Here is a 72,089-nt window from a genome sequence, read left to right on the forward strand (position 1 = left end):
TCACAAATGAAAAAGAAAACATGCAAGGAGACACTCTGGCCTTGGAGGAAGAGTATTTAAGAATGTAACCTTGAAGCCAGTTCACACACTATCTTTCATTTATTGGCTGTGTGACTGAATAAGTTGTGTAGCCCCTTTACATAGAATTCCCTTTATCTTCTGAGTGAAGATGATAATACTACTTTACAGGGTTGTTGTGAGAATTTAAATGGTATGTGTATGTGTGTTTGTGTGCATGTGCAGGTACAGTTTCAAAGGAGATTTTGTACTACTCTGTGAGCCAGATTCTGCCCAATATCTGTTTTTGTATGGTTCAGAGACTAAGAATAGTTTTCACATTTTTTAAAGATTAAAAAACTTAAAAGTAAATGTGATATTTTATGAGGCATAAAAACTCTATGAAATCCAGTGTCCATTTATTCAATGTCCATAAACTGCACAATCATGCTCCTCTGCTTATGCATGGTCTCTGGCTGTTTTTACAATACAAAGGCAGAGTTGAGTATTTGCAACAGAGATTACATAGCCTGCAAAGACCAAAATATATATTACTTGGCTCTTTTTTTATTATATGGGACTTAGGCTTTCATTATTGGCTGAAATATAGTAAACCATACAAATCATTGGTTATTATGGCTGCTAAATTGCTTTCTAAGTTAGAATAATGATTTGGCTTGGACTTTTGCATAAAGATCTCTTCATTGTAGAAGCTTGACGTCCTGAATTAAAGAATATCTGTGTGGCTCTAAGCACCAGCATGTTTCTGATGCAGATACATGTCTCCTTGTTGGAGAATTTCACTAAGAATGGATCTTAAACCTCTTGGTGGACCTTTAAAGATTGATGGGCCCAAATAAGTTTGGTGACGGATCTAAATAGTTATTTCATAGAGTACAGTTGCAAAATGGTAACTCAAGGTTGTGGATTTTATCTGCTATCCTCCTCCTTCCCTACCCCTTCCCCATCATGGGGGATGATTTATCTTTGGGAATACCTAAGCACACTGAACAACAAAGAGGAGCCAGAATTGCATCCTGAGGCAAACCCAATTATCACCTCTGCAGGCATCTAACTCAAACCCACTGATGGATGCTGGGTCATCAGCCACCTTTATCTCTGGTGCAAAAACTTCTCTCCAATGTCTTTCTAATTGGAGCCTCGTTTTGATTCTAGGATTCCTCAATACATTTGAGGAACTCTATTCGGTATACCAGTATTTTAATCCCTGCCACATGGTATTTTTTCAGTGAGGTGACTCATTCATTCTACTATTATTTATTCATGTGTAGACTTCTTATATAAATTGCTTCACTTACTGCTTTTGGGCTCTCAATTCCAAAGCTCTCTTTTGAAAATCAATAACACCTATCTTCTGAGGGAAACTTTCAGTAAAGCAAGCTGTGATGGCTTTTGTTGTACTCCTTGGCATTAATTATTCATGGTTATTTATTGAATAATTCAACACGTTATATGATAATTTTTAAATTCTCTACATTGTTACTGAAAAGGGAGGACTTTTGGGGGCCATCATTTGATTCATGCTATCCGTGGGTGCATACAATATGTAGGAAGGTGACATTCAGTTTTTAGGTGTTCATTAAATAAAATAAAGATGACGTGAGTCTATTCTGTGACTCTTCAGGAGAACAGGAAAACTTATTATTCCTACTTAGGTGATACTCTGGATAAAGGGAAGATTTCCAGTATCATCCTGTTCAAGCAAGACTTGGAGAAAAAAGGAACCCTTTGTGTGATAAAGTGCCAATATCACAGCCATTTAAAACCTCTCCTTTCTTAGTCAATGATATAACCCCCCCCCACGAAAGGCCTCTTCTTTCTAAAGTTTTCTTCTTTCCATATTTTCCTCGATTTTAATTGGCATAAAGAAAAAGAACTTTCATAAGTAGTTCTGTTATTGTGAATTATTTCTGTGCTTTTAATCACTCAGTTTCATACCAGACCTGTGTTCTTATGCTTGAATCTGTATCAACTGTCCTTTGGAACACTATGAATTGTTCATAAATACATAGCTCCACCACGTAGACCACAAATGAACCCAGGATCATCCCACAATGTCACTTACACGGTTTGATGTAAAAAGGCAGCAAGATATTTCTGGCCTTCCATCAAATCCCTCTCTCAGGATTTCTGACTTTCTTACACTAAATATCTCTCCTTCTAGCTTGACTCCTGCATAGTTTTTATCTGCACTGAAATACCTCTAAATATTATATAACTTCAAAATCTTGTACTTACATTTGAACCAGTAGCCTGTTTCAGTATTCTATTATTAGGGTGCACATTGATTCTTACTGAGACAGGACCGGACCAGAATAGCTGAATTTGAATCAAGTATTTTATAATTTTTGTGCTATGTGACTAAAGGACCCTGACTAGGTAACTAAAATGCCCCTATCCATAAAAATTTTCCACTCGAATCAGGTCTAAAATTTTGTAATATACAGGTACATTGTTTATAAGATCCAATTTTATATTTCCTGTGATCTATGTTAATAGTAGAGCAAAAAAAAAAAACTTCATCTGATTTGACTTATTTTTACATGAAATTAGACAAAGGAGATTTTAACTGGGTTGTGTTTAACTGGTTGCTCAGAGTTTCTGCTTAAGAGACAGAAAACCTTCACTCAGTGTGCCAGTTCACCCCCACCCGCCCTGCCCATACACAGGCCAGTGTAGACCTGCTCCCTCTTCAGAGCTAGGTGGTCAGTCCCTGGATCACCACATCCACACTCCATGATCCCCAAAATGAGGACACAGGATGCTTGTCATTTGGTTTCACTTCTTACGTGATCTGCCTCCATTTGTCATTAGCGTTTATTTCCTTAGTGCTATTTTTTTATACCATTTCAAATCCTTAGAAGACAATAGGACATCTATCAATTAATAAGCATCTACTTCAAATATTGCTCCTGATTTTCATCTAATTACATAATCACAGGAAGATCTCATTTCTAAATTTTCCTCTCGGTATGTAGAAAGGTGTGCTCTCCTGTGAACCCTGTCAGTTTGGCCTCCCTGTGTCCTGTGACTTGTGATTACCTACATCTCCCACTCAATTGCTTCTTGCTTACTAGGAAGTCTGAACTGCTGAGAGCAGGAAAGAGAGAAGGAGGTGATTTTAAATACAATTACATTCCAATGTGAAATAAAATGTTCATATTTATAATCCTGATAATATGAAATCTCTGTGTTCCTCAGATTGGAAAAAACTAACAAAAAGTATATTTTCTATTATGAAGCCAAAAACATGCACATGAAGAAGAATTGTGAAAATTAAGAGAATAAAATTAGAAAAAGACTGATTCCATCACATAACATATATTTATAAAACATATACTATATATGTGCTATGCACTAAGAAGAGTACAGGTCTACACTGGCCTGTGTATTGGGGGTGAAATGTACACTCTGAGCAAAAGAATTTTTATAATGTTAAATTAAGGCAGGAAATTTTATACCATGTTAATTTTCCCATAATTACTGTGAATATTACCATAAATGTGTGGGTACATTTAAACTTCGGCATTATTTTTTATAAAAATTTTTGAGCAAATTTGATGATCCAGAAAGATGTAGAATGTGCTTATTCTTGGGCTTTTGTACTGTCACACCCCCAGATATTGTCAGGGACATGTGAAACTCAGCCAAGAATCATCAGCATGGATTTTTTTTACCATGTCCATTGTGTCAAAACAACTAGTTTGTTAGAAAAAGTACCATGATTCTTGGTTATTGAATCCTAAAAATGTCTCCTCCTATAAAGTACCCTACATTTCAATGAAAACAATTTTCCAATATTTCAATATCCTTCCCATGTTACCTTAGAACGTTTCAGATTCAAGTTTATAAATGCAATTTTAAGGAGGTCAATAAAACATACTCCAGTTATTCTGCTTCATGGAGATTTGGCTTAACTCCCAAAAGGTATCAACTTATTCTGATAGATTAAGAAAATAATGATGTTAGCCTTTATATCCATCCATTGGAGATTTTAATGTGAAATTTATGAGAAAAGTCTGTCTTTTAAAATATTCTCTGATGATTTCGTTCATAGCTTGATGTAATATAACACATTTAAAAATATATGTGCATTTGTTTGTTATGTTTTTCATATGTATTTGTCAAGTAATGCCTGAGATTGGTGGGTTTTATGATACTTATAGTAGCCTGAAAATGCAAATATCCCTCTCAGTTCTATGACATAGTAAAATAAAGGATGTTTGTGTTTTGTTTTGTCCCTGTCTCAATCAGTGCAGACTAGGAGAGGCATGTCCCTACCATCAGTCACTCAAACACCAGGTAATCATCCTTGTATGTACCCAGTCTTCTAGAGTTTCTGTATCTCCCACTGAATCTCCTGGTTCTGGCTGGCAGATATGGGAGAGAAAGAATATGAGGGACATGATGTCCAACCTCCAAGGGGCAGCTATTGAAGTGGTGGACATCATTGTGTTGTAACTGAATTGTCCCAAACACAAACCTGCCACCAGTTAGGCAAAGTCACCTGAGCAATGTAGACTTCTGTGTTCCAGAAGAAGAATGAATGAAGTACTTATTTCTTAAACTGTACCATTTCAAGCATAGAAAACATTCTATGTTGAATACTGTATCTCAAACGACAAAATATAGTATTCATTTCCAATATAAAGCTATATACCAAGGTGATAATTTAGTACTGTACTAAAAATGACTATTCTTTAGCACATACTTGATGAAAGGATCCTTGTTTAAACGCCAAGATAGAAGAACTTTATATTCTTGGATAAAAGTGAAACTATACAATTTACTAATTAATTTATGTACCAGTTATTAAAAACTAGAATAAATTATGGTGGTCACTGTACCCCAAATTGGTAAATAATTCCCACCTTTTACTGTTGCCAAGGTGTGGCAAATATTTTGTGTTCATCTTAGTATTTTAAATTTTGGAATTTTAGGTAAGTTTATGCTTTAGGCAACTAAAAGTTCTGATAGTAATAGGCATATTAGTAAAGAATCAAAATTTTATGAAAAAAAAAAGATTTTGTGGTGTTTAAATTTGTAAAACTTGTCCAGGACAATGACTTCCTTAAGGTCTTTAGTTATAGTGAGGAGGATGTTTTCTTTTGACTTAACATATACTTTCTATTCTCCATTCATGTGTGTGTTCTTTTACTCAATAACACTTACTGCTTAATATTATAAACAAACAAAACTGGAATTCTTTCTCATCTTGATTCAATACAGTATTAGGAGTGATTGAGAAGTGGTTAATGGGATTAACATAAAATTTAATATTAAAATTTATGCTGTGCATTGAGAAAAATGCTTTCTGATTCCCTTTTGGAGATAGCAGACCTACAAGATGACCTTAAAGTATTGATGTTTGCATTGCAGAGAATCAATGTCACATATATGACTATCAGAAAAGTCAAAGCCATTTTCTATTCAGGTATTTTTAGATAAGCACAAAACCTAGTGTGTCTCTCTGGCTTTTATTAGTCTTATATTTCACTTTTCTTAAGGTCATATCTGACAAAATAACAACAAAAAAAATTAAATCTTGAATAGTCTATTTGGCTATCTGTAAAGCCATTAAAGAATTTTCTTTAAGCTACTGTCTTGATAAATACATTAATTTATTCTGCATGTTGACCTGGTCAACTATTCTGTAAGGGAAATAGGTCCCATTTGCTACTGGTATAGCCGAGAGACTAAAGACTTATATTTAACCAAAGAAAATATAATTGCTAAATGTAGATGTATGACAAATATTGTAAAGATACATTAATTAAGATTTCAGTCTAGAACAGATTTCCTCTGCTCTGGGCAATTTTGTCTTCCCCTGTGGATGTTTGACGGTGTCTTAGTTTTGATTCTCATGATTAAAGGAAGCAGGGGCTGGAATCTAACAGATAGAGGTCGAGATGTTGCTAGACATCCTACAGTGCACAGGTCAGCCCTCTCAACAAGAATTCATCTCCTCTGAAAAGTCAATAGTGACACTGTTGTGAAACCCTGGTCTCCAGTGATGGGATGGAATGGGCGGAGGCTGGAAGTTTGAGGATCACTGTGGCAGGCATTCAGCAGAACAACTGCTTTGGATGGGGATGCCTTTTAAACATCCTACCACTGGATGAATAATTCAATAATCCCACATAATTTTATTTCTAGGTAAACCTTTATAAAAGTTGGTTGAATATACAAATCATGAAGTAGCAAATGTTGATATGAAACAGATGCTGCCCAGCCTTTAATGAGCTTTCCTACCCCTTTATTCACTAACGGAATAATCAAAATCCCCCAGGTTTGAACCTGGCCCCATGATCTACAATTGTTACTGCAACTATAAATTGGAGCTAATGATTGCTTTCCTCACAATTGTTGTGAGAATTAAATGAGAATATTCAATAAACATAAAGTGTCTTGCACAGTCTCTGAATAAATGGCAGCTATTAATCAGAGAAAACCACATTATGCTCCAAATGATATAAGTCATAGAGCTTCTGTGGCCCCATAAATTACAGAATTATTATATCTTACATGAAGACAGAAATGGAAATGATTACCTCTTTTGATGGAGAGCTATGTTGTGAATTACTTTTTTAAACCTTCAGATAGATGAGTTATCTGTGAAAAGCCCTGGAACGCTAAGTGTTTTTACAAGATTTGTTACTGGCAAGAAATGGGCAAGCATAAATGAGATCAGTCCAAAAAAATTACCCTGCAAACTTGCTGATGTGCTGTCTGCTAAAGTAGTGACAGATCATAAAACTACTGAGAGAGAAAGGCAGAGGTATAGGGCACTGGAAATATAAAAGGCACGGTCCCTGGATCTTTACAAATGCAACTTTTTTGGGGATTTATATTGCTTCACTGCTACGTTTAGCATCATGCTCCCTTTTATGTATAGTACAGGAAGTTGACCTCACTTTGGATGAAGGTAAGAATTATTGGGGGTGAGTGTGACACTATTACCAGGCTAGTATCATGTAGTTTTTATGAGTCAGGGATTTGAAGTGAGCTGTAACGTCCCACTTCTGCTGTGTTACAGTGGTGTGACCTGCAGCAGGTCCAGTCTCTCAGATAAATATTCTGTTCTGTGTAATGGGGATGTTTATACTATTTGCTTCCTCAGTTGTGCTGATTAAATTGAATAATTCATAAGAAGCCCTTTGGTGCCTGGGACTATAATCATTTTTACTATCATCTCTTAAAAGCTTCCTATTGTTACAATAATTTGTACCACTTGACTTTATAGCTTCGTTTAAAGGAAGAACTCTTAAAGTACTGTCTTTGTTTTTAACTTCAAGTGTGATTAAGCCTCCAGATTAATATAGAAGACTTTCACATGAATTTTCTGATTATATAAATTTTCTTGTATAGAAAGAACAGAGGATCTCTCGTGTGTGCATTTGTGGGTTTTTGCATTTGATTTCTCTTGAATCTGATAATATCCATAGAAATCCTTTACAATAATACATTATATATGTTATATAATGTATTATTGTTATTATATATTATTTATTAATACATAATAATAAATAATACCTTTTTAATTTTACTGTATGATGTAATCCACTCCTTTTCGTTCCTCAATTTATATGATTAGTCAGTCAAATATTATGCATGGTTTTATCTGACTTTGGAAGGACCTCTGTGAGAGTTCTGACTTGGGTATATGTAAAGGGAGGTGTTTCCTGGTTGTTCCTGACTTTTCAAAAAGTGGGAGTTGGAGTAGATAATAGCAGAAAGCATCCCACAAAAAGCATAAGTGGACCATGTAAAGGTGGCACTCAGAAAATTTCCATGCATGATTTATTTGATATTTCAGATTTGTAGGTAAATGGCCCATAGGCAGCTATTTCCTATCCATAGCAGGCATCTCTAGTTGATGGTGACACTCATATTAACTGGCCTCAGAATACTTTTCAATTCACAGTCCAACGAACTCTTATTCATTGTTTAATGTCAGCAAGCTTAATGAAATCTCCTCTTTATCTTTACTTGTATAGGGAATAGAAGAGTGATTGGTACGTTAAACAGAGAAGCCAAGATCCAATAATGCCAGTATGAACTCTAAGAAAAGCAGCAGGACTAATGTAAAATATTTAGTTTGTATGTAAACATTACCTGCAAAATTGTGATGGAGGCAATAACACCACATGGACATCTGCAAGTGAGGTTTTCGTTTATGGTAAGCTTGGTGTAAATCAACAGGTGCAAACACTTGTGTGATACTAGAGGAACTATTGGCGACTGGATGAAGGAATCTGAGGACATGCAGTTTGGAAGATCCTGATGCAGAGACAAAAATATCACTTTTCTAACCTCTGAATCTGGTGACTTTGGTAGTTGATGTTAATAATCAGGGAATTCTAATGTCCTCTAATAAAAACATCCCATCCATTTATTCCTTCCCATGCAACTGTTATCTAAAGACAGAGCTGAGATCTAGAAATTAAGCCAAAATTATTTTTCTTTGTTTGAAAAGGGAAAAAAGTCAGAGTTCTCTGACTATGTAAAATTGTCCAAAGTGAAAAGAGAAAGTGGCGGAGAAAATTGTCTGATGTTTGAGGGTTTTAGTGGAGTTGCTATTTTTATTTCTGTTATTTTGTTGTGTTGGTTTGGGTGTGAGATTCTTATTTTCCAGGACTAAAAAACAGTGGATTTAATTTCCAATAGTTAATCCAGAAAACAGCAATATCCTGACCTGATTCTCCCCCTGTGATCAAGAATATATAGGAAGCACATCAAGATCTGAGACCTTGTGTGTAGCTCTTCCACCAGAGTCCATAATTCTACAGCTCATTAATTTCTCCCCATAGGATAATTATGAATACTTATTGATTATCTGTGGATGACAGGAAATTCTATCTACATATATTTACATGTTTTAGTTGTCCTTTATTTTATTTATGACATATATATATGACATATATAATTTTTTAGTTGACTTTTATTTTGTTTATTTATATTTGATGCTGAGAATCAAACCTAGTGCCTCATACAGAAAAGGAAAGCACTCTACCACTGAGCTACAACTCCAGCCCTATATTGTTTTTTATCTATACCTTCTCATCGAATTTTCAAAAAAAATCTTGTGAGGAATGAATACTCTTGAGCTCCGGTTTCCTAATTTGTGAAATAAAGATTGAAATGATTAAATTTCTTAAAGGCTAAAAATTTGGGACAACGAGATTTGATGCTTTGCTACTCTTATATAGTTTTATTGCTAATTGTGATGAGAAATACTGGAGAATACATTTTTTATCATCTTCACACCAACTATCATGACTAAAAGCACTTTTGAATCTCTCTATTCCTTTTCCTCAACCTTAAGGTAAAAAAGAATGTAACAAAGCATTTTTTTTAAGATAGAGCTAAAAGATACCTGAAAATTCAGGCAACTTTTATAGCGTTGGGTTTATCCTAATTAAAAGATTAAAGACATGTAAAAACTCCTTATGAAAAATAAAGGAAATGATGTCAAAGTGTTTAAATGTGAATGAATCTTCAAAGATACACCAATATAGATTTACCTCTAAGACTAACTTTGAGATTTCATATTCTATTAAATAACAAGATCTAGTTTCACCGGGTGTGGTAGCATACGCTTATAATCCCAGCAGCTGGGGAGGCTGAGGCAGGTAGATCACAAGTTCAAAGCCAGCCTTGGCAAAAGCAAGGTGCTACGCAACTCAGTGAGACCTTGTACAAAGAGCTGGGGGTGTGGCTCAGTGGTCAAGTGCCCCTGAGTTCAATCCCCAGTAACCCACCTCCCAAAAATCTAGTTGTGTAAGATATATATTAATGTATATAACATATACATACACATGTATGAATTCTGATAGCATCATCTACGTCAATTTTAAATTAGCTCTAGGGTCTCAACAGTAAGAGAATAATTCTGTCCATTTGATGGATGAGAAAATGGGTTTGAAGAGATTATGTAAGTTCAGGCAAGCCTCTCAGTCATTTATCTTTGTATTTATTCATGCATTCTTTCTCTCAGTAATATTTATTGCTTTACATGATAATGAAGAAGAAGGGAGGGTAAAGCATAAGAGGAAATGATCCTAGCACATGTGAAACCATATTTCTTTCAATAGTTATGTCAACTACGAAAAACCCACTTACATAATCCTGGCTCTCAGTCCTGGCTGGCTTTTTACTAACTATATGACTCGTGGTGCGACTAGTCAATCTGTCTAAAGCCCCCGTTTCTTTATCTGTAGGATGGAATTGGCAGCCACTCCTCAACCACACCTCTACTCTCAACAGTCATTTTTATATTCATCAGGTCTAGCAGAAAGACATCATACTGGGCTTCAAGAGCTCAGCATGATGACAAGTAAATAAAACACTGTAAATACATATAATTGCAGCACAGCATGGTAAGATTCATGACACAGTAAGCCCAGCCCTGAGATGGCTGAAAAGAGGCGATTCTATCTGCCTGGGTGAGTTCAGAAAGACCCAAATCACACAAGGAAGGGCAATAATGCTAGCCCCAAATCAGGGAAAGAAGAGTTTTCCAGGAGTTAAAGGATAGGAACCAGGAATTTTACTCCATGAAATTATACTTTCAGAAGACATGGGATCAGGAAAGAAGACATGATATTGATTATGCATGAAACATAGTATGGCAGATGGGAAATGATCAGAAAGAAAACTGAAGTTAACACAACCAATTTTGTTGAGGATTTGGACTTTAGTAAGAGTTGAGGACCAGCTTAAGCTTTCAAAAAGCTTTAGGAGAAAGCTAGTGTTTTTCAACTACAACTAGTAGTATATTTTTTGTATAAAATATATTTATATATACTACATAAAGTCTATTCTTCTACTGGTCTAGCTCCTTATTAAAATATTCTCAAGTCACTGAACCTATTGTGGAAAATTGACATAGAAAGTTGTGGAAAAATACAGAAACCCGGAGCAATGTCCAAGGTTTACACATCTATTTCTACTTTCTAGAGATACTGTGCAATATTAATATGCCCAAAATATATTAATTATATTAATGTTCATTAGTTTTAGTGTTTGTTTTTTTTTTAAAAAAGTGTTCATTTTAGGACTGGGGATGTGGCTCAGTGGTAGAGTGGTCGCCTGGCATGTGCAAGGCACTCACTGGGTTTGATCCTCAGCCCCACATAGAAATAAAATAAAAGGTATTGTGTCCACCTACAACTAAAAAAAAATGCATATTTTTTAAAAGTGTTCATTTTATACTTAAATAATCAAGTTTTTGATAAAATAGGCATTTTGTGAGCATTTGAATACATAATTTTCTGGCAGTATAATTTTTTTTTTCTTTGCCAACTCTTATTTGTGAAAGGAAAGGACAGGCACTTTTAAAAGTGAGGCTGCAGAACCAGAGACCTATGACCAGAGAATATAGAGGGCACTTGTTTTTTCTAAGAGTGCCTGAGAATGTGTAAAAAGCAAACAAAAAACAAAGGTAGAGAAGGCACACAGCCAAGTGGAGTTCCCTGCGGCCTGTGATGGGGATATTTTGTTTTCATTAATGTCTCCTGAACAGACATGCAAACATGTATACCCAGGAAGGAAATAACAAATGGCACTGCACACTAATGTGTCATTAAGGACCACGACAGAATTTCATGGGAAACTATCCAACAGGAAGATGTATGTCGTGAATACACCTCACAGGAACGTGGTGGCCGACCCCGATCACTCTCAGCCATTTAAAACTGAACCTGCCAAACCCCCGCAGGATAATTATATGATGGAAAACAATCCTTATTAAGAAGCTGCCTTATTAGTTTACAAGTGACTTTCCTCTCCCTCATTTCTAACATTTCTTGGTGCTTCTCAGCTCAAGAAACTTTTAAATACTGTTGACAAATTGATGGAGGAACTTTATGCAAAGGCCGAGCCCCCTTTCAGCAAGCATTTGTAATATTGATTAAAAGCAAATGCTATTTTTATACGTGTCCCTAAGAAATAGTAAACAATGATTCCGAGTCCTTTTTTTTCAGTTCTTTTGCATTGAAATAAAAATACAAATATGAAAATGGTAAAGCCCAGTCTCTCCAGAAAAGGGGTTTGTAATTTGCTGTATGAAAGGAAGTCACTGTTAGTCATATGAGTATATTCACACATATAGTGTTATTATTTTAATAATAGATTTATGATATTGCTTGTATATGTTTGAGATGAGAATTACAGGAAGAATAAATGTCCCTCAGTCTCTTTTTTTGTTATATTAATATTTGAAATTTTAGAAAGAAACACTATTTTCAATGTTCAGTTTCAACAGAAAGCAGAATTTTCCCCAGTTGGCTCATACGTAGAGATGGTAAGGGAATTGAGAATGGGAAGGGATTTCAGACGCTAGTACAAAGGGCTGGAAGATGGGAAGAATAATGGTGGCAACAGAACCCAGTGAAAGGTGGGACTATGGTGACTACAGACTGCTCAGTAGAGACAGTAGGATAAAGCTACTGTTGGAGAAGCCATTCTGATTTATGAGGGAATCTAGAATAAAGATAGTATACTCTCTCAGGGAATTGATATCCGGAATATATAGAGAACTCAAAAAAACTTAACACGGAAAACCAAACGAAACAAATAATGAGCAAATGGGCCAAAGAACTAAAGAGACATTTCCCCCAAAAAAATAACTAAAAATGGCCAATAAATATATGAAAAAAAATGTTCTCTAGCAATCAGGGGAACACAAACAAAAAGTAGATTTCATCTCACTCCAGTCAGAATGACAATTATCAAGAATACAAATAATAATAAATGTTGGCAAAGATGTGAAGGGAAAAAGGTACACACATATGTTGTGGGTAGGGCTACAAATTAGTGCAATCACTCCAAAAAGCAGTATGGAGATTCCTTAAAAAACTAGAAATGGAACCACCATATGACCCAGCCATCTCACTTCTTGGTGTGTATCCAAAATATCTAAAATCAGCATACTATATGGATAAAGCCACATCGATGTTTATAGCAGCACAATTCACAATAGCTCAACTATGGAACCAGCCTAGATGCCCTTCAACAGATGAATGCCTTAAAGAAAATGTGATGTATATACACAGTGGAGTTTTACTCTGTCGTAAAGGGAATGACATTATGGCATTTGCTAGTAAATGGATGGAATCAGAGAACATCATGCTCAGCGAAATAGGTCAGACCCAGAAGAAAGTCAAGGGTCCAATGTTTTCTCTCATAGGAAGAAGGTAAACCAAAATAAGGGAGAAGAAAGTGGTGGAGAGCCCATGAAAATAGAAGAGAGAAAAAGGAGTAGAGGAAGTGGATTGAGGAAGAGAGAGGGGACAGGAAAAAGTTGGAACAGTGCAATGAAATCTGATCAAACATTCCTATGGACACATATGAATAGTCCACAGTGAATTTCACTTTTATGTATATCCATAATGTACTAATTAGAAAAAAACTATAAATAAATAGAAGAAAGATCATCAGAGAAAATGGAACAGGAAATGTAAGAAGAATGGGAAAGGGAAAGTACTGGGAACTGAATTGGAGCAGTTTATTCCATGTTTGTATAATTATGTCAAAATTAAACAAACTATTATGTATAACTAAAATGAACTAAAAATACAATTTTTTATAAAAACATCAAATGACTATATAGGTGTTTTGGGAGCCTACACCAATGGCAAAGAAAACTCCAGTCCACTTAAGGATTCTCAGTAGCTTAAGAGGGAAATCAAGATCCAACACTCTTATAATTGATGATTATTAAGACTGGGCAAATGCATTTGTCAATTTTGAGCAATGTACTTATTTATGTAAATGTTTCTATGGTTAAAAATTAAATCTATCATAAATTAACAATCCAAAATCTCCCTCTCCATCTTGCCACCGTTACCTATCTTCCAACCAATAGGTAAAGACTGTGCTTAGTTTCCTTTGAATTCTTACAAAACATTTGCTAAGGATATATGCTAAATGTGAATAGTAATTCTTTCCTATCTTTCATTCAAAAATGACAGTGGTTTATTCACTTCATAAAATACATACTTTAGGTCTTTTCAATTCAATGCACAGAGTATTCTCAATTTATAAAAATATCTGTCTAGTATTCAGTCCATCAGAGGATCTCTATTAGAGGAGAAATTTTGACTTAGATGACACATTTGGCAAAGTCTGGTGAAAATTTAAATAGATATAATTAGGAACGTGAGGCTGCTGCTGGTATCTAATGGGTAGAAGCCGGGGATATTGGTAAACACCTCACAATGCCCAGGACAGTTTATCACCCTTCAAAAATATTACTACTACTGAAGTCAAAAAACCTGCATTATGTAGATGTGCCCAATTTATCCCCTTTTGACAGAAATTTGAATTATTTCCAAAATGTTGTTACTACAATGCCACAATGAATAAGCACACATTTTATTTCATGTGACAGAAAATGTTTATAAGAAGCTAAAGGTTAAGGGAATATCTTATTCTGATACTGCCAAATTTCATGTGTTAAGAATTTTGTCAAATTAGAATTCCTTCAATAAATTTTTAATGTTTATAACATTTTTTAATTTCAATTTGTTTTATATGACAACAAAAGCATTAGTATTCATACTACACATATAGAGCACAATTTTTCATATCTCTGGTTGTACACAAAGTAGAGTCACATCCTTTGTGTCTTCATACATGTATTTAGGGTAATGATGACCATTGCATTCTACCATCTTTCCTACCACTATGCCCCCTATCTCTCTCCTTCAATAATTTGTGAAGGTTTATTTCCAATTGTGTTGTCAATACTGTGTGTTATTGTACATAAAAAGATTTACCAATATGAAAAAATGTGATACCCAAGTCTGTTTTAAAATTCTATTTCTCTTATTGTGAAGTACCATAAGCATCCTTTCATAATTAAGAGACTATTAAATATTCATTCTCTGTGCATACTTCTCTATATTCTTTGCTCAATTTTTTAAAAGTAATTTTTGTATTTGCTTGTAGGAGCTCTTTGTATGCTAGAAAAATTAGCTTTTTTTCTGTTTAGTGATTTGTAAGTAATATTCCTGGTGTGCTGGTATGTGATTTGCATTTGGACACTCTGTGTCCAAATATATATATAATCACTGTTCGTGCTTGTGTGTGTTTGTGTGTGTTTAACCATGAAAGTTTTTACTTTTGGAGGAGTGGTACAGGGGATTGAACTCAGGGGCGGGCACTCAAACACTGAGCCACAACACCAGCCCTATTTTTTTTTTTTTTGTATTTTATTTAGAGACAGGGTCTTACTGAATTGCTTAGCACCTTGCTTTTGCTGAGGCTAGCTTTGAACTTGATATCCTCCTGTCTCAGCCTCCCACGTTGCTGGGATTATAAGCATGCAGCACTGTACAGGGCTAAATTTTTACTTTTAATTTATTAATTTTTCATTACTTGTTATGACTAGCATTAGAAAAAGGCTTCCTTCTCTGAGATTATAAAATAATTTGAATCCAGCATTTTCTTTTATTACTTTTACTATCTTATATTTACAATGAAATCTTTGATACTGATTTGTGTTAGAGATACGAATGTGGAGCAAATTTTACTTTTTCCTGTAGCTAGTGTCCGTATATTTTTGAAGAGCCTCTTCTCACTGATTTAATTTACCCCTTATAACATTTTTTCTATCCTCATAGTGCTTCTGTTGAGTCTGTTTATTGTGTTCCCTTCATCTGCCCTTTGTTCATGAGCTAATATCATAATCTCACAATTTCCTTCTAAATGGACTAAGTACTCCTTTTAGAGTTTTTATCCTCACCATTTTTGATCATTCATTTTTATTCTTATTTGAACAGCTTCATTGAGATGAATTCACATATCATACCATCCACCCATTAGCAGCATATGGTTCTATGGTTTTCAGTGTAATCACAGGTCCGTGTGATCATCACCATGATTGATTGTAAAATTGGAAAGGGACACGTAGTCTTTAGTTATCACCTCCTTACCCACCCATTTCTCTCCAAACTTAAGCAACCACCACTCTACCTTCTTTTGCATAGATGTCCCTATTCCTAAGATTCATATGAATGAGACCACATGTGTGGTCTTCTGTGGCTTAGCTTCCTGCACTTAGCACAGTGTTTTCAAGATCCATCCATCTCATAGCATGCAGCAGGACTTCCTTCCTCCTTACAGCTGAATGACATCCTCTGTGTGGATATTTCCCATAGGACATTCATCATTTAATGGACATTTGGGTTGTCCTGGTATGTGATTTGCATTTGGACACTCTGTGTGTGTGTGTGTGTGTGTGTGTATATATATATATTTATTTATTTATTTATTTATATAAATATATAAATTTATATAAATAAAATCACTGTTTGTGTGTGTGTATTTATGTCCTTTGTGTGACATAAATAATGTTGCTATAAACAATTATGTACAAGATTTCATGAGGATAAATATTTTTTCTTGGGAAGATAACTAGGAGCAGAATAGCTGAATCATATGGTAATTCTAGGTTTAATCATTTGAGGAAATGCTAGATAATTTTCCAAGATGGCCGAACACTTTATTTTCATAAGGATAGTGTAGGAGGCTTCTGATTTCTCTACATCTTTGCCAATAATTATTATTATCTTCTGAGTTTTTAATTCTAATAATCATGGTGGGTATGGAGTTGTATGTTATTATGATCTTGATCCATATAAATTTTAAATCACTTATCTAAGTTCAAATTAAATGAAATTATTAATATTTTATTGCAGTCTTATAATTTAGAGATCATTGATACCCTTAGATATTTTGAATAAACATATAATTATTGTATGTGACAAATTTTTCCATATAGTTTTCATAGATGTTTCTTAATAAATTTATTCTCACAGTCTTTATATTTATTTCATAAATTTAGATATTCATTTCATTACATCTTTTTACTTGTTGCAATAACTTACAGAAATAATAGAAAATGTATTATTTGAAATATTGAACTTGAGCCTTGATAAGTTAGCGAGTTTTTTAGTTTTCATAGTGGTTTTAGCTGATTTTTTTTAGTTCTTTATGAGAACTTTATTTCCTCCTACAATTTTGTATTTCATGTGTTTTACTTTTTCTCCATTAAGTATGATGGTGTCTTTTGGGTTAATACATATTTTATCACAATAATATTAATATTTGAGAGTTTTTAAAAAATAAAAACTGTAGCAAAAAACTTTTTTATTTTTTAAGAAGAGAAACAACACTTGGTCATGATGTATTTGATGTGCTACTGAATCTTAATTGCTTTTATTTTATTTAAGATGTTGTCTTTGATGATCTGAAATGAGATTTGTTAGTTATTATCTTTTGGGGGCCAACATTGCCAAGTTCAGTAACATTATCATGCTTGATTAAAAGAAATAATTAAGTTTTTACTTCCTTTCATGCTGTGAAGCAGTTCAAAAGCATTGGGATTATTTGTTTTTTACAGTTTTGGGAGAATACCCTCACAATAGAGTTTGGGTATTTTGACAGGCAGAATAATGGTCTGCTTTTGATGGCCATGTTCTAATCCCAGGAATTTGTAAATATGGTAGGTTACATGGCAGCAAGGGAGAATTCAGGTCAAATGAGGTTGCTAATCGGTTAACCTTAAACTAGAAATGTATTCTGGTTCATCGAGGTCAGTATAATCATAGCATCCTTTAAAAAGGGAGATGGCAGCAGAGGAGGTCAGAGTCAGAGAGAGGTTTGAAGATGCTATGCTGCTGGGTTAAAGATGAGAATATAAGCAGCTTCTAGAAGGTAGAAACCGTAAGGAAACAGATTTCCCTAGAGCATGCAGAAGGAGCACATGGATGCCACCACCTTGGTTTTAACCCAGTGAGATCTATCTCAGACTTCCAAATTCCAAACCTGTTTAGAATGCCTGTGTTGTTTTACATTACTACGTCTGAGATAAGTGTGTGTCTGATATACACATATGTATTTACACACAGAGGAGTATGAATTTATACTGAAACTGCAGCTCTGATCTAGATCCATAGTGTTCATTCGGGTCTTCCCATCTCATTTGTGGGGAGCTTTTTTCTCTGACCTGGCTCCTATTGTGTCTACAATTTATTTACTTATTTATTTATCCCTAGTACACCCCAAAAGTAGTTTAATTGCTAATGTGATAAACAAATTTACCAACTGGGGTCCATTGTTTATGTACAGTTTTTAAAAAATCTTACAAAATTACATAGGTTAATCCCTTTTTCCTGCCTCATTCATGTTAAAATGTTTTTCTTTCCTAAGACTTAGATATAAATTTGAGGCTACACGTTTTCCTCTGAGAATGTCCTTATTTATACTTCACGACTTGGTATGAACCACTGTAATGATATTAAAGTCTAAACTTTTTTGCAGTTTTTGGTTTGTGTTCTAATGAACATATGAGTTTCTTAATAAACTCTTCTTTTTTCAGGTGTGAGGGATACTTTATTTCCTGATTTTATTAGTTTTATTGCATCTAATTAAAGAATGCCATCTTATTTCTACATTTATAAACCTTATTAATGACTTCTTCATAGCATATATGTTTTGAGATTATTATGAATATATAAAAGGAAAGTGTATTTTTCCAGAGAAGACATTCAACATATTATTAATTACATCTTTTTATCTTATTTAATTACATCATTTTATCTTTTATTAAATTGGTTTTTATGCACTCAATATTCCATGGCCTGAGATTTGTGAATGAGTTTTCTCCTTGTTCTGTATTTCTATATTTTTCCCTCTGGTACCATTTATATGTTTTTGCTTAATCACCAGTGATGTGACATTATTTGGCCCATGCATATTTACAAATGTTATGTGTTTATCCAGAGATGGGATGAGACAGTATATCATGGCAAGGAACACATGATGGAGTGAAGATGTTCACTTCACAGAAGCTGAGAGACAGAGAGAGGAAGGAGCTCGGGTCCCCATGTCCCCTTTAATGGCACATGCCCTGATGACAGTAGCCGCCACTACTTAAGGTTCTACTACCCAGTAGTGCCATCAATTGAGAGCTAAGTCTTTTAACACAGGAACCTTTGGGGAACATTGAAGATCAAATCATAGTAGTCCACCGTGGAATAGCAAAATCAAGCTATTAACATGTATATTACCTCAGTACTTACAATTTTTAAAAAATCTGCTCTTTTAGTAATTTTGAAGTATGATTTAGATTGTTGTTAACCAGAGTCTTGATGTGGAATTTATCTCTTGAACTTATTCCTCCTAAATGAAATATTGTGTCCACTGAACAACATTTCCACGATATCTCCCGTCACCCACAGTCTCTCATGACCACTGTTCTACTCTGCTTCTGAGAGTTTGACTTTTTTACATTTCACTTGCAAGTGGTATATTTTTTTTTCTGTGCCCGGCATATATCATTTAATGAGCAATGCTCTTTAGATTCATTCATATTATCACAAATTTACAGGCTTACTACTACTTCATTGGGAATATTTATCATATTTTCTTTATCCATTCATTCTTTGGTAGACACTTAGGTTTATTCCATACCTGAGCTATTTTGAATAATGCTACAATGAACATGGGAATGTAAATATCTTCTTGACATACTGATTTCAGTTGCTTTGGATATATATTCAGTTACAGGATTTCTGGATCATATGAATGTACTATTTTTAATTTTTTGAGAAACTTCCACACTTTTCTATAATGGTTGTACTATCTTTGACAAAGCCTGTTCTCTAAATGGGTTATTCCATCTAGGAAGTATAAAAATAGTACCCATTGATGTCCCTGCTGCACCCACAGAAAGATTACATTTTGGCATCATTTGGAAGCTATCATTTGCAGAAGGAAGAGCTGTCAGGGTGCTTCATTTATCCTCACCTCTTGCCTAATGATTTACTTAAAGCACGGTCTTGGTTTTGTGTCAGATTAACATTCAAGATGCTTTTCTTCTCATATGTTCAGAACTGCATCTTTTCACTATATTTTTTACTTCATGGCACCTGGAAGTATTTTTCATGCTCCAAATTCTGAGGGTTTACCCATTTCTTTTTAAATTTACATTTTCTTGATTCTTTCCCTTTGCTCCACATAATCCTCATCACTTTTTTTTATCTTTCATCTTTAGCTATTCTAAAAAGGGTGAGGTGCTATCTCACTGTGGTTTTAGTTTGCACTTCCATGATGATGAATGGTATTGAGTATTTTTTGTATATACTTACTGGCCATTTGTATGTCTTCTTTTGAAAAATGTTCATTCAGGTTCTTCGTCTATTTTTTTATTAAGCTATTTGTTTTCTAACTATTGAGTTTGAATTTCTTATATATTTTGAATACTAACACCACGTCAGATATATAGTTTGCAAATATTTTCTCCCATTTATAAGTTGTCTCTTCACTGTTGATTATTTCCATAGCTGTGTAGAAGTCTTTTTAGTTTGCTACAATCCTGTTTGTCTATTTTTGCTTTTATTGACTGTGATTTTGGGGTCTATCCAAAAAATCATCGCCTAGACCAATATCATGAAAGTTTTCCCCTATTTTTTATTCTAGTAATTTCCAGCTTTCTTCCAGTAGTTTTACAGTTTGAGATCTTACATTTAAATCTTCAATACATTTTGAGTTACTTTTTTGTGTAAGCTACGAGATGAAGTCTGATTTCACTCTTCCGTATTTGGTTTTTCAGTTATTCCAGCACCATTTATTAAAGAGACTGTCTGTCCTTTTCTTACTGTGTGTTTTGGCATCTTTGTTAAAAATTGATCTACTATCCATGTTTGAATTTATTTCTGGGCTCTTTGTTCTACTCCATTGACCTATCTGTTTACATGATAATATCAGGCTATTTGATTACTATAGATTTGTGGTAGATTTTTTAAATCAGGTGATATGATGCCCCCTCGTTTGGTTCTTTGTGCTTCATATTGCTTTGGCTACTTGGGTTTTAGTGTAGTGCTGTATGCACTTTAAATTATCTTTATTAATCTAATGTGATGACTTTTCTTTTGCCTGAATCTACCTTGTCAAGAGACCAACTTTCATTGCTTTTTCTCTTTTGTGAGTCTAGTTAGCTTTCATTTTCTATGTGTCCATCCTATAATTTTTCAGAGTTATTCCCAGCCTGTCTGTATTTATATGACCAATATATCTGGTTTAATTATATCCCATATTTAATTTAAAAATGTTTTTAGTATTTTACTATTCATTGTTTTAGTAGTTTTCTCTTGGTTTCCCTTGTACATTTTGTTTATTAGTTTACCTTTATTGTTATTTTTAAAAAATCTGCTAGCCTTCTCTATGTTCAATAATATCAGTGTCTTCTTTATACAAATTTGTGAGTTAAAGCACCTTTCCACAGACAGTAGTTAATGAGTGCTGGACCTGTGATTTAAATCATGTACATTGATTCTGTGCAGGATATTGAGTTTCCTTTTGAGGCATCATAAGCTCCAGGGATAGTCAGTCTTCATATGTATTTCAGCCTTCTCTGACCTCCAACCCTCATCCTGTACCCCAAGTTAAATAAATGAACAAACGAAGGGAATAAATGGATGACTTGAATCCATAAATGATAAAGATGTATTATTTTTAGGCATTTGTCTTAATATTGGAAAATAAGAAAACTTGTGGTACTGATACAAATTTTTTTGTGTGTTTACTCTGTTTTATTCTCCTCTCTTAACAGCCATGTCAAGAGTATATTCAATATTATTGTGCCTCTATGAATTTTCTAGCTTTTGAAAGGCTTTATTCCACCTTGGATGGAGAAAACTGGGCTGTTGTGTTGTTTCATCTATTTGTCTTCTCTCAGATCCTCTGCCTGTATTCACGGAAAGCTGCAAATTAGCAACACACCATCCATTTAAAATGAATGCTTTCCTAGAGATATAATAGCTACAAATGATAGACCAGAGGGATACTTGTGTCATGTATTGTGAGGAGGAAGAAAAAAGATGCATAGTCTACCTGACAGCCACTTTTCAAAATGTCTTTGAATGAATCGGTATAAAATAAAAATCTGTGCTAGATTTAATCACACAAGGAAAGTGTTCTGAGCTTAACATTTTCTTTCATAAAATGACTGATTCATCCCATTCAGAATCTTAACACATTTGTCATTTTTCTCAAGTGCAGTTTGTAGAAAGAAAAAAAAGGGGGCCCTAGATTTTTCCAGTTAGGAAGAACAAGAATGCTGGAATGAGACCTATTTGTTCTAGAATTGGGACTCCATCAACTGAAACATCAAATATTTCTTAATTTAACTGATGCATGTTTTTCCTCCTCTGTAGAATGGGGATAATAATATGTATTTTCCAGAGGAGAAAAGGCTTGCATAAGACAGTATATTAAAGTAGCTGGTAGAAGTGGACAGGAACGACAATTTTCTTTTCTACAGTCTTTGTTGAAAGTGGCCTGGTGAAGACTTCACAGCTAATCCAATGGCTTTTATGGAGCAGCCTCCAATTCATTTAAACCTGGTCAGGAAACTTTTACTCAACAGCCTCACCTTTGTACAGCTGTCATGAATGCTCTATGTCAAAGAAGAAATGGGTCCTACAGGATTACAACACTCCAAAGCGCTGGACTTTCATTTAGTTTTTGAGGAAATACACTTCACTTATCTATTTACAAGCTCCATAGACATTTAGAATTGCCACAGCTTTTTTAACCAAGTTGCCTGATATCAAATATTCGTATTGGTAAATTTGCTTGCTAATACACGTAATGCTAATAATAGACTCAGCAATGAAATTAAGCTTGCTTTATTAATTTTTCAATATTAAATTTCACTAACAGATGCATTAAAAATTAATTGTCATCTTTATTATGCCAACTCTAATGAAAAGACATACATCATTAGTGATATGCTTACAATATGAAGTATGTAAGAACATTTATGAGGGAAAAATCAATAACCTCATTAAACGTGTTTATATTTGTTCCTACGGTGTCAATTATCCTCAGAGTTATTAGCATATTCATAGTATGACATAAACCAATGAACAAGTGCTTTTTCCACACAGTAACCTGCTCTTGTTTATATCTCTTTTAATTCACTTATTTTATAATATTTCATTTTTATGAAAAACCTTAATATTCAAGAAAAGTTTACAATTGAGAGTAAACTACAGAATTATTCTCCATTTGAATTAAATATTTATGAGAAGTCAAAAATTAAGCCTGAGGCCACCATTTTACAATAAAATGACATATATATGTCATTATATATATATATATATATATATATGGCTTAAAATGTTAAATTCTACCTTGTTTTAGACAAAATGGGCCTAAATTCTATAAAATGCTATATCTACCAACACTTTCATTTAAACTTTGATATGGAAACTAAATTATAACCTATCATATTCCCAAGATTTGGGGAAAAAATCATTGTACCTCCTTCTATATACCACTTTCAACTATTTTTAATGAAATGTAGTATTCACACCACTAGTTCTACAGATGCTTGCATCAACAGTGTTGTTATGTTCTATTAGAATTTCCAAAGCTCTCCATTTAGTAGACTTATCTTAAGTACACAAGTTTGTATGTGTGTCTACTTGTACACGCACAGCAGTACCTGTGTGGATATGTGTCTATGTTTCATTAAATAGTGTATATCACCTCAGCCCCTGTTTGAAATTTATCGCCTTTTATAGAAAATGTTGCAATATTTTCATTGTATTTTGCAGATGATACATGATTTTGTACTCAATTTAAATGTTAAATAAGTCATGCAAGGTAGAAAAGCCTTATCCCAGTGAAGGATAAATAAATACAATTTCATCTCTAGCAAATACTATAAGGATAATGCCAGTTTCTGGGATTGTGTAGGCATAGGATAAACAATGGTAAAAAGGAAATTAAAAGAAACATTAGGATAAAAAATGTAAGAAAAGTAGACTGAGGACTCACTAAACCAAACAGTCAATGAATTCCAAATAGCCAATATTTATTATAATAATTGCAAAGTCATGGCCAAGGACCTTCAAACCTTAGTGATTTAAGCCCATGATGATAAATAATCCAATAGAAAACTCACCCATAGCAGTGGCTCTTGGAAATTGGAATGGAATGGAATTATGACCCAGTACTCAGCCTCCTGAGCAACAATAAATGTGCTATAAGAATGTCATATTCATGCAATACCTTTTGTAAGAGATCATTTTAGTGGTACAGACTGAAACTTAAAAAGACCTATGTGGAAGTAGAGTTCTATAATTCTAATAAGAAGACAAGGGGTATAAAATTGACAGGTAAATTTCACAAACTCTCTATACTTTCCTGAAGTATATGGCCAGAGTGAGGATATGGGATCTACATTTTGGATGCTAAAATCTTTAATAAATATTTTGCTTTAACCTATACTTTTTATGATTTTTTTTTGTCTTTGTGCTTCCTCTCAAAGTATACCAGAGTAGAATGCTTGGTTTACTAAACAAAACCCCCCAAATTTTAAGTAGTTAAAATTTCTCCTGAGATATTTTTTTTAAAAGTTTAAGGTAGATTAAACCTAGAACAAAAATTAAATCAAATTATATTCTGTGTGCTCAATTTTCTGTAGGGAACCAAAAGCCACTGGAGTGTAAAATTCTAATTAATTATGTGGAATGCTAATGGATTTTAAATTAAAAATACGTGCTGTTTAACACCTCACTCCACACCATTTTGCAAGTGGATATTACAATGAAACTGTCCTACAAAATCTGAAATGCATGGAAGGTACAATTGTCACTTCTTCAATTTAACCTCAGGAGAAGAACTGTGTTCTTTGTCATCCTGCAGATCTCCCACATTGACAGTTGAACCTGAAGGTTTGGTAGTCTACACTACATGCGGCAATGCATTAACCACTGATAAATTTTAACAACCACTCATATTTGCTATCGCTTTTCTAATTTTATAGTAGTTTTAAAGGTTGCCTTCTTTTACAGATATGGATGCTGAGGCTCATCATGTGTAAATGTTCTAGATGACAAGTCTAATCATTATTAGGACACTCACTTAGAAGCAAGTTTTTCCATTCTCAGTCACAGCAAGCTCAATGGAAAGTACACTGTAACAAATCCACAACATTTTATTTTCACTGTTATTTTAATTTATTTTCAAACATACAGATAAAAAATTGTATATGGTTATGGTATATAAAATGACATCTTGACATATGTATTGTATGTCATTGTAGAATGGTTAAATAAGCATTTTACATATGGACTGACATACTTAATTTTTTTTTGTTTTGAGAACATTTAAAATCTAGTTTTAGTAAGTTTCAAATGTATAACATATTAACTGCAGGCACCATGATGTGTGATAAACTCTTGAATTTATTCTTCCTCTCTAGCTGAAACTTTGCATTCTTTGACCAACATCTCCCAAATCCCTACGCTACTCAGCCTCTGGAAGCTCCCATTTTGTTCCCGAGTTCCACTTTTTGACACTCCACACATAGGTGAGATGAATCTGTGTTATTTTAAGACACCAACTGGAAGGTCTTTACTGTATATCAGATCATTTCCAATGTCATCCCCACCCCTGACCCCTTGACCTTGTGATGCTCCAAGAAGCATGCAACATTCTGGGGTCAGAACAGCTTTACTTCTTCACTAGCTCATGGGCTCACCAGTGAGCATCTACTTTGTGCCAGGAGAAGTATTGTGTACAGAAGATTCAGCAGTAAACAAACAAGATAAAGTGCCTTTTCCTATGCAATGTACATGAAAGTTTAGAAAGAGAGTTTTAACAAAGCAAGGAAAGGAAACCTGTATCATATTGTGCTAAGAATTAAAGGGGAAAGGCTAAAGCAGGCTAAAGGTGATAAGGTAACTGTTGGTGGTTGTTTCATCCTGGGTGGTCAGAAAACTTCTGGTAAAATGATATTTTAGCAATTAGGAGTAAGGCAAGAATAGCCATATGCACAGCAGGTGGAAGAACTCCAGCCAGAGGGAACTGCAGGAACCCTGGCTGGGAGAACCCTTGAACTGTAGGAGACATGTAAATGGTCCAGGGATTGAGGCAGAAGGAGGGGTAGGGTGCTGGTGTCCAAACAGAAGGGCCACTGAACAGGACAATGAGGAAGGTAGCTTGTTTTTGCAAAGGACAACAAGGCAAATATAGCCACTGAAATTCTAGAAACGAGGAGGAGTAGATAGGGAGAGGAGAGATGCAGGACCCCGAGAGCTCTGGAAATCCCATGCTGAGTCAACCCCAAGGCATGCTGTTTAGGAGAAGCTGCCTCAGACTAGATGACTATTGTCAAAGAACTCAAAGGATCGTAAGTGTGGAGCAGAGGCAGAGAAACAGGATCCCTTGAACACTGTTGGTGGGCATGTGAGATGACACAGCCATTATGCAACACAGTAGGTAGGTTCTCCAAAAAAAAAAAAAAAATGGAATTAAGTGTTCTAAAAATCGGGAAAGAAATCATGAAAATGTTCCCCGTAATTACACTATTGGTTGTTATAATAGCATTGCTATTTTGAAATTGTGTTATGAGTAATGTTGGATGAAGTAAATGAGTAATTATGAGATAGTTTATCATTTCCTGGGACATTGAGAACAGACTTCTCAGTGTGAGAGGAAGGAAACACAAATAGAATGTAGCAGTTAATAACAAAGGAAGAAGAAAACATTTTGGTCCTAAATTTGAATGGAGAGGAGAGGAACACTGAAGCATCTTACTATAAAAGTGTGTGTGTGTGTGTGTGTGTGTGTGTGTGTGTGTGTGTGTGTTATAGTCTTGTCTCTGATCGTTAAAGTGGCCTGGAAATAATGATGAACTCTGTTATAATGAGCATCTTCAGCAGCTGTATGGTTTTGAAATGTTACTTCCACTAAAATAAATCAGAGCAAATAATGTACAAAATGTGCTTGAAAAATCTTGATATGCCCAATAGGAAATAGATTGTCAAAGACTACTGGACTCATATGTAAAAATGACTAAGGAATCAATTCCACAAAACTTCTGCTGGCTGAAAAATGGGGCAATTTGTGCAAAATGAAAACAAACCAAAAATTACTACAAATAATTGAAAACCATCAAATATATTTAAATCCATGGGTTCATCATGGTATGTAAATTAGTTATCATCACAGAGTGACAAAGAACCAAATTTGATAAGTGCAAAATCAAGCACTTCCTTTTTTGTGTGAACTGTACAATTAACTAATTACTAGATGAGGGAAAGCATCTAATAAAAGTATTCCAAATAATAAGTGAAAGAAAAATGAATATCATCTTTTTGCAATGAAATAGTAGACATAGGCATTGAGCTTCAACAGCCATGAACATTACTAAAAAGCTACACAGCTAGTTATTATGTGCCTCCTGATAAAAGAATCCAACACGGTCTGTAGTTTTGCCAAGAGAATTGAACATGTGTCTGATGGAGGTCTTGGGTCCATCCATCAATTTTCAAGAAATACAAAGGACTGAGACGCATGCTATCTGTACTGTGAGTATGCTATCTATGAAATATAGACCATGACAAATTGTGTAAGTCAATACCTCGGGTTTCTTCAGCAAATAAACCATAAGAAAAAGAAAAGGATGATGGAGGAGACTTTGGATGACAAGAAACTGGAAAGACAACAATTTTTTTAAATGGCAAGACTTGACTATTATAGCTATAAGTACATATTTGGACAATAAAATAATAAGGAACCTTAAGTAACCAATTACAATGAAAGTTAGAATAGTGGTTATTTGCAGCAGGAGAAAAGGGACTATGGTTGGGACAGGGCACATGAAGCTGCTTGAGCAGTGGCTATCCAATTTCTTTTTTTTAATATTTATTTTTTAGTTGTATTTGGATGCAATACCTTTATTTTATCTATTTATTTTTATGTGGTGCTGAGCATCGAACCCAGGGCTCGAATGTGCTAGGTGAGCACCCTACCACTGAGCCACAACCCCAGCCCCAGTGGCTGATCAATTTCTACTTGTTGATATGAGTGGTAGTTTCAGGGGTGTTTGTCTTATAAGAACACATTAACTGGGCTGGAGTTGTGAATCAGTGGTGAGTGCTTGTCTCACATGCATGAGGCACTGAGTTTGATCCTCAGCACCACATACAAATATATAAGATAAAGGGATTGTGCCCATCTACAACTAAAAAAAATATTTTAAAAAGAACACATTAACCTCTGCATTTGCCTTTGCTGTGTTTTATTTTATAATTTCAAATTTCTTTAAAAGAAGAAAAAATGTAAAAGCAACCAATTCAGAGGGTTGTTATGAGGATAAAATAATGTTGTATAAGAAATATTTACATGCACACAAGAGGCTTTTCATAATCCATGGCTATTGTTGACCCAGATATGGGCAGAACAACCTTATCAACATGCCTTTGGATACTGACATCATGTAGCTACTAATGAGTAACCTATCTTGAGCATAAAGACTTTGATCTACTTGGAACACACTTTCAAACACTTTGCAGCCATAGTGAGAACAACACAAGGGTAATAAATAGACATTCAGGAAGAACAACACATGGATCCTTCTCTCACTTGCTATTTTCCTTGTTCTCAGACCAAGTGTACCTAGATTTAATTGCCTAGTATCCGATGTAGGTAGATAAAATTTAATTTTATAGAACTATAGCAATCCATCCACCACATTTTAAAAAAGAAACCTGATTATTTTTATAAGTTAAGGCTTTTTAAACTAACAAAAATTCAGTAGACTTAATGTGTGTGAATTGACTTATGAAAATTATCAATCAATTGGTATCATCTATTCCTTTATATGGAACACAACCACAGTTTCTTTAGTGAAGATTTCTGTCGTAGAACTACAGTTCGTTGTGAGCTTCACAACAACAATGGTTAGAATGAAAAAGAATAAAAAGCAGTTGATGATTGAAGGTGGGTGATGGATAGGTGGAGGTTCATAGTATATTATTTATGCTTTCGTAAGCCTGAAAGTTTTTATAATAAATAGCTAAAGTTTAAAAAAAATGTACAGAGTTCTCATTTCACTAACTCTTTTTCACTGCTAAGGTTGAAAATCAATGGTTTGGGTCATTTTGGATCTTTTCTTTTCTTTTCTTTTTTTCTTTCCCAAAATCTAAGATGTAGTTTCTTAGTAGTGGCATAGTCCTATCTGTGTCAACTCATCTTGTACCTTGCTGAGAATGGATAGAGATGCTCTTCATGGGTCATACCACAATCATGAAATAGGGCTGTGAAGACAGACTGAGCTGAATAGTCTACCACCTTGTGGGAATTCTACTGAATATCTTTTAAAAATGCATCATCTGAAAGTCAACAAATAAAGAGTAAATAGAATGAGCAAATACCCCCCCAGGATCAATGCCAGCTCTTCCTATTTCTGCATTTACTGACATGCTTGAACCTGTGAATGAGGCTGTTATTCATGAAGGGAGGGTTCTGCTTGCTTCGCTGGAAGAATGCCTTTCCAAACACAGGCTCCCTAGCAACCAGAGCCGATGGCTTGGGCACAGTGTGCATGGCTAACCCTTTGAGAGTTAAGGAGCTTCCAGGTGCCAGTTGGCTATCAAGATTACGGGGCTCACTGCCAGCCCACGGTTCCCATGGCAGGCATGGAAAGCCTTTCCCTTATTTATCCATTGGGCCCAGCCAGCTGGCAGTGGTGAGATCACTGGGCTGTGAGGGGTTTGCTGGTGATGAGTGCCATGTATGCCTCAGGAGTTTTAGATGGATGCTTGATATGGCGGGCACATGGTTTCCAGAAACACAAGTATTTAGTTTTGATACCAATGTGAACACGGTTGATAAATGTACATAAAACATAAAGCTCAACCTATTTATTTTTGTTGAACAAACTATTTACATATTCAGACTGAATTTCGTTTACTAAAATTATTCTCTACATTTTTTGACAAATAATATTAACCACAGCTCTCGGCCAGTTTATGTAACAGCATGTTAATGCAAAGTATGCTCAAATGTATGAAGTACGTTCTGAGCATTGGTTGAACGTGCTATGTCGTAGTAAAAATTGTATTCAAAATTAATTTTTGATCCAGTATTATTATGATACATTTTAAGCTAAATATCTGTCTCTCCATAATCTTCATGTTTAAATAATTTAAATCCACACCAGCCATGATAAAATATTATATTCCTACTTCATCAAGGGCTTTAAAAATGTTAATATGCTTTGAAAAAGAAATACAATTTTGAGTCATTTGATCCTTGAAAGTAATGAACAAATTGGTCAAAGATGTGTCACAGCTTTATTTATAACTGTGGTAAACAATAATTTGAATGTACAACAAATGAGAAATTGGTGAAATATTTTTGTATGTTCATACTTGAAATGTTAAGCAGCCTTCAAGCCATAGTTAAGAATATTTAATGGACTTTAAAATATTCATATAATTTTAGTTTTTGATGCCCCTTTTCATTTGGCTATATTTATTACTACAAATATATATGTATAGAACAATATTGGAAGAAACTATCATAAAATATTAATTATCTCTGAGTTGGCATTTGATGGATAGTAAGGATTTCTATAGATTTTGTCCTTTGCGTTTTCTGAAATGATCATTTATGTAATTATCACCAAGCAAATGCTTTTAAATGAGATCAGTATAAATTATATATGCATGCATGTAACTTATATATACATGTGCATTTTTATGTGCAGATATGTATGCATGTGTGTATGTTCATATGTGCATATATGTATTTACAAACATGTGCATATATGGCAAAAGTTATGCTCACTAATTGTAAAGAAGCTCTGGTGAGCTGACTTTCTTGCCAAGTCCCATAACTTGTTGGAGGGGATGTCACATTACAGGAGGCTCATACTTCATCACAGTGTCAATCTTATACACACAATAGTAACCACTAATTTATTTACTACGGTGGGCTTTTAGAAAATGTATATCAAGTGGTGGAAGTAAGGGAAGTTTTTCATCACTCTTTTTGTTTCTTATAAAAATGTTTGACCTAACTGGTTAAAAGGAAGAGAAAGAAATTTCTCTCTGCAGGAAGTATATCCCTAGATTATTGATATTTTCTGTTAATATCATTTTCGTATAGTCCCAGTTTTCCAGAGCTGTTGTATAATCCCCCAAGTTAGCAATGACACATGAATTCCATTTATAGATGATAGGAAATTATTCTTTGACTAAGTTTGGGGTCTTTGAAGATCAAAATGATAGTATATACTATCCTTTACATATTATAAAGCTGTACATATTCACATAAACATAAAATAGTATAGCTCAAGCTGAAGAAATATACATGCAAATTATTATTTATCCATGCTTATGCTATCCAAGTTTTTAATAGACATTGAATATAGTTTATTTATTTTATTTAATTTGGAGGGAAGCAAAGTTAGCTTCTTTGGATATTGAATCACAGTTGTGCTTTGCTTTATTGTTTTATCAACTTATTTGTCAAGTGGCTCAAGGATGCCTTTCTTTTCATAAAATAGCCTGGGTAATATTTGGTGAAAAAAGTTGAAGAGAGGGGAAGATGCCAACAGCAACTTGAGAAGCCTAAATAACTTTTATTTACTTTGATTTTTTTCCTTGTGTTACATTCTCCCCTGCTTTTGGGGGCGGGGCGGGGGTGGGTGGGGAGGTACTGGGAGTTGAACTCAGGGGCACTCCACCACTGAGCCACATACCCAGCTCTATTTTTGTATTTTATTTAGCAACAGGGTCTCTAAACTTAGAACCTCAATAAGTTGCTTAGGGCCTTGCTAGGTTACAGAGGCTGGCTTTAACTCCATATCCTTTTGCCTCAGCCTCCACAGCTGCAGGGATTACAGGTGTGAGCCACCATGCCAGGCTACAATTTCCCCTGTGTTTCTGTTTTTTTGTGAAATCCTACTGCTGCTTTGAAGTTCATTTCAAAAACCACCTTTTCCATCAAGTATTTTCTAATCTGTTATCAGCAAAACATAATTTTTCAAGCTGATGCAATCTTTTTAAACTGTTCCTAGGACACATCACTACACACTACATTTGTGTGTGTGTGTGTGTGTGTGTGTTTTCATTCATACTCATTTTCATGTGGGGGAGAATAAAAAAATCTCTGGGTTCAAATAGCTTTTGATTCATAGGTATATTATCTTGGGCACAGGATACCAGTCTGCTTTGGAACTAAAAATGATAATTCTTTAGGTAAGGTAAGATGAAGCAAGTAGATATCAATATGGTTAAACAATGTTGGAACAAAGTAGCAATTCAACAATGGCCAGTACATTGTTATTATGTTAGTATATTGTTATTTAATTTTTATATCCCCCAATATAAACACTGCCAATCCCCATGTTTACATTAGGAGTTTAACATTTGTGATTTTAATTAGTATACATTTTAATACATAAAGCTGACTATGTTTTATGTTGGGAGCTGATATGCAATACTCCTTGTTTTGAATAAATGTCAAGCCATTTAGCAAATGATAAATGAATTATTTCTCAATTTGTTTAGTTTCTCAGTTTATTATTAACTTTAACCTTTTAATTTGCATTCACATTACATCAGGTAAATAACTACTCAACAGCTACTACAGCATGTTTTGTGCTAACTGCTTTTTAATAATCCAATATGTACCTGCATGTAACTAAGCAGCATTTAGGGATTTCAGTATTGAAAATTTGATATGTTATTAATTATATATTTTAGTAGGTTAGGAATAAAGGCTAATCATAGTTGTTATTTTCTTATAATTTGCAACAACTACAAATTCTCACAGAAATGCTTGACTTTCATGATCAAATAATGAGTTTTGAATTTTTCCTGTATTACAATCCTTCCCTGAAAATATAACTTTGGGGTTTCTTTTCATGGTGTCCATTTCTCAACTCTTGCTCTTTGTTATGTCTTCATGGGGTGGAGATGGTATCTCAAAATCAAGGTAACCAAGGGAGCAGGGTATTTCCCATGATTTTCATGATGAAACAAGTTCTAGTTTGAAAAGGAAAAGCAGAGGTGGGTACATCTTAGAAAAATAGTTTTTAGATTTGCTTAAATCTCAACCATTCTCATGAATTAATTATTTTCTTTATCCTCCCACCTACTATTTGCAGAACACCCACTTTGTGTCAGAGACAGGACTGAGTTACCCCAGAGGCAGCAGGGAATAGATGATAGTAGAATTTGCCCTATATTCTTGGTTTAACTATTAATATTCCGTTTTCAAATGCAAGCATGGTATATTCCATTAAAAATGAGATTATGATTATATTTTGACCTCAAAAGAAAACAGCCCATAGTTGTCAGACTCATAATTCAATTCATAATTGTGGCAATCAGATAACTCCACAACTGATTGATAAGATAACCAAAAGACTGAAGATTAAGCTTCTGTTAGACTCCTTTGAAACTTAAAAATTTAACTGTTTAGGATGTGTAGGGCATCTCGTAACCTTTAAATTTTCTGAAATGCCAATTTGTATATCCTTTACTATTCATAGGAAACTTGGAAAGTAAGGCATTCATTTTAGTCACACCCAACCTTTTATCTTTTACTTAAAGGCCCCTCTATAAAGTAAATCCCACAACAAGTGCTTCATGTGCCACCATGTTTCACTAGACTCTGTGATATGGTAAGCATCAAATTCCTGGGAATCAGACAAAACTGATTTATTTCTGTTACCCGTTAGTTTGGATAAGATAAACCGTTTATGTGTGTGTGTGTGAGGGTGGGGGAAGAAACACACCCTATTGGAATCAAATGTATAACATGTCAAGATCATTGTATTGTCTTGAGCAACTAATAAACAAAACAAAACAAAACAAAAACACATATTACCCCTATATGAATGGCATTATTAAACTTATGAAAAAAAAAGAAAATATTTTTGTCAGAGTCAACTGAGATGATTCCTAAGAAAAAATATTATAAGTTTTCTTTGAGCTTCAAAATAACTTCTTAATACATTAGGTAATCAATAAGATTAATTTCATCAACAGATCAAACATAATGAGAAATCGATATATTAAAATGAGTTGTTAACTGGTAGTAAAGTTAATCCACATATAGCCTGATTAATCAACCAGGTAAACTATCCAAAACACTTACATACACAACGCATTGCTTTTTTAAAAATCTACAGGGCTATGTACCAGGAATTAGAAATTAAATATACTGCCTATGTTCTGTTCAACTTGACTGCCTCTCTTCTGATTTCAGCCTTGTAAAATCTGTTATACTTTATGTACTGATTATCCTTTTCTATAACCAATTGATTACCCAACAAATGCGTTCTAATGTCAGCACCATCCTCAGAAAGCATAGAGTAAAAACCAGGTAATTTAAATGGCTATTAACCTGATATCTATATTTGAAAAAAAAAGACAAATTTTCCAGCATTACTGATTGCATATGAGTTCAGCCGTAAAATTCTCTTCCTTTGATGCGCTTCCCACTTAAAAAGCAGATTTAGTGTCATTTCCGCTTTTCCCGCTCCAGTGTGCTTTCTTCAGCTAATTTCCTCATTGCATTTGCTACAAGGAACCAAGGATGTAAGGTGTGTTCCCCCTGTGCAATAAATGAGAGAAAACCACGCTGAGATAGTCACCTCCACCATCACACATCCAGTTTAAATCTACCGTAATAGACTCGTACTCTAAGAAGGCTTGCTGTGTTTGTTTGCAAACTAGTGTGCACTACTTACAAGTCTGTGGTTTTATTGACTTATTCCTTTCTGTTCCTGTGGTTTTTAATTGAAACCCCCACTGCTTTGCCCAGCTTCACGAGCGCAGCCTATAGGAGTTTTACATTAACTTTCCAACTTAGACCAGAGGAACTCAGAGGCTCCGGTTTGTATAATGAAACCTGTAGATTTGACTGAGATTTTTTGGTTGTTGTTGTTATTCTGTAATAAAATGAAAAGTCTTAGCTTGGATGTTAGGAATTAATGTATGAATTAAATGAGTTCATGAGAAGCTTCTATTTCAACTTTTCAAAACATACAATTGTCATTACCTGTAGAGTTGGGACTGTGATTTTTTTCCCCCCTCTACAGCCTTTCATAACTATTTCCTATTTGCCTCACTCTGTACTAAGTGCTGAGACTCAAACAGGGAGAAAAATTCTGTTTTCTCTCCAAATAGTCAAGTTGGTAACTCAGTGGTAGTTATCACTCAGCCCCAAGGAGGCCTGCTATTTGGCTTTATGACTAGATTGCGATGGAATGAATGCTCATCCTATTTGTCCTGTTTTCTATTTTGGTAATGCAGAAGTGAATATTCACTTTTTATCGGGAGTCTTAAAACAAATGCCCACGTGAGTCACAAGGTTAACTTTGGTAAGTTCTTTCTTTCTCTCGATGCCAGTTGGGGCAATTTTCACATTATGTTAAAAGTGAAATGCTATTGGTTTTTCTTCCTGAATACTTCTACATTAACTTAAAAATATGAATATACTAAGCTATTGTTTCACTACCCAAAGAGGAGAACGGAGACTGTTTTAGTCAGCTTTTTCACTGCTGTGACTAAAAGAGCCAAAAAGAAAAATTTTAGAGGAGGAAAAGTTTATTTGGGGTCTCCTGGTTTCAGAGGTTAATCCATAGACTCAGGCTCCATTTCTTGGGGCCTGAGATGAGATAAAACATCATGGTGATAGAGTGAGGATGGCTTAAGACATCATACCAGGAATCAGAGAAAGACTAAGCTCAGCTCACAAAATATATACTCCAAAGGCATGTTCCAAATGACCTCCTGCAGCTACACTGTACCCGCCTATAGTCACTCAGTTAACCCCAGGGGATTAGCACACTGATTGGGTTAAGGCTCTTATAACCCAATCATTTCATCTCTAAACTTTCTTGCATTCTCTGACACATGAGCTTCTGGGGAACACGAAGTATATATACCATGACAGAGACCAAGAATATCTCCTTTCTCCATATTCCTTCTCCCACAGTCCCAACATCACCTCAACCTGAACTCCTGAGGGGACGGAGTTCTTTTAGGTTTATATTGGACAGTGGATAGAGCATTAATATGTGCCAGAGATATACAACATTTTTACCAGAATGTCCTGGTCAGAAGTTCAGTTGGATATGAGAAAAAAATAAGATTATGTCTCCCTACAAAATAATATTGTTACTCAATTTCCTATAAATCATTTAAGTTCCTAGGTGATAATATATTATAAGCTGATTTTCTTGGAATATGTTGAAAACTCATTTGGTTTTATAGATGAAAGCACCAAAACAGAGTTGGTATTTATAAGTACTAATTTTTTTTTTTAAAGAGAGAGTGAGAGAGGAGAGAGAGAGAGAATTTTTAATATTTTATTTTTTTTAGTTCTCGGCAGACATATCTTTGTTGGTATGTGGTGCTGAGGATCGAACCCGGGCTGCACACATGCCAGGCGAGTGCGCTACCGCTTGAGCCACATCCCCAGCCCAGTACTAAAATTTTTTGAGTGGTATGAGAGAAATGGAAATGAAGAACTTTATCTCATAATTGTGGTGATTGATTACTAACTATAGGTTGAGACACATGGTGTGACATAATAAATCACACCAATCCAATTAATAAAATAAAATACTTCCTATTGACAAAGTTTTCATGATTTTAGAAAGTTTCTCTTTTAGATACTTCTTTGATAATAGCATCCATTTTGCATACATTATATTCACTATTAGTAAGATGTAAATGCTTAACTGAACTATCCTCTCATTATATATGTGTTAAATACATTATAAGAGAGCCTTTTGCTAAATCCTATATTAATATAATTCTATATTAAATCCTATATTAATCCATCATTCATACAAGACTTGAATAATAAGAATCACAACTTGAAGTGAATAAAGTGAATGGAACTTTCTTCTGTTTCTACCCCCTGCATTTTTAAAAGTAATGAACAATATATTTGTTTCTGCTGAGATATTGGCAAAGCAGGTATGTCTAATGCCAGTAAAGGAATAGTAATACTACTAAATAATGAAATAATGTGAGTAATAAACTAACAAACGCAAATAATGAAATATGCCTAAAACAAATCATTACTGGATATCTAACCGATATTAAAGATTTTTCTTACTTCAGTAATTTAGAATTTAAGATGCTACACAGATGGGGAATTTCACATTTATTAAATATCTGCTGATCTAAGGGCAGAATGATATCATATGTGAAATAACACAGGCCTGAAATTCCCAAGAACCTAGTGTTCACAATCTGATCATATGACTTGAATGACATCATTCTGATGTCACAATATAAACAATATAAATATAAAACAAGATAAGCCAGATTTTTGTAAGGATTACAGATAATCAGAGTCTCTTTTAAGAAATCAAAACATTTCAGGCTGGGGTTATGGCTCAGTGGTATAGTGGTTGCCTAGCATGTGTGAGGCACTAGGTTTGATCCTTAGCACCGCATACAAATAAATAAATAAAATAAAGGTATTGTGTCCATCTACAACTAAAAATTTAAAAAAAATAAATTAAAGCATTTATTTCTTATTTATATATTGTATTGTTGTCTCCCACTTTTCTTTTTTAAATTTTTTTTTTGGTGGTGCTGGGGATTGAACTCAGACCCTTGTGCATGCAAGACAAGCACCCTATCAACTGAGCTAAATCCCCAGCCCTCCCACTTTTCTTAATACAGTTTATTACCACCAATCATTGAGAATTATATAAATCCTTAAATTTTAAATTAAACTAATATTGGCTAATGAGATTATATTTGTAAACTCTAATTTATTAGGACCATGGTTACATTTTCTCATCCAATTAAACACTAGTGATTTTATAACTTGAACTCATCACATTCCATGAACCACATTTCCTTTCTGCTACTACTATAAATGATGATGATCTGCATTATAGTTATCTGTAGTATTGTATTATTCTATAGGAGAGATAAAGATAAAAAAGATAAACTATCACTATTACCACTGGAAATACTGCCCCAAACAATCAAACAAAACAACACAGAGAGAGAGATGTAGAAAAGACCCAAATTAGCAAGAATATAATGGAGACATACCAAAATGATAATAAAAGGATGCTGTAAGCTTCAATAGCAGTAAAGTCTTAAATTTATGTGAAATAAATTAATTCCTTAAAAGCCATAACTTGATTCAAAATGGAAAAAATAAATTGAAAATACTTCAAAACTTGAGTCTGAAATTTAATAGTTTCCTGTAAAAACTGGCATATCCAGATGACACCATGTTCATAAAGAAACAGAAAAACATTACAATGTCAAAACAAAGGGGACCCAAATACATGTAAAACTATACCATATTCATGGATCTGGAGGATCGATATTTTTATGATATCAATTTATCCTAGATTGTTGTATAAAATCAATTCAATCTCAATGTTCCAACAGAATTTTTAGTACTGAAACTGTATTTTTCTATAAATTTTACATCAAGATTGTCCAAAGACTAAAACAGTCAAAACAACATCAACCAAAACTCTTAAAAACTTATACCATCATATATTAAGACTTAAAACTACAGCTATAAAGACAGAGCAATATTGATGCAATGATAGAAAACTAGACCAGTAAATTATAATAAAAGTTTTGTAAACCGACCCACATATGGCCATTTTATTTATAACAAACTTGTTAATGCATTGCAGAATTCTAAGATTATCTATAAATGGTTTCTGGTTCATTGGATAGCCATGTACATTTTAGTCCCTATTAATTCCCAAGTTAACACAAAGTGGCTTAAAATAACGTAAATTTATGATTTTATAGTTTGAAACAACTGAAGTTTGAGATATATCTCATTTGGCTAATCTCAGTGGTGGCAGAGTGGCGTTCATTCTGATGATTGTAGGAAAAAAATCTATTTCCTTGCCTTTTCCAATTTCCTGGGTCATCTGCATTCCTGGGCTCATGAGCCCATTCCTACAACTTGAAATCCAGCAACATCTGGCTGACTGAGCCTTGCTTGTGTTGCAATATTTCTAATTCTCTTTTGCTCCCTTGTTCCAACCTCAAGAACCATTGTGGTTCTATGAGGCTCACTTGGTTAACCTAAGCGATCTCATTCTAAGGTCAGCTGACTAACAACCTTGATTTCATATACAATCATACTAATTCTTTGACATATCAGGGTAACATATTCAAGATTCTGAGGATTGGGATGTGGATATCTTTTAGGGTGCTATTCTTCCTGTCATGCTAATAGGACCACATACACCAAGAAAAACAAAATAATTTTAGAAGCATGGAAAATACTAGCACAAAAGTGGGAATAATGTAAAATATCCTGAAAAAGGATTAGACAAAGGCATTGTGTTCTCAAAATGGAACATCGTAAGATTGTGGAGAAAACAACATGAATGAATCTCAGGGACATAATATTAAAGAAAAGTAATAGACTCCATTCATATAAAGTAGAAGCAAGGGCAAAACCAAATATAGTTGATAGAAGTCAAAATAATAATTACTCTTTTGGGGGGTTATTGATTGAGAGGGTGAAAGAAGGAGACTTCTAACTTTCTGGTAAGGTTTTAAAACTCAATTTATGTGGTTACTTCAGAGGTGTGTTCACTTTCAAAAAATATGTGAGTTGTACATGAGAACTGTGTAGTTTATCATATTAAGAAAATATTCACCTATAATCCAAAAGTTCAACTGTCCTATACTCTTTTAATATTTCAGAAAGAATCTGCTTTATATAGAAAGTCTAATGTAAAATAGAGGGGCAATATGTGTTTTCAGTATGCCTCAGGATACTAAGAAAATGTTCTTAATGGAATATTACTTAATCTTTGATCGCTAGCTATTTATGTCTTCTTAATAACTAACATGTGTATGTGAATGTGTTTTCCTACATTAATCCATATACTTTTATGTGGACAGCTGCATTCTAGAACAAGAACATTGTTTATCTTACTGAATTTGATCCAAAATATGAAGTAATTTACGACTCCTTTAAATGGCATTTTCTAATCATCTTATTTACAAGCAAAATGGAATGGGAAAGAATGTTTACTGTTTTTATTTCTATTAAATTTATATGCTAATGGGAATCCTACATTAATTGATAAAGTAAGATACTTTCTTCGTCCTAAAATTAACTTCTCTGGGTAGTAAACTTTTCAGTTAAATAAAGAAAATTAATATAAAATATTTAGTTCTATACAATATATATCCAGTTGTTTGTGAAATCACACACACACACACACACACACACACACACACACACTCTTTTAACAAAACAAATAGGTGAATGGGTAGCGCCCATTCCCAAGAGAAAATTCAGGTGTTTGTTAACCTTCATCTCTTTGAAATATTTTTTCCTTCTTAGTACTTGTTCACTTCATTATAATGTCTGAATTTCATTGAATTTATTTATAGTTTGAGGAGAATCCATTTTCACAGATTCTTTGAAAAATTCCGTAAGTGGTTGTGCAGAACACCCGTGCAGCATATTCAGGAGGGGCATGGAAATCAGATTGATCTTTCTGGTCTAATGTCTTCTAAAGAATTTGGAAAGCTGTCTTTGCCCTAAGGACATGATGACACACTGTAATACAGTTCCATATTGTATTGCTTGGGACCCATGTGTCCCACCATTTCTGCCACTGCCTACCCCTCTGCAAATTCATGCTCTAGCCTACCGATCCTGCTTTCATTTGCTCAAACTCACCATGCCTTCTTCCATCAAAAGCATCTCTGCACATTTCCTGGAGGATTTTATATTTAGAAATCTCTACAAATTCCCCTGTGGTCCTCTCCAACCTTTACATAGTGAATACACATTAAGCATAATTCATCTTTTTTTTTTAAACAGGATCTTTCCTGACCACTGTACTTATGTTTCATTGTTGTACATCTTCTGACATGCATGTTCCTTATGTTTAAAAAAACATCTTTTTTTAAATTCAATTTATTTTCATAATGTTTGCTTCTTTTTCTAGACTGTAAGCTTCATGAAAGTGAGCCATGGTGTTTTTATTCACAGTATAATCTATCTTATTTACAATGTTATCTATGCCTAATACGGTGTCTGGAACACAGTAGAGACTAATCAATTCTTTAAAAATGGAGCAATCTTTTACTCATCTGGGAGGAGGCATTTATTTTTTCACTAGTACACTTTTCAGACTGCCACTAAAGAAGCCTTTTATGTAGAAGTTGAAGCCAAGAGCTTTAAATTAAATGATTTCTTTTAGGGGAACATAGAGATTAAGGCTGAAAATAAATGCATGGGTAAATTCTAAATCTCATTTTTTAAAAAACAATTTTCCCTTTCCTCCATTATGTATCTAAGTGCTTTGGGACTTCCTCATTGCCCCATTGAGATAATGTGCTAGTGCAGGACATTGTTGCATACATTTGTTGGACTCCATGTTCCTGTATAGGCATGTTTAGAAATAAATGAGAACAAATTTGAACTTCATTCAATTCATCCAATTCACAACAAGAAACAAATTGTCATTGCAAAGAAAAAAAAAATCATTGAAAAATGTTAATGGAAGAACTATTTGTAAGGGAAATGGCCTGATAAAATGAAAAGACATGGTGAAGTGCCCAGAGCTAACAACAAAGAAGAGCCATTACTAAAAATTAAGCCTGAGAAGGAAGGGAAGGAGCCATTACTAGACACCCAAGAGAGAGCTATGGGAGAGGGCAACTCACTAGGAGATGTGGTCATCCAGAGTGTGACACAGCCACTTCCAATCTCTGGCCAGATAAATATCCAGACCCCACTCTCTTTTTCCACTTACAATCTTTTGACAGTTTTTCCCCTGATTGAATCCATCTGGAAGTCACAGAACTAAAAAAGAAGAAATAATCAATGTCAGTCCATAGGGTGGGAAAGGGTATGGAAAAGATACTAAAGATCCAAGGGGAATGTCAACCCATCGGTCTTTAAAAAAAAGTCTGTTTATCTTTTGTTCTCTTCCCATGTTTAACACACATTTTTTGGCAGGGGAATACCTGGGATTGAACTCAGGGGCACTCTACCACTGAGCCACATCCCTAGCCCTATTTTGTATTTTATTTAGAGACAGGATCTCACTGAGTTGCTTAGTGCCTCGCTTTTGCTGAGGCTGGCTTTAAACTTTCGATCTTCCTGCCTCAGTCTCCCAAGCCACTGGGATCACAGGCATGCACCACCGCACCCAGCCAACAAACATTAATATTTGTTACATCAAGTCACAATTCAACTTCTATACATTTGAATAGTTTTCCTAATATGGGAAATCATAGAAAACAAATACCAATAATTACCACCCATGAAAGGTATCACTTAGTACAATTATACAAACCAATATATAAATACTTTTATAAAATGGATAATAACATATATTGACAGTTTTTCCTACATGTTTCATAGTATAGAGCATGAGCACTACCTGTGATTTTAAAATCATGCTCAGCATGCCCATAATTTTAATAGCCATATGATATTTAGACCTGTGCTGGACCTCAGTAGTATATGAGTATGTGTTGCAGGTAATTGTGTGTGTGCTGATATTTTTGCCTTCTCCTTCTTCTTTTTCCTCTTGGGCAATTTTCAGACTTGGATTTTACTTATTTCTAGTCATCAGATCCCTCATTTAGCAATAGAAGTAATCCTTGAAACTGTTAATAGTCATAAGAGGAAAGGGGAGAAATCTCAAATCTAGTGAGAGATTATAATCAGTGTGGGAAACTCGCTCACCTGTCCAAACCCAAAGAATGAACTAAGAGACGTGAGATATCACAAAAGAGAGGAATTTTACTTTATGACAGTCTTGCAAGAGGGGGTGTCTGTAGGAGCAGGCACAACCAGTTTGGGTACCATCAGCATTTTATCCCCTAGAACACAAGGTCTCTCCCCTGGTTCCCAATTGGCTGAGTACTATGGGGTATACAGTCTTCCCTGATGTTGCTTAAGTTTTACTGTCTCCTATTGGATTATTTAAAGAAATTTACCTTTAGTTTTCCTTACCTCCCTAGGTGCTTACACACTTTATCTCTGTTGGTCAGGTGGGAGGGGACTTCCTTCTCACCTCCTGTTTGTCAAGAGGATGTGAATTTTTAACTCCAGTGCTAACTACTAGTAACTTTTCATTCTGCTCTTCCTGCCAGCTGCCTTTCTTAACTCCCAAGTAATTTTATATTTAAAGTAAAGTGTGGCTCAGTGGTAGAGGGCTTGCTTAGTAGGCACAAGGCCCTGGGTTCAATCCCCAGCCCCACAAACCAAAAACATTTAAAGCTAAATATTGTATTTTGAAAACGGACTCCTGAACTTTCTATTTCTCACACCAGGAGTATCAGAGCTTTAGTGAGAAACTAGAATTCTTAGAAATGATAAAATCTAATTTCTTCCCTGATTTTTCTTTGGTTCCCAATTTCTAGAGTAAGGTCAGTTGGGGAAGCTTATCTTCTCAGTATTTTTAGCTTTGCTTGGGAAAACAAAACAAAACAAACAAAAACAAAATGTAGGCTTTATCATGCATAGATTTGGTTTTAGGTAAATGAGAGATAAATGGAGGATTTTTACATAGAGTTGAAAGTTTCAGATTCTCTCAGCTCAAAGATTCAAATATGAAATGATTCCTGTGTAATAAAGGAATCATTATGATCAGAGGGAGTTACAATTTTCATCTTCTGGGATAACTAGAGGAGTTATACATTTAGAACCATTATCAAATTGTAAGACATAAAATCTGGTTGCATGTTTTGGGGTATGATTTATGACCCTGAAGGTTTTTAAATGTTTTGAGAATCTATCCATGCAATTTACATTAAAGAACATTGTCTTATTGTTACTTTGAGTTGTTCTTTTTGTAGACATTAAACAGACTTTAACTCATAGAGCCTATAGGAAAATGAAGATGTTTAGTATGCTGATTATAGAATACTTAATCTTAATTCTACTATTAAATCTCATTAAGTAGCAACAACAAAATATTAAGTCAAAGCCATCACATTTAGATAATGAATAAACAATTTTTTTTTACTCACTAGTGAAAATAATCATCCACTTATACTGCATGTTCAAAATTGTTACGTATCACTATGGAAATCCACATTCCTTGAACTTTCTGAGTACTAAGTGGTCACAAAGAAATACAAGAAAAGATTTGTTGACCTCAGCAACTGTCATTTCTCTCTTTTTTTTAACCAACAAGGAAAACATCCTTCCAAGTGGAAAGAGAAACCTGAAGTGTATGGCTGTAGTGTAGCAAGGACTTTGAAATAGGGAGAGATGAATATCCTCCTACAAGCTACTGAGGACATCTGATAACGAAGCAGACATGTTGTAAGGAAAGATAGCGTCTTGTGTGGGTGACCTCAGCTGGAAATAAAATGTTTTCTAGATGCAAATGATAACAAATGGGGAACACAAGATCCATTGAAAATAAGACACATCTTTAATAACCGCTGGCTGAGTGAAGTTAAATATGTGTGTTATATTGATTAACCCTCTTGTATAAGACATCAAAAGGTAACTGCATGTTCATTGGGATATCCAAAATCTGAAGTCAGTAGTTGCACAATGAAATGACATTTTTTGTATCAAAAACAAAGTCTCGTGTGAGGAGTAAGGAGGGATGTTATCTGAAAATTAGAATTACGTTTTGCATGCTCTGCTTATTCTGCTTTATTTTTGGACTGAACACTTTTTAAAGAGTGATAGTGCGATTTATCACTTACTACGTGTCAGGCACTTCTCAATGTGTTAGTTACTATTCTTATCTAGTATAGGAAAAAAAATTAAGCTTGTGGTTCAAAATGTAAGAATTATCTGATTTGAAGTATGGATACAAAGTTCCATATATGAATAAAAAATATTAATTTGCTTTTTCATTTCTTAGTTATTAAGGAGGAAGAAAAGTATAATAGTTAAGAGGGTAGACATAGGTATTATCCTTTCTGGGTTGAAATCCTAGTTTTATCAATTACTCAAGCAACCTACTTAACCTGGTTTAAAAGATCAAAGATGGTTGCCAGTTCTCTCTCCCTCCTGCCCAACCTGAGGAGTACAGCAATTCTTTTAACCAATAAAAACACAACAGGTATGACACAGTGCCAGTTTATTTCTTCTTTTTAATGTTATTTTTAATTGACAAATAATTGTGCATATTTATGGGGTTACAATGAAATGTTTGGTATATTTACACAATGTGGAATAATTAAACCAGGCCAGTTGACATTCCATCTGCTCAGATAGTTATCAATTGGTGGTGAGAACTTTTACCTCTGTGTCCACTTTCCTTTCAATGGTACCAGTTTCTAGGTCCACATCTTTAAGCAAATGGCTGCTTGTACTTCCTTCTCTTGGAGAAACTTCCTCTCTGGAAGCCTTGTAAGAAATCAAACTATTATGAGAACACAGTGCTGGAGAGGTCTTGTGTGAGCGCTTTGGTTGGAAATCCCAGAGAGCCCAGCATTCCAACCGGTGTTACTAATGTGCCAGGTGAATGGGTGAATCCCCTAGACCTCTAGATTGGCCCTCCTTCAGCTGAATACAATCAATTGACCTCCAACCCAGACTTGTCTAAATTTTCACTAAAAAATCATGAGATATAGTAAGGTTGCTATTGTTATAAACCACTCTAATTTGGAGGAATTCTTATAATTGCTACCTGTGGAGTTTTCTGAGAATTAAGATAACACATGGAAAGCCCTTAAAAGTGTTTGATACATAACAAACTCCCGAATAGTATCTTATTAGCTATCATTTTTCTACACATCTCACTTGGGAACTTAGTAAGAGAAAGATGCCTGTGATCTAGTAAACCTAGACATTCCTGGTCTTGCACTAACCCTAATATAGCTTGATCGTAATCCTGTGTGTAATTGCATTGAGTCCCCAATAGCAAACATACTCAGTTTCTTGGTTTGGATTTCTCCAGACAAGGAGGCTGAGTAAAGATATAAATGCTGGGAGTTTGAGAAGTGAAGTCGTCACTGGTATGAGAGTTGGGAAGTGATGTAGTACAGAAGGATGGACAGTTTAGGATGCATTATCCAGTCACTTTTCTGTGTCCCTAGAACTCAATGGCAATAAGAAACTGGGAGAGGTAGTGTAAAGGATGTGTCTCTGAATGATCTCACCAAGGGAAACAGAAACAGCTGCTGAGTCATTGATAGACCTACTCTAATCCTTGATTGAGGGCTGCCTGCATGGTGAGTGTTAAATCCCAGGCATCTGTTCTTGACCTCCCAGGTAGGCAGCAAAGTGGGCTCTGGTGGGAAAACAAAACAAACCCCCCAACCAACCCCTGGTAAATGAACTGTTGTTGGTGCTTGTCAGTTGACAGTTGTGCTGGTAAGTGCTGAAGTGATAAGAGCAGGAAGTACATGGGGGGCCTGGACATCTGCTACTGTTGCTGAAATGAGAAATGGCAGATCATTCATCTTCCTAGCATCCCCCCAGGTGGACATGGTCCACCAAGAGTTGGACAGAACATTTCTATTTACTCATATATTAGAATGGCTACTCACCCAAACTGTTCAAGTCAAGGTTTCTATCCTGGAAAATGAAATCTTTTTCTCCCTTATTTTTGGTGATATCTAATGAGACTTGTAATTAATCTGGGGTTGAGATTCCTTGAGAGAGGGACAAGTCTACAGGCTTTTTTTTTTTTTTTCTTTTTTAATACATCCCAAAGTGCTGGCATGTCAGAAAATCCCCAAAGCTTGGAGAAATCGCTTAGAGGGCTGATGTCCCTGCCACCCTGTGACATCCGATGTGATTTACTTTTAAAGGTGGCATTGCGTGAAATCATTGATTTAACTGTCCACTGCAAGGGGAACTTGCTTTTTCTCTGTTGAAGGGTTTTATTTAAAAGGACTTGACTCTCTCTATAGATAAGTCAGGAAGCCTTTCACACTTCAAAAACCTGAGTTGTTGAATGATATCTGAACTATTGTAGGCTCCTCTTTGTTAAAAAGATGGGGGAGGGGCAAAAGTATTGTATACATTTACATTTCAAATTGTGTAATCATGTTATTATCTGAAACTAATACCACGCTGTTAAAATTTAGATAAAGTGTCCTGTAATGCATACAAAATGTTCATTTGTTGAAGGCCATTAAGTTAATTTCCTGGCAACAAGATTAAATGCAAGGCATTTACATAATCATTAGTCGTGAGGTGTAGAAAAGATAATTAAATATTCCACCACATTAATTTATATTTAATTAACTGTGCTTTAGTGATCCTTCTGTCTGAATATTAATATTGTGTAAATAAACAATTAGAATGCATACTGATTTTATTAAAGGTTTATTCTTAAAATTAGGCGAAAGATGCACTTATTAATTTGATTATATCTAATTTTGAGTCCTCATCATGTTAATAGAGTCTAAAAAGGTCTATCATTGGCTTTGATAATGACATTCTCACATTTTATATTTCCATCTACAGTTTTGCATATAAGCTTAAAAATATGTTCATTTAGTTTATTCTAATAATTAATTGCTTTCATAATACTTCACTCTGAGGTTCCTTTATGTCTGGACTAACTCTTAACTTTAAAAAATGAAAATTAGTTATCATTGAGTAGTAAACCACATTTAGCTATGGCCATACTCAGTTGGTTCACATGATCTTTCTGGAGAACAACTATATTATATGAAAAGGAATAAAAATTAAACAGTTTCCATTAAGATTATTTGGTCTGAAATTGTAGTCCACTGTGACACCAATAGGACATACAATTTCTGAGGTTTTAAGGTTTTAAAAAAATATATAGTTTTAGAAAAATTCTTACAGAGATGTTACTAGGAACAAGAATGGAAGTGTTTTCTGGTGTTCCATGCCAGACCTTGTGGAAGGCATAGATGGTATTGATCTAAGTCTGGATAAGACATACACTGCATCCTCAGGATTCTTGCCTGCATCCTCCTGGACAATTTGGAAGTCATTAAATGGAAATATCTAGGCCTTTATTAAGTATTCACCCTAGAAAAAGAAGCAAAGTATGATGTAGGAAAAAAAACTAAAATATAAAGTCACATTAAAATATTGACTATGGAATGATCATATTTTGCATCAGAAGAAGTTATTTCATTTTAAATTAGAACATCCCAAGCAAAAATATTTGTGTTTTCCACATGAAATATTTATTTGTGCAGACTATTCAATACCAGTTTTAACTGTCTAAACAATATTTTCAGGGAGAGAGAGATCTTTCACAAGCACATTCCCTAACGGAAACATTTGTTTCTAAAATTTTAGAAGTGGGAATAATAAAGTTGCTTTGGTTTCTTTTCAAAGCTATTGGGACTTTTATATTTACAATATGATATGGTTAGTGTTCCCCTGGGCTGGCCAAAGTTTATTCCCTTCTGGTGTGTGAGAAGAACTGTTGGATATGTCAGAAACCGTTCTGCCTGTGTGGTCAATTCATGCTTCTGTTCTTGTCAGCTCAACCCTTGCCACATCATCGTGGACAAGTGTGCCCACTTTCCCAGGTTAGGTTCCTAACCACTTTACCTGACCCTTGTCTGTCTCATAAGTCCAAATAGTGATTTTCTGGTCTCTGAGTTTGATGTCATTTTTGCTGCCTCCTCCAATTCTGTGTGCATGAGAATCACACTTTGCCCTCTCTTAGGTATTGATAGCTCATCACAGTAACCATGACGTTTGCACTTTCATTCAACAAGTAGTTTTGCATGTCGACTTTTCCAGCTTATGCTACTACTGAGATGAAAAAGGCAAACTTCAAAACTTCACAAAACTTTCGTAAATTCTGGTGGACGTGACATATAATGCACAGGTAAACAGATGAATAAATATTTATTGGACCTTCTTCCCTGTCACTAGCCAAACTCCCTAGCTTTGGAAGTTAGATAGGACTGTTTGAGTGGATGACAAATTGAGCATCAATTTCAGAGGATATGATCCTTTTCTAAGAGGAAGTTTGCATTTACTGAGGATAAAGTAAATCCTATCCTTAAAGGATAAAGTGTATATCACCAGAGCAAGACCATGAACCCAAAGTGATAAGAAAGTGGCCACTCGATTCTGAGTCATGGGATATCTCATTGTGATTGATGAATCACTGTCCACAGCTCTCAATGTTCCCATGTTCTCTCAGGGATGTTCTGAGTTCCGCCATGGAATTCACAGATCATCACAGATAAATAATTCAAAAACACATCTTGGTAAACACTTCCCCTTTCTTCTATTTGAAATGTTAATTTCCTTTTTTGAAGTTTTTCCTGTTTGATAGCAGCACCCAATTTTACTTGCTTCATTGCCAAAGATAGACTGGCAGAGCTGTGTGGATGCCTCGCACGCTACGAAGAATGAAATTTCCAAATTAAAAAAATTTGAATACTCATCTCTATTTGGTGAAGCCAAGTTTTCACCCTTCTTATCTTTTAAATATTGACTCTTTTGGATAAGATATAGATTCAACTTCATTGCAAACAAAAGTATATTTCTTTTAGTAAAATCATGTCTCAAAACCCTCTGAAAGTTATTTACCATAAATGTTTCATATTAATTTTGTTTATATGGTCTTATGCATTTATATTATTCATCTGTAGATGCTTATATGTTTATATCTTTAGTTCATTAATGTGTTCATAAAATATTTTACATTAAAAAAGAGGGAGATCTCTAAATATTAAAACGAAAGAGAAATTAAAACAAAAATACTCCCCAAACTCTGCAAATTTCTTTGAAGATAATGGTAACAAGCTTCCTAGCAGAATGTGGATCTCAGAACAATTCTACAGTTCTGATGAGCATAAGAACTATAACTTCATATTTCATCACTAAATTTGGTAATTTACCTGAGAGCTACCAATATAGAAGCTATATTCTAAGCTTCTAGAAAACTGATGATCTAATCCTTTTAAAGTCATTTTTATCCTGTTATAGTTGGAGAGAGTATGATTGAGGTGGTTGAGATCAGCTGGGGAACAAGTGGTCAAAAGAAACAAAGGTGATTGCAAGAGTGAGGAGCAAGATGGGGTATCAGATATATGATCCAGTGCTGAGGTGCGCTGCACTGCACAGTCATGTGACAAACAAGAGCTCCCTGAAAACTACTTAGCTCTTGATGAAAGAATAACTGATAGCTTGGAACTCCGGTAGCATGCTGGTGTAGTTGTGTGAGACCTTGATGTTGCAAAAGAGCTGCGCTTTAGAATTAGAAGGCGAGGATCTGAATCCCAGCTCTGCCTTCGCCCAGCAAGGTAGCAGTGGACACCTCATTTGAACTTCGAGCTATTTTCAGTGCAAAGTGAACAAAGAGGAAAAATATTAAAGATATTAAACTTCTTGAGCATGACTGTCACTAGAAAAGCTAGTTAAAACACACACACACACACACACACACACACACACACACACACTCCATGCTCCATCCCTTAATTTTTCATCCTAGCAATCTTAGTGTTTAAAAGTAACCGAGGAAATTATGGTATAAGAAATCCACTATGGATGCTCCCCAGCAATTTCATGAACTTGGTGATTGTTTTTAAATTACCCAATGAGACAACAGTATTAAAATATTTTACACCTCTGCATACGGCTAAACGCATTTGAGGCAATATTCTAATGACTTCTACTATTCTAAGTCCCAGAAAATGACCTGAAACAAATTTGCCTTTGTGCTTCAGATTTCCACTGTGATAAAATATGTAGGTTGAGCTAGCTGAACAATTTTTGTATCTGTTAATCTAGTTGATTCCCTGTTACATTTTGATCGTTGCAGTAAATTGATGTTTCATTTATCAGGGCTTGTTTATGTGTGTATATGTTGTTATGATTGTGGGGCAATTTTCAGATACTTCTCAGAACTGTAGACAACTGAGTTTATATCTTGTCAAAAACTTTTAACAAAATTTCTCTAAATCAGGAACTGCATAATGCTGCTGAGGTTACAATTTTCTCATCTATAGTTAGGGGGAAATGAAGGGAGAGGCTGATTTTCCTAATGACTTCAATTTGAATAGGGAATAGAAGTCAGGATAAATGGCAGCCCCATCTATATGGCACTTCCTAATTTAAATGAAAGTCTGACACTAATTTTGGTGTGTGCTGTCTCTTCAATTTACTTATTCCTCAAATGGTCAAATAAGTAACACATCAGTGAAATAGAAAACATGATTAATTTTAAATGGCAAGGGGGATGCATGAGAGATTTTTCAGAGAATTTGTTGTGCAAGAGAAGTTTTGAAGAATGAATAGGCCTTCCAGCCTGTGTAAGTCCTGGAGACTTGATTATTGTTCTTCTTAGGCCCATTTGGAGGATCCTTGTTTCAAAGGAGAGGAGAGAAAAGTCTGGAGAAACCATTCTGAGAATGATATTTTCCCCTCAAATTGTCCATAGTTTAGCATGACTGTTTCCAAAAGTAAACCTCAGAAAAAGATTATATCTTCATGTTATTACCTAACTACTTTATGATACTACAGTGAGATTATCCTCTAAGAAGATTATCCTCTGCACCAATTTTTCTGTGCCAAGTTATTTGTGGAGATGTTTGCAATTAACCAGGAAATGTGGGAGTATGCTTATTGAGCCATAACAGATAAGAAAAGGGATGTTCTGATAAGTGGTAACTCCTCTAAGGGTGCTGGAAGTTGGGTGTCTTTTAAATGTCATATTGATGCTCTGTCCCAGCTTGCGTATTAATGATGATAAGGTAAATTTTAGAAAATGTCTTTGAATTCTCTTGAGATAACTAGGCATCATGTAATCTGAGGCCAAGTTTCTTTAATTAGGAAGGCACCAATTTTGGATAATGTTAAACCATTTAAATGTCCACAGAGATTTGATGAAACTAATTGAGTTCAAAACATAGTGAAAATGTTGAGTGATTATGTTATTATGGGAACACATGCTCACAAATATAAGTACAATAAAAATAAGTGAAACTAATGGTAGAATAGGAGGACAGCGCTCAGGGCTCCTGGCTCCTGCTAACTGCTCTTTAAAAATTTCATAAACTGTCTTTTTGTATTTGTGTGTGTGAACAGAGAGAAAATTTAGCATTAACAACTATCATTACCCAAACCTCTATTTTTTTTGTCTTGACTTCCTGACTTAAAGGCACACATTTCTGATACTTTATTCTAGTTTAATTTTGCATGAAGTTTAGTGCTTATTTACTCTGGTAAAGAGATGACAAGGGAGTGGGGTGTAGTGACATGACATTATAATTAATCTTCCTTTTCCCTTGAAAGCAGAGGTTACTCGAAAATTGATGTATGAATAATTTTTAATTGATAGAGTGGTAATGGAATAGATTTAAAATAATTGCTTGAGGAAAAAAACCAAAACCTCATGGCCACAATGGTATTGGTTTACTATGCATTCTATTACACTGCTCTATTCCAAATTGTCTCCCTGTAAACACATTTCAAGTAAATACCTTCTATAGTTAGTAAATTTGGAGCACATTCTCATGTAGTGCTGAATTATTCAGAAGAGGCAGTTGCTTACCATGGAAAATGGAGAGGCATTAAGGTGAAAAGGACTTGGCTAGTAGAAAACATCTTCACCTGTGGCCAATACAAATGCTACTTGGATTTGTAGGTTCAAAGCCTTTCTTCCCCCTATTGCTATATTTTCCTTTTTCCTACTTTACCTATTTTCTTACTTTATCCCTTCTCCTTTCCTTCACTGATCCCTCTTGCTCTTACTCTTTCATTTTCATTATTTTTTTCTTTCTCTTTCAATCTTTCTTACTTTGTTTTTCTGTGCACTACTTTATCTTATACCCATGGGGTGCTTACATCTGGATTTGTTTGCATATAGGGGAGTGTATGTGTGAACCAGTGATTAGACTGTTTCTGTTGTTCTTTTCAGATCTCACTCTGGGAGCTACTTTGTTTCAGGGTTGGTTGAGGAGTCCTGATTGTTTTGAATGATGCAATCATTTCTCATGTATTTATTCATTTAAGCCAGCACTCATCTAAATATTGATGATACTAAAATGAGTATGCGTTTATTTACTTATTCATTCATTCATGAATTTGCATTAGGTTGGATGTTCACTACCTGGGATATAATTGAAAAGTCATTTTCCAAGCCTACAAGGAACTTAGTCTCTATTACAACAGAATACTAGATAAGCAAGTAATTATAATACGGTATGATCAATAGTGTCATTGGCACATGAGATGATCATAGGGGAATGTAAAAGAAACACCTATGGAATGCAGAAATTGTCCACAGGATGAGGACTGGGAAACAATCTTTGTTAGGATTTAGAAATTAGGTGTCCCCTAAAAGCTCCCATTAATGCAGGAATATTCAGAGGTGAAATGATTAGATTGAGAGCTCAAACCTAATCAGTCCATCCAAGTTTAAATAGACTGGGTGTTAACAATAGGCAGATGGGTTATGTCTGGAAAAGGTGGGTCACTGGGAGTGTGCCGTGAAAGGGTATAACTTCCATGTTGTCCCTTTTTGGTCCTTCTCTCTTCTCCCTGACTGCCATGAACTGGGCATCTTTCCTGTGCTAGGTCCTATCCCCAAGATGTGCTGCCTTGCCTTGGGTCCAGAGCAATGGAGTCTGCCATCTATGGACTGAGAGCTCTGAAATCATGAGCCCCGAGTCAACCTTTCCTCTTCTAAGTTGTTCTTGTTTTTTTGGTCACTGTGATGTAAAAGCTAACTCAAACACTATTCTAACTGGTATTTCAGAATTCACATTGACTTCCTTCTGAATATAGTATCAAAACTGCAACATCATGTCACATGAGTTGATATCTTAGACTAAATTCTCTAGAGCTCGAGGAAACCCTAAAACTTTATTGCAGAAAAACATGAATTTGGGGAAAAGGCAATTGAGAAGAAAGACCTTGGGGAGAAAAAGGAAAGTAGTGCCTCCCTTCACAAGAAAATGCAAGAGGCTGCTTAGTCAAGCTGCATGTGGGTGGAAGCCAAATGGAACTTCTGGGTCTCTCATTCCCATCTGAGTTCTCTTATGGAGCAAAGTTTGTTTCATGGGTCCTAAACTCTACTTCTTGGTGATGTTACCTGGCCCATATGGATGGCAACTGGAAATTAAGAGCTTCCATGAGTCCAGGGACGTCTTCTCTGGGCAGTGGGTTGACCTTTACAAGGACCTTGAAAGCCATGTCCAGTCTAGCCTCACTCCTCCTCAGGGAAGCCTGGGAAAACTTCCACTGTCAAGAGACAAGGCAACTGTTAATAGTCACTGGTGCTTTTGATCAAGGAGCCAATGGAAAGGTATGAGCAATTGCCAGACATCTTGGTCACCATAGTGGCCCAGTTGGCCAAGGCAAGATGGAAGGCAGGCCTGAAGGGACTCTTAGCAATAGATACAGTGGTTCCGGTGCAGAGAATCTAGGCAGAGGAAGATCAGAGCTAGGGACATTACACTTGATTTTTGTAGTCCCACACAGGTGTACACATATGAAGGGTGGTGACAGAGGGTGATTGGAGAGCAGGCAGAGAGAGAGACTAAAGGAAATTATATGCCAGTTTTCAATTTTCCTTGAAGTAATTGTGAAATCATTGTAGGATATTATAGATGTTTGCATTTAAACATACTTATAATGTGAATAACTCCCCCAAATTGGTTCTAATTCAATTTATTTTATTATATGTGATGGACTCCAGATGTCAATTAAAATCTAGTGAAATAATCATCACCATTAAAAACACAGTAAGTAATAATAATAAATAGTACTAATATTAATTTTGAATTACCTTTTATAGATGTATTCTCATGTTCATAATGAGGATATTTTATATTTTATAATTTTATATATCTTTCATAGATATCTCCTCATGTGTATAATATGAGTATTAATAATATCTTCTACAGTGATAGCATGAAGAATTTGCCTACCGTTAAATAATTATTCAATGACACTTGTTAAAACACGATAATGAAGTCTTTATTCAGGGCTAGTGGCATAGATATAGGGACCATGGCACTAGGATTTTGTAGCAGAGCTGAGAGACTGAATTCAACGATGAATAAAACACAGGCAAATGAGACTCCGTAGCCAAGAGAAGTGTGGGGGTGAGTGGATTGAAATTACTAAAAGGAAACGGAGGAGTTATGCGGATTCTGTCTAAACCAACTAGCAGGACTCTTGTTGGAGAGAGGCCAGGCTCACCAGACATAACTTGGGGGGAAGTAGAAACCAACTAGAGTGACCAGATATCAAAGGTGGTGGAGGTTCTTGATAAAAGGACTCAACAGGACTCTTTGTTAAAACTGGATTTTCAGAGACTTATACAGATGGGGCCTAAGAGAAATTTCCAGGGGCTCAAGTTTGGCCAAACAGATTCTTTGTTATCATCATCTCACAGACAATAAGTATCAAATATAGGGTCTAAATCTGATGCTGCATTTATCCAGATATTGAACCTTTAGTTGCATTAATATACTTTCTTTGCTCAGACAGTCAAATGTCCTCCCTCAATCTTTTACTTGTATATTTTTCCCCTTAAGAAAAAATGCATTCTTCCCTTTTAACACATGAGAATCTTGAAGCCAATTAGCTGATAGTAAGTTACAAAAATGCAAAAACTGTGGTCTAAGTTGACCAGATCCATTGGGCTACATACAATTCCTTTGGTTAAAATAAAAATCAAACAAAAAAACATAAACCAGGACATAGTCATAGACATATACAGACAGATTTTACTCTTAATTTTCTTTTGAAAATCAATGATTTTGATTACTAAGCAGTTAAGTTATTCAAATAAATCTCAGCTTATCTGATGCCTTAGAACTGTTTTCTTCCCTCCAAGGTACATTCTGAATATATTGACTATTTGGCTTCAGGATTAAAAAAGTGAATTACTTCCTTGTGTCTTCAATACTTATCACCTTCTTTCATCTCTCTGTTTGCATTTTTTGTATTTCCTGAAGCAAACAAGCAAACCAAAAAAAAAAAAATTTACTTCTTTATAGTAATTGCAGATTGTGATTGATAAAAATAAACACAACCTCTAGGTTGAGTCTGTTCTCTTCCTGCAAAGAAATTATGTAGGTTTAGATTAAGTGCAAAAAGATTTGCACATTAACTTAAAAGAATACATTTCCTGTAACAGAATTTCTGTTAGACTTTTCAGGAGTTGTTTCTAACAGCAAGAAAAGCATTCTTATCTTCAGTTCAATCATCAAACTCTTCCTTACAGTTAGCAACAAATAATCTATAAATGTAGCTTCACCTATATAAGAATTTTCCATTAAAGGACAATCAAGCTTGGCTTTCTCTCTCTACTTTTCTTAGATATAATTTGCTTAAAAGGAGTCTGCACTCCCTGCCTACCTTTCCTTGCCCAGTTCTGCCTCAAGTTCTTGCACTGACTTCCTAAGCATTTATCTTGTCCTGAAACTGTCCTCCCTAGTGCTATTGATTACTTCCTCTTTGCATAGTTTAGATAGTACCATTCAGTCTCCATCATAGCTGAACTCCGTGGGTTCTTCGACTTTGATTTCTCTCAACTGCTTAAAATGTTCTGACTTGGGCTTCTTTGACACCTGGTTGTCTTGAGGTTCTCTTCCTACCTCTGACTGTGTGTAGTTAGGCTTTATCTATAATTCCTTTTCCACCTAATCATCTAGTAGGTACTTTCCCATCCAACTTGTCTTCTCCCTGTCCCTACTCTTTCCAAGAAGCAACACCATGTACTAGGATTGCGCGTGGTCATGAAACATAACAACTCTCGAAAACACATTTCCAAAGTTGACTTCTCTCTGGCAATTCAGCTCCATGTTACTTCTTTCTGCCTCCTTGAAGTCTTGACTGGAACATCCATGGGTACTTTTGTGTTCAACATGCATAACATGGGGAACTCCTACAAATCTGGACCTCCCCAGATGAGTTCATGGCAACTTTCAAGTAATAAGACCAGGAATAATAACAGAAATTATTCCCTATAAAATTCACATGGAGGTCATATTGTTAATCCATTTTCTATAATTTTTGTCTTTTGTAAATATGTCCAATGACATATCTTTAGACTCATACATTTTATAAAGTTCTTGTGAGTTATGATTTTTTAAATTTTTATGATTTAAACTTTTCTGGTTTATGAACTTGTGTTAGTCAGCTTTTCATTGCCGTGATCAAAAGACCTGAAAAGAACAACTTAGAGTAGAAAACACTTTTGTGGGGAGCTCATAGTTTCAGAGGTTGGGTCCATGGTTGTCTGACTTTATTCCCCTGGTCCCAGGGGAAACAGAATATCATGGAGGAAAGGTGTGGCAGAGGAAGGTGCTCAGCTCCTGACTGCCTGAAAGCAGAGAGTGAGAGAGGAAGATCAGGCACAAAATATAATCCCCAAAAGCATGACTCCCAGTGACCTGCTTCCTCCAGCCACACCCTACTTGCATACAGTTACCGCCCAGCGCTCCATTCAAATTATTAAGCCATCAAATACAAACCATAACAGAACAGATGTGTTCAAATCATCTCTTATCTTTTTACCACATCTCTGTAATATTTTCCCTGCACCTTTTCCTCATTTTGCAATGAGAGCACATCCCCCAAAGACCACCAGAGACCCAAGATCCATGTAAGCAGCAAAGAGGTGTTTATTGCGAGCTAGCTCTGTCCTCCGCGCACACACACAGCAACTGGTGACACTGAGAGGCCTGAGCCCAGGGTTTGCAGCAGTTTTATACATTCTTTGGAGAAGGCAGGGACTTCACATACATCATAGCCTCTTTTAGCAAATCATCACACACCTCGGGAAAATCAAATAACAACTCTAAACATGATTAGCACATTCACTGGTGGGAACAAGTTGGGTAGGGGTGATTGGTCAATACAAAAGGGGTATTCCTTTGAACTAATTGGTTTAAGCCAAGAGGGGTGTACGTGCTGAACTACATGGTTTCCCAACTTGTTATCAACCACCATAAACTACTGGGAGGGTCGTCTGGCATCCCAGGTATTTCCCTGTCTCATGCTGATTGGTGGCTGCTAGGGGGTTGCTGTGGATCTCCACCTAGCCTGACTGAGTCAGGGACACCTGGCGCAGCAGATCTCTCCTGTTATTTGTAGATAAACAACTTAGCAGGGTGGGAATGTGCTTAGGAGTGCTCTGTGGGTTTTTCCAAGGTCTAAGGTCATGTCCCTTCCTTGGACAGGCTTTGCTCTGAGGTAGAGGTTGGTTTTTTACCCTCTATTGATATCTCCTGTTCATGCTGATGTTTGGGGACAGATATAGACCTATTTGATTTAACTGCTGCCTAGAGTCCTCTCATAAGGACATAATATGTCATATTTATCTAATTCTAGTTAACATGCTCTTCAGTTATTTCCATATTTCATTGTTTTGAATGATATTGTGATGAACTACTGCAATGATTTCCTAAGCCCTAGTACTTATTTCCCATATTTTTCATTTATAAACAAAGAAATCTGGAGTATTTGTTTAATTATTTGAAACATATTTCTTCCCCCCCCCAAAAAAAAGTGAAACAAATGTATTATGTATTATCTAGCTGTGAATAGAATGTAAATACACCTTGGTAGAGATTTCAGCTTACAGTTGGCTAGAAATTCTCAAAATTCTTACAGTGGATGTGTTCACCTACATGCTAACAACTTGCCACCCTTCCTTCTTTTACCTGTATCACGTAAATTGCTGTTTAGATCGCTCTGTTTATAATGGTAATCTGCTTATGTTCAATATTTCTTGATCCTTTTGCACATTTGAAAATGTCTGTCTCTGAAACAATTGTAGTAAAAGGTATTCTAAGTGTTCTCCTTTGTTCAAAGAGCAGCGTATGGGTCTGCGTTAATTTTCTTTCTTCCCTTTCACAGATAATTAATAGAAGATACTGGGAAGTACTTAACTTCAACCTATTTGAAGTTTATTACCCTTGTGACACACATCACAACCACCCAAAATGGATAAATTGTAAAATCTACCCGAGTAGATCTCCCCTTGAAGAATTGCGACTCCCAAATCTCCGAACAGTACATTTTCAGACTGCCCTCTCTAATAACTCTGTTTCCCACAGAGTAAAAAGCTTTTAGTGCATTGCAAATGCTACACTGTTGGTCTTAGCAGCCGATTCTCAAACTCTCATTTCTGATGGGCTTCAGGTTGCTGCACTCTGATCCGCTCGCTCAGCGCTCCCTCTTCATGCCGTCAATATGAAGCTTTCTCTTTTGACCTTTAGTCATTTCAGGAAATGGGCATTTGATTCGTGGCACAAAAATCTGTATCTCTAGAGTGCTGAATTTAAAAATAAAAAAGTAAAGGAATGAAGTATTGAAACACTGCTTAGCAAACTTTCTATTCTCAATGAATTGTATAGTAGATTTTATACCGATACAAGTCTGGAGCCTCATTCATTTTTCTTATGCTCATTCTATTTTCTTTGCATTTCCCATTTGTGATTTTGCACATATTGTCTGGGTTATATTTTGCTTCTAATCCATCTCTCTATGCTTTTTTCTGTCTACCTTTCCCATACCCATGGCTGACTCTTGATATCCTCATTACATGCTATGACAAGCATTCCATTTGTTTCCATGTCTGTACTATCTTCTTTGCATTTAGACAGACCCAAGTGACTGGCTCTGGGTCAATGGGCAGCTAGCACTTCAATGGTCTCCTCTCTAAATAATGCATCTTCAAGATGGGGAACCTGTCGCTGAGCAACCTTGCACAGTACATGACAAGATGTGGTATACATGCAGAAATGAAGAAATAAACATCCGTGGAACTAGATTGAGGGGCTCATTTGTTCTAGAAGCATACCATAGCCTATCTTGACTGATAAACAGATCACAGCTATCTGGAGTCTCTTGATAAGAGGTTTAATTTTTTTTTTTTAAACTTGTCTCCCTGCGCTCAGTGGTAGAGCACTTGCCTGACTTGTGGGAGGCACTGGGTTCAATTCTCAGCACCACACATAAATAAATGAATAAAATAAAGGTCCATCTACATCTAAAAAACAAAACAAAACAAAATAAAACCACCAAAAAACTTGTCTCCCGAGGTCTTTCAAAATCAAATTCTACTTTATTAATTTCACAGATCTCTCTTCCAAATAATTTGATCTAGTCATTCTTCTGTACTTGACTTTATCTTACCCTATTTAATTTTAATTCTGCTTTTCCTACATTATTCTTTTGCACACCGTCTTTCAATTATTCCCAATTACTTACACAGTCCTTGATGTCCTGGCTCTTTCCTACATTTTCAGCTCCCTTGTTTTTCAGTCTTCTCTTTTCATTTTCTTGTTTCTTGACTGGAGCAACCCCCTTCTCACAATCCTCCCTCCCCCATTTTAACATCCTTATTTTGCTAATTCTTTCTTATCAGCAGATATCCACTAAACAGTCACTCTGGAGACCAATAAAGGAGGATCACAAGTTTGAGGTCAGCCTCATAAACTTAGAGAGACCCTGTCTGAAAGTTAAAAAAAAAAAAAAAAGGCTGGGGATGTAGCTAGGTGGTAAAATGCCCCTGGGCCCAATACAAAAAAAAAAAATAATAATAATAAGCCCATTTGTTTGAGAGCCTTCCCATACACCAAAAGGATACACAGTCCTTCCTATAGCTGCTCCATCACATGGTATTCTCATTGCCTATTGCTTGCCTGCACTCTGACAGTCTGCAAAACTCATGTGTATCCTTCTTCATTGCTAGAGTGGCCCTTGCACATCAAAGAAGTCAATATATTCTTCATGTGAAGCATCCACTCCCTTAAAACGTCCTCTTCTTAGTACATACCCCAACTCTTCATTAAGCCTTCCTTTCATGTGATTTCACCTAGACCAATATTCTCATTCTGAGGCATTTATAGACTTTCCTGTGACATCCCTTGCAATCTATGTAGTTGTTTTATTCTCTGAGTATTATTTCTCCAAGTAAAATCTTTAGAAAGCTCAGTTTCAGAAAATTGTGGCACTGAACAGAGGCGTAGCTTGAGCCATGCACTATGTTGGGATACAATTATGAACAGGAAAAGATCTGCCCTTGGATTGTTCAGAAGTTAGCAGATAAAACAAAATATAAAGAGATAACATATGGCAATCGTTTTATTTTTATAATAGTACGAGAGCAATATTCTGTGTCCCAGGAGAATATTGCTACAAAAAAGTTTTAACATATAAAAAAGCAAAGAAAATGTCTTCCCAGAAATATAGTGAAATAATGGAAAGTATAATTATCTACCCTCGTTGTCAGTCCTGATCAAGTAAAGTAAAACTCTCAAGAAAAATAATATGCAAAATTTCTCAATTTTGTTCCCATCACTTAGGAGAAAGGAAGAGAAGAAAGGATGAAGGAAAGAAATAAGTCCTATTGATTTTCACTCTATCTTTCATTATTTCTTCTATGCTACTCTTTTTTCTTATGTACCATTGCAATCTCCCACCCATTACTCTGAAGAGAAGATTCTTGTTTTTGTTTTATTGCCGTGCTAGGTATTGAACCCAGGGCCTTGTGCGTGCTAGGCACGTGCTCTACCGTTAAGCAACATCTCCAGCCCTGAAGAAGTTTTTGATTGCTTTAGGTCCATGCCAGTACTAACATACACACAGTCTAATTAACTAAACCATTTATCCAACCTTGTATTTTTCTGAGTTCTTTCTACATCCCTTATCATCTTGGCCCAATCAAGCGTATGTGAGCATCAAAAAAAATAAAAAAAATAGTGACATTCTTAGTATTTCACTTGTTATCCAAGACGTGCTGAATGGCTTACTGGATGAATTTCTGGTGCTTTCAGAAGATCATTCAATTTTCAAAGATATGCTGATTCTAAGTAGACAGAGATAAAATACCTACTATTCAATCAGCACTGTGATAGTTATGGGAGAAAATATGTAAAATATAGCCCTTACTGAGTACTGAGAATAAAAGAGATGTCATTTAAACCAACAGAAAGGTAAAAGGACCAATGAATTTGACATAGACTCTATTTAAAGAAAACCTAATTTTATATTATGAATATTCACTCTCCCATCTTATTCTGAAATGTGAAATTGCTCATAGTTGTATTTATTTATTCCTCACTTTGTTCTAAAAAAAGGATTTAAAGTCGCTTATGAGACTATTTAAAATATATCAAAGCAACATAATTAGAAATAGGTGAGAAAGTAGAAAAATAACAAGACAAAGAACTTCAAGTAGAACCTGAAATAGGGCAAAATACAAGAATACTTTCATGAAAGTTTTATATACTTGCTATTGCTTCCAAGATTTTCAGCCATACATGTTGCAGAAATTGGATCAGTTATGACATTTACAATATTAAGTATAACAAAACAAATGATCTGTTGAAGAAGAGATGTTGAAAAGAGGTGGGGTGTTCTCTTGAGAGGTCTCAAGGAAGACACTATATAATATAATGAACAGCACTCACACCAATCTCCTCAAGATCCTTGCAGTAACTACAGTAAGTTTCATAAAGCAGTTCCCCATAGCTTTCTTCTGTAGGCTGATGGTATAGTATTAAAATAAAACTCAGTTTAAGATTCTGTTATGCTGCCCTGCAGGAGGGTAGAGGAATGAAGGGACAATAGGGATAGTTCAATATGGAGCTCCACTCAGGTTTGGCTGAATTATTTCTGGTTTGGAAATGCAGAATATTAATACAATGGACTGTTACCATGTCCTTCACTGGATCCTCAGTAAATATGATGTATTGACATTTCTTTGCCAAAGAAATCAAGAGCTATCTAACCTAACACATTCTAATTCATAAACTCAGAAAGGATTTGCTCTGGTTGTGGACAAATGGACCAAGGTTACAAACAATTAGTCATCTTGTGTAATAGTCTATCCAATAAAAACAGAAGAACAGATGCACTGAGAATAATAGAGGAACTACAAGTAAAACTATAAAGAATAAAAAGTGGTTTATACTCAGAAACATAAATGTCGAGTCATACATTTTGTTTTTCAATAATTACCAAGGTAAAAGAAATGTTCTTTAAGATTTGTTTTCATGTATCACCATATTTTTTAAAAAATTTCTATTAATGTTTAGACATGGTCCTGTGAGAGTTGGAAAGTGAGGTTTGGGTGGAGAAACTCCACCCAATATGGCGACTGAGTTGTTTTACTTGCAGCCTTGGAATCAGTTCACTCAGTTTTTATGTAGCTTCTCAGTTTCACCACATGACTGTCACCTCCGGTGTTTCCACCCTCCAAACATCTTATGTCAGGTGGATCAAGTTATTGGCATTACAGAAGATTTCCACCTAGTCCCAGGGTTCTACTGTGCATCAACAAAGGAAAGAATTAAAGCATAGCATAAGTGATACTTTAAATCACCAGTTTGCGACTGAGTGGCCTGTCAATTATAGGCATGGAGGGGCAGAGACACTCCCTCTGATGTGACAAGCAGCCTTTGACATTAAAATAAGCCTTTCCATTCTTTGCATATTCTGTGCCTGAAAAGTCACTCCTTCTTAGTGGCTATCAGTCCTCAAGGATGGTGTGAAGGGAATGGCATATTAAATCACCAGGAGTCCTAACATGGTGATTGCAATGCTTGTTTCCAACTCTCTGTCAGCCACTTACAGATGTTATGTTAAACACCTTTCCTCTCCCCTTTGTGAAAAATTGGTGTCTTCCATTGAAAGTCACAAATTGAATTAAATATTTATTTCTGTTTTGACAAATTGTTGGTATTAATGGTAAAGCTCTTTATAGGAAAAGTGCATGAAGAAAACACTTCACAAACTACTTATTTTGTATAAATTATGTCAATAACTTTCCAACCATAACAATAATAATGCAGAAATGAAGGCATTTTATAAAGGATGAGAAACATTTTAATATCTCTGAGCATTAAAGTCCTGAAGCTAATGAGCTATAAAACCACAATTTCAACCCAGGTGCCCTGTCCTAAGCCCCCTACACTTACCCTAGTGTGGGCTGCCATTCACTTTCTTTCTATCACAATCAAAATCTCCAGACATCTAAGACACGCAAATAGTCTTCAATTTCATCACATTTCTAATTTTAGGTATTTGTTTTCTTTGAAAAGGAAAGTTGACTATTAAAATTCTAATGATAAAGAAATGATAGTTATTAGATTAGGATATATTACAATGTTACTCTAAATTGTGTTGGGTACATTCTGATAATAGATAATGAATTATAATCTTGCTGGGAGAGAATTCAATGCAACTCCTAATTTAATGAAATGGCTATTTCTTTGTGTGACATTTCATTACAACACCAGAATCAAGGACTTGAAAATTTATTTTTTCTCCTATTATTCAAGAAATATTACAAAATGCAGTCTCATTGTCATTAGGATGTGCTTAAACTACCGGGTGTTACAGGATCTAATCTGTGGGATAATGTCTGCATTAAAGAGTCTGTGTCAGCTCAACCCTTTCTCTTCCCTGCGAATAATAACGGAAAGCATAACTAAGTGATCTTTAAGGTGGCAATAAAAGCTTTCCCTGCTTTACAATTTCTCATTGCTGGTTTCTTTTCTGATGAGCTCTCAAAATTCCAAAGCTAAAACTTTAGATAAATGAGAGAAACAGTCCCCATTCCACGTTCAAACTTATTCCAGTGGTGTCTATTTCCTTTCCAATAATAGCACCAAAGATAGTAGACTTAAAAGAGGTGTGCATTTGAATCTCTATATGTCCAAACAGGAGGGAAGTCTCTATTCACAGATAACTTAATTAAAGGAATATGAGGAGTGAAAGCTTTGGAAGAAAATATTTGATTAAGAGTGCTTGTGCCGTGAATGACTTTCTTTCTTGAACAGAGATTTAATGGTGGGAGAGCTTGTTTTAAGGTCATAGGCCTTGCTGGATTAATTTATTTTCTATAGCTTTGAAGAGATCTATTCATTTGGGGGCAGAAGGACAAGAGGACTGCATAAATGCAGAGTCTAGGTAATTACTGCTACATCTAAACATCTGTGCCTTCGATGCAAAAGACTCCCTCCTGAAAGATTCACATGTGTGTGCCGCCGTTCACTTCGAACTCATCCGCCTGAGTGCCAAGTGGGTCAAGACAGCCCGAATATTCCAATTTGCACCAGGCTCCTTCTTGATCATATTTCATTTTACTGTTTGAGCTTGTCAAGTCTTCATTACAACATGGGGGTATTGCAAAGGTCTATGTTTCACTCTCCATAATAAGAAACCCCTAAAGGGAATCTTTATTGTCTTTTATGGCAGGAAAGCAATTCATCTTTCATATTTTATAAAGTATCATGAGTCTTAAATGCAGGAAAAAGGGGAAAATATAGTCCAAGTTATGAGATTTAAAATATATATATATATATATCCATACATCTATCAATCTATCTATCTATCTTTCTATCTATCTATCTATCTATTATCTATTGAAACCTCAAATTCCCTAAATGTTTATGCAGGGATGGTTGTTATCAATTTACTATATATTGTACACACACACACACACACACAACCTGGTTAACATGATTTATTGGGGAGAAAACCAGGCAGACCAGAATAAGATCACATCTCTGGAAAAATAACAACAATCACTTTTTTTTTTCCCCCAGCAGATGTTTATTGAGCTTCTACTGTGGGCCAAGCATTGTGCAAAGGTTGGTAAGGATCACAGCAATATTTTTGAACAAGATCCTACTTTCATAAAAGTTATAGCTGAGAAGGACAGATACATCGTAAGTACAGATCATAACATTGTAAGACAGAAAGTGATGCATGAGCCACATAAGGCTCTAGGGAGAGAAGTGTTATGGATATTTAGGGGAGATCTTGGGAAGAAGTTCATGGAGGATAACATACAAGAAAAAACATTTAAAGATCTGATTGAATAGGAAACTTACATAATTTGCTTATCAAGTGATGATAATAACCATAACCTGTTGGAAGAAGGGCTGATGGCCTTCACAGCCCAGGCCATGTCCTGCTGGAGAGCTCCCAGCTGGGAACTAAACACAGGATGGTACTAGATCCTGGCCCTTTGGGTCCAATGCAGGACTCCCCTGGGGCCATCCTTGTGCGAGGGTTCACCATGGAAATGGAAAAGGTCCTCAGATATGCACCACCATCTGGGTTTTTCCTTCTCCCTATCCCCTTTCATGTTGCTGTATTGAGGCTCTCCCTGCTGATCGCAGGCCCCTCTCATTTATCTTTAAGAAACACAAACCTCAATTAATTTCTTGGCATCTGCTTTCAGGAGGACCCAAACTGACACTCTAGTGGTCACCTACTGTGTCCTCCAAACATTGCTTAAATAGTGGGAAGTACTCATAATCACATTTTATCTGAAAAGGAAGAGCCAGGGAGGTAAAAGGGTTTGCCCAATTTCACAAAGCTGTTGAGAGTGGGATTTAATCTCCTTTCAGAATTGAGGATATATGTCCGTAAATACAATTTACTGTTTAAAGGAACCTATTGTAGTGCATTTTTGTCCAGTGAAATGTCATTTTGAATTGCAAACAATCAAGTTGGCCATTCTCTCTCTCTCTCTCAAACCTAGATTTGCATGTACTGGGTTCAAAAGGACTCCTGATAGAAATGTATGTAGTGCTTGATTTGGATGCTTTTTTCTTAACACAGGGCAGCATCTATCTATATAGCAGGACTGCTCATAGCTTCATTTCATGCTCTAGTTTCAGTAGAATTTTGTGAACACACACAATTTTTTTTTTTTTTTTTTGCACACACGTGGACAAAATATTGCCCTGGCTCTTATTGCTCTGAACTCTTCCATTTTTAAGGTGCAATTATTGCTTACCTTTCTCACATTCTTCAATCAGCCTGATGGCCTGACTCCTTGGCTTGACATCCAACGTCTCTTCTTCTACTATTTATAAATCTACTTCATACATAATCTGTGTGGCTACAACCATAGACTTTTAGTCATTCTGCAGAAAATCCTGTAAGCCGGAGTACTCTCATAGTCTTTTGACTTCAGTATATTCTTTCTTTAAATCAAGAGTTTTTATATTAAAAACCACCTCTCCTTCCAGAAATTTTAAGCCAGGTGAATTGGTGTGGGGTGGGCCCTATTATACTTTCAGTCTCTGCTAAATATTTCTTCTATCAGAAGACTTTACTAACTCACTAACATTGGTTCAGTGTCCCTGCTACAAGCTCCATAGACAAAAAGCACTTACTTACAATAGGAGAGACTCTTCAGAGCAGAGTTGAGTCTAAGACAGCACCTTGCACACAGTACAAAGGTTACTTAAATGAATACTGAAGTGTTTTTCATTGTAAAAATATCTGTGTCACTAGAGTCTGAATCACTGGGAAATGGAATTCTGTCATTTTGCATCTTTGAATCTTTTCTCCTTAAAAAAAAATCTTGCACATATGGCTGCTTGATAGATGTATAACCAGAAAATCAAATTCAAATGGATCAAATTTGAAATCTCAAATGTATAACCAGGGAAACTCATATCCAGAAAATATAGGAATTAAATGTTGTAATGGTACATAGAAATGCACAATCCCAAACTGACTAATTCTATAAAAGGAGCATAGACTATCCATTTTCAATTTGGAAAATAGTATATTTTGCTAAAAGTGATTACTTCTTTTTTACCTAATGTAGTATAATTGGAAGAAAATATACAGTGCATTTTCAATATGATCTGTCTCCATGAATTAAAATAGCTGCAAAGCTATTCAGCATTCCTGTTATTTTGTGCCAAAAAAATCACTTTGTTAAAGATTCTTATCCTTCAGTGGAGAAAAGTGCCGTAGTCTAAAAGTCATGAATTGCTGCTCTTCTTTACTCATTACATGCTAATAGTTACCCAAAGGTTTTTATGGCCATACCATTAATTGGAATTGAGCAGGGGAAATCACCCGTTATAGTGTTAACCTCTTGGACCTCTTTCAATATCTCTGCCCTTAGGGGCAAAAGAATTCCCTAGAGTAGTTGTTTGGAACTTGTCAATTTTTCCAAGAATTGTTAAATTCTCTGGATGACATCTCTAGTGTAAACTTTCTCCAAATAATAAATGTGTATCCCAGCCATACGCTAGATATATCTCAGTGACACTTCCACCTTTGTATGTACATAGTATGCCCAGACTCTGAACAAGTGTTCACTAAAATACAAATTTGATGGAAAAAAATTAAAATATCACCCTCGCATTTTTTTAAAAGAGAAATATTTATAATAGCTGGAAGTCACACTTAAGATGATAACATTTTGGGATATGGTATGTTTGCAGTCAGATGTGAAAATCAATGTACTATGTATGGGTCAAGGCAAAAACTATTTCTCCTCTAGGCATTTCTAAAAAGGAAAAAAAAAAAAAAAGACTATAGCCTCAACGTCTCCAATGACCTAAATTCTCCAGGCAGTTAATAGAAGATGAAAATTTAAAAAGAACACGAGAGAAGAAGAGCATTTCATGATTTGATGATGTTTCTTGGGCAAGTCTGTCTGCAGAAACAGAATATGAACTTCCTTTGAGCCTTGCAACACCCAACCATTAACTTCTTTCTTGCCTCTGCACATTAACTTGTAGTAAGTTGCACCATAAACACAGTGACTTACAAGAAGAAAAGTGACACATTCTTTTTATAAAAGGAGGAAAATCTGTAAAGCTAGAGCTGGGGAAATAAAACCAAAGCACTCAGCAGATAAACTCTGAGTCATTTATCACTTCTCTAGGACTTTGAACAAGGCAAGTCTCCAGAGCTCATAAAGTTGGCTAGACAATTCCAGTGATCTATGGGGACTGACCAATACCTTTCTGAACTCTGAGCATCATAAGTCAGAAGTGCAACCAGACTCAGAAGCTCTGGGTCTGACAATTGGAAAAAAAAAAGATGTAAAGCAAAATTAAAACCTCATTGGTCATAGTGGTAAAATATTGATCATCAGAAGTTTGTAGAGTTCAATGAGACTGTCATTGGAGTGAAAGGATTCAAGTTTGAATGCTTTTCTTACAGGAAGAGGCATGGAGTTGATAGCGTGCCCTTGAGTCTCTTGGAACCCATTTGATTTTGTTTAATGGCATCCTGGTCTTCCATAATCTTCCCTCTCTCAGGATTGTCAAGGATCTAGGATCAGGGAAAGTGTAGGAATTAAATGCTGATTGTTGGTGGAGATGCACAATCCCAAACTGACCAAGTCTATAAATGGAAGATGGACTTTGATTTCTTTTTAAGGCCATAGCTTAGAATAAAAAAATGCTTTTCCTCTGGGCATTTTTAAGAATACATGAATTGCAGTTTATCTTCTTTGCTCCACAACTCTGTGCCCCTAGAAAAAAGATCCAGTGGGCTTTATAAATCCTATGCTCAAGGGAAAAAAAAAGAGACTCTTCACTTCTCTGATTGAGATATTTAAATGAGTTACATGTTAAAAGGTGGAGTAGGCACATGCCAGGAATAGATTCCAGGTGACCCTATGTCACTATTGTAAATAACTATACAAAATTATTTGTAAGTTTTACTCTTCTTATTTCCCCAAGGAAAAGTTGATATGAATTCTAGGATTCCTGGCTACTTTTCCCAGAATGTGATTTTTTTTCACTTATCTTTTTTAGGATGAATGAAAAAAATTTTCTCATCATTTTAAACAAACATTTACTGGTGTCACACAGAAAATGTGCTAGTTTTAGGCATCAGGTATATGGGAGACAAACATCAAGGATATTAATGAAGGAATAGAATTTATTCCAATGCCACCTACTGATGGGTTTAATTTTTTCCATCTCTAATAGCTCATTAGCTGCCTCATAGAGTTTCATCTGTTGAACGGGATATCTTGAGATTGCCAGCTTCTTGCTGATTGCCAAAATTATGTTGGACCCCTCTGGGAAACGTCAGTGGATGTCTGCAGGAAGGTTGAGAGGTGTTCATACACAAAATTTGACATCTTTGGGAAAAAAAGGAATAACAGATTTTAATACTCATCTGCCTCTGATAAACTGTGATTTGGGACAAGTGACATTTTCTCCTAAAAATCATGGTTTTATTAAGCGATGTTCTTCAGTTACTTTTAAATATAAAGAACAGTTGAGGATTCCAGGAATTTAACATCAAGAGTTGACTGAAAGAGACAAATTTGAACTAAAGATGTCAAAAAGATGACATTTATAATTTAATTATTGTCATCATGAATATAATTATAGTTGCAAGTCCTTGAAATACGAGAACTTTTATTTTTTTCATGGAATAATTGCTTGTTATATCATGGTGTTAATGGACATCAAGGCCAGGAACTTTTCCATCTCACTGGCCGCACAGGTGATGTCTCTCTGTTACTCTCCTACGTTGCTAATTTGAAGGACATGATCACATTCTATTGTCCTGAGAAGGGCACATTTTTAAAACTCTTAAGAGATCCCTAGACTGATAGCTGGATTTGGCGTGTCATTTCCACTGTTTATGAGCACTTGATTAAGTAGCTTAGCTCCCCCAATTGTAAAAGTGAGGTGCTTGTGACAGATTGATTTCAATACTCTTTTTCATAGTGGAAGACCAGAACTTACTCCTTTTGCTGAGACATTCCTCACCTCGGTCTGCTGTGCAGTCTGCAGAATAGGAATGAACGTGACCTTCTCCTCCTTATGCCTAACATTGTCTAGAGCACTGTGTGGAGGAGTATCATGAGACCCCTATCCTCCAGCACTTGCATCATCTATTTGTGATGGGTGATGGGGATATTGAAATTCTGTGCCATATGTCAGTTTCCTGAAAATCATGCTCATCGAATTTTTCTAGGTGTCCGACATCTTGGCCTAATGATGAGAGTGGTTGCTCCCCTGTAGTATTTGTGGGGAGAGCTGGGCTTTGGGAAGAACCCAGGGTCAATGCCAGGGTTTTGTCTTGGGATTCATCATATGCATCCTGTTTCTAGCATCTGTCTGCCAAGCAAGTGTCTGCCAAGCTACTCTACTGTTCTGTATTATGTAGGGATTTTTATTCCGATGAAAATTGTGAATAACATTCCTCCTAAATAGTAATGAGATATTATTTCAACTACATCAAGAAGAAAGCAGAAGTTAAAGGAAATAACTGAAGTTTGGAGAAGTTGAATAATTTACATAAGATGATTTATTACTAATCAACCATTCCAGCATATAAACATGCACCTGACTGATTTAAAGCCTATCATGGAATATATAGAAGGTAATATACCATACTAGCATTAAAATCAGGAAAAACTATTTAAGATAGTGTCTTGTCAAACACCTTAATTTTACAAATGAAGTCACTGAGATTCAAAAAGATTGTTGATCTTCCCAAGTCCACCAAGTATCAGCACTGGAAACAGACAAGTAGTATTCCTAGGTCCCGCCCCTAAATTTTCCTTACTGTGAGAATTTTTCCTCTTAGAAATATGTGATAATTTTCCTCTCTGCCTCCCGTTGGGAATGTGCTTATCATGTGTGAGTTAGTAACCAATGACATCAAGAGGAAAAGGGGAAATGTTTTTACTGAGCACCTATTTTGTTTGAGGCTCCAAGTGAGCCAATTTTACCCATTAATCCCCCAAAACCATGAAATGCCAGAAGCAGAGAGGGACACTACTGTCAGAGGTGACACGTCTCCCCAAGAGTCAGAGTAGAGCTGGGATTCTAATTCATTGTTAGTTTGGCTCAAAAGCTCTTTAGGTAAAACACTTTGGAAAGTTTAAGTTTAAATCTTAAATTTCATTTAAAATACTAAACAGTTTAAGTTAAGACTTGTATTATGTCACCTCATTATATATTAAATTTTATAATGCTCCTCGATTTCCTATGTTCCCATTTTCCCCCCAGAAAGCAAGAATAGTTTCTTTAAACTGTGACTGCTGCGGTTTTCTTTTGAGTCTGTTTTGGTGTGCAGTATCTGAATGGTTGTTGAGCTGCTGATGTCTAGCTGGTACAATTGTGTCCTGTCATAGCTCTAATACCCAGAGAAGACTAGGAAATGCAATTCCTTTGATTTTATCTAATACCTGCATAAGGGATGACTATTGACAAAATTGTAAAAATCTGTTGAATATTTACTTGTTGGGACAGTAATGATCGGAGCTTGATCTTACCATAAAGATATATTTTTAGTATATGTATTGTCTTGATTTTTAGATAAGGCAATACATATGTTGAAATAAATTTCATGGACTTATGGAAAAAACTGCTGAAATTATTTTTTTTGTTTCAGGAAGAGACAAGGGAGGAGGAAGGACTAGATAGGTTAAGTAGATGATTAATTATTAGGAAGAGTTTTATTAACTTTTATCCAGTGTTCAGGTGATCACACATGACAGAGGTAAGTAGGGGAGGGAAGGAAGGAGTGAGAAAAGTCACTTTTCTAAGGTAGAGAAGGTA

The sequence above is a fragment of the Urocitellus parryii genome, chromosome 15 (assembly GCF_045843805.1).
Source record: "Urocitellus parryii isolate mUroPar1 chromosome 15, mUroPar1.hap1, whole genome shotgun sequence".
In the NCBI taxonomy this organism is placed as follows: Eukaryota; Metazoa; Chordata; class Mammalia; order Rodentia; family Sciuridae; genus Urocitellus; species Urocitellus parryii.